Source organism: Macaca thibetana, chromosome 1 (genome assembly GCF_024542745.1).
Source record: "Macaca thibetana thibetana isolate TM-01 chromosome 1, ASM2454274v1, whole genome shotgun sequence".
NCBI classification, from domain to species: Eukaryota; Metazoa; Chordata; class Mammalia; order Primates; family Cercopithecidae; genus Macaca; species Macaca thibetana.
The window spans coordinates 8,049,054-8,115,921 of NC_065578.1; the positions used below are offsets into that span (position 1 = coordinate 8,049,054).

General features: G+C 47.4%; 1 protein-coding gene across 4 annotated transcripts; it reads left to right on the forward strand.

Annotated features, from left to right (window-relative positions):
• The first annotated feature begins 16,264 nt into the window (after positions 1–16,264).
• Positions 16,265–55,496, forward strand: CA6 (carbonic anhydrase 6). Of its 4 annotated transcripts, none has more exons than XM_050788816.1 (10): positions 16,265–16,312; positions 22,161–22,283; positions 25,619–25,798; positions 35,709–35,857; positions 37,467–37,559; positions 41,632–41,701; positions 46,991–47,148; positions 51,144–51,258; positions 54,708–54,891; positions 54,981–55,076. In XM_050788816.1, the coding sequence occupies exons 2-9, from the start codon at positions 22,193–22,195 to the stop codon at positions 54,860–54,862; spliced, it is 1,011 nt and encodes a 336-aa protein (XP_050644773.1). In that variant the 5' UTR covers positions 16,265–16,312; positions 22,161–22,192; the 3' UTR covers positions 54,863–54,891; positions 54,981–55,076. The 4 variants fall into 4 exon arrangements, with proteins under 4 accessions (XP_050644773.1, XP_050644762.1, XP_050644777.1 ...); XM_050788805.1 differs by having other exon boundaries at positions 16,269–16,312; positions 22,143–22,283; XM_050788820.1 differs by having other exon boundaries at positions 16,269–16,312; positions 22,164–22,283.
• Positions 55,497–66,868: the final 11,372 nt, after the last annotated feature.

Sequence of the window (66,868 nt, forward strand, 5' to 3'; positions counted from 1 at the left end):
CCAGCTTCCTTACTCCCACTCCGAGAGGTCGCAAGAGCTGAAGGAATTGTCCATGTCCACGTTTCTTTCTCTGTTACTGATCTTTCCCAAATCAAAAAGCATCTTAGGTCCTTCTCCTCTGATCCAGATACTTATATCAAAGAATTTAAATATCTCACCCAGTCTTATAAACTTACTTAGCATGATCTCTATATTATTCTCTTTTCTACGCTCCTTCGGGAAGAGAAGGAAAGAGTGTGGCTCTCAGCCCAGGCACATGCTGACGACCTCCATTGGCAAGATCCTACTAAGCCAGTAGGGGCTGCAGCAGTACCCCAGGAAGAGCCTTCCTGGGAATACCAACCCACAGACCCTGGCCAAGTGTCCCATAACCATATGGTTACTTGCCTCATTGTAAGCCTTAATAAAGCTGCTCATAAAGCTGTAAACTTTAAAAAACTCAAAGAAATTTCCCAGAGGGCATATGAAAACCTTGCTGAGTTTCTTTCCCACCTTACAGAGGCTCTCCAAAAATATACCCATGTCGATCCTACCGCCTGTAAAAGGACTATTGTCCTCAATACTCATTTTATTTCCCAATCAGTCCCAGACATTTGGCGCATACTTAAAAAGGCTGAGGATAGCCCTCAAACCCCACAGCAAGACCTCCTTAACCTGGCTTTCGAAGTCTTTCATAACAGGGTTGAGCAAAATAAATTAAATAAAGCCCAAAGAGATTGTGCTAAATACCAGCTTCTAGCAACGCCTATCCATCAGCCTAGGCATAGTACCCAAGGGCACAAAAGATCCAATAGCAGCATCCCTCCCAGGCCTTGTTTCAAGTGCGGCAAGGAAGGCCACTGGGCTGGGGCATGTCCTAGTTCACGAGGGCCAAAGAGCCCTTGCCCGGTTTGTCAACAGACAGGTCACTGGAAATCTGACTGTCCCCTCAAAAAGCAGACAAGCCTGTCCCTCCAGACTTCCACCTCTTCAGCAACACAAAGGATGAAGAGCTGCTTGCACTCCCACAGCAACTTGGCCTGGCTGCTAAAGATTGACAAGGCCCAGGGCCCCAGGCCCCATCTGCCATCACTGCAACCTCTGCCTACCTGGTTCAAGTGATTCTCCTGCCTCAGCCTCCCGAGTAGCTGGGACTCTAGGTGCCTGCCACCGCATCCGGCTAGAGACCGGTTTTCACCATCCTGGCCAGGCTGGTCTCGAACTCCTGACCTTCCCCGTGTCTACTAAAAAATACAAAAAACTAGCCGGGCGAGGTGGCGGGCGCCTGTAGTCCCAGCTACTTGGGAGGCTGAGGCAGGAGAATGGCGTAAACCCGGGAGGCGGAGCTTGCAGTGAGCTGAGATCGCGCCACTGCACTCCAGCCTGGGTGACAGAGCGAGACTCCGTCTCAAAAAAAAAAAAAAAGAAAAAAAAAAAAAAAAAGAAATCCTGACCTTATGATCCACCCGCCTCAGCCTCCCAAAGTGCTGGGATTACAGGCATGAGCCATCACACCTGGCCAAGGATGCCTTCTTCACCATTCCTTTATACCTGGATTCCCAAGACCTCTTTGCTTTCACCTGGACTGACCCTGACATCCTCCAGTCACAACAACTCACATGGACTGTCCATTCTCAAGGCTTCAGGGATAGCCCTCATTTATTCGGACAAGCTTTAGCCCAGGACCTCACCTCCTTAGACCTCTCTCCTAGCCATCTCCTTCAATATGTGGACGACCTTCTCCTTTGCAGCCCTTCTCTAAAAGACTCTCAAACTCACACAGTGACTCTTTTAAACTTTCTTGCTGCCAAAGAGTATAGAGTTTCCCCTTCCAAGGCTCAGCTCTCCACCCCCAAAGTGACTTGCTTAGGAGTTCAACTTTCTCCTGGGGCCCGGGCTATGACCCCAGCCTGAGCAGCACTCATAAACAATCTGCTCCCGCCTTCCTCCAAAAGCAAAGTCCTTTCCTTTCTAGGGCTGGCATGCTTTTTTAGAATATAGATTCCCAACTTTGCCCTTCTGGCTCACCCCCTCTATGAAGCAGCCAAAGGCCCCCTCAACGAACCCCTAAACTCCTCATATACTCCCCAATTTCCACAAACTCCAAACCATTCTTGTCACTGCACTGGCTCTGTCCTTATCTGATATCACCCAGCCTTTCACTCTCTATACTGCTGAGAACCAAGGAAGAGCCCTCGGTGTACTAGGGTAACAGAAAAGAAATCCTCCTTCCTTTGCCCCTGTAGCCTACCTCTCGAAACAACTCGATAACACAATCAAAGGATGGCCTGCTTGTCTTAGGGCTTTAGCAGCAGCAGCCATTCTAGCTCTAGAAAGCAGTAAACTAACATTCAGCCAAAACACCACCATCCACAATCCTCATAATCTATAAGATCTCCTCTCCTCCCGAGCATTAAGCTCCCTTCCTCCTTCCCGGATTCAATCACTCCACGCTCTTTATCAAAAATACCGAATTCAGCCTTGCCAAGAGTGCTACCCTCAACCCAGCATCCTTCCTGGGAATACCTTACTCCCTGTATCCTCTTCTCCTCCTACTCATTCTTGCACTGACATCCTAGACCACCGGTAGCCACATTTCCCAAACATTTCCTCCGAGCTTCTCAGCGACCCTGATGACCAGCTATTGATAGATGGCTCCTCTTCTGGGTCCACTGGCTCCCGCAAAATTGCTGGATACGCAGTTGTTTCTCTTGACTGAGTAATTGAAGCCAAACCCCTACCTCCAGGAACCTCCTCCCAAAAGGCAGAACTTACAGCTTTCACCGGAGCCCTAACCCTTTCCAAAGGCAAATGAGTCAACATTTATACAGACTCCGAATATGCCTATCACATCCTTCATTCCCATGCCACCATCTGGCAAGAGAGGGGATTCCTTACTGCCAAAACGACCCCCATCACTAACAGCCCCCTTATTTACCAACTCCTTCAGGCTGCACACCTCCCAACTCAAGCAGGAGTTCTACACTGTCAAGGACACCAAACAGGATCAGATAACATTTCAGGAGGGAACAGAAAAGTTGATGAGACAGCAAAAGAAGCCTCCCTTTCGTCTGCCCCTGCGTCTCTCCTCCTCATTGTCCCTGCAATCCAAGCCCAGTATTCCCTCACTGAGAGAGCTTCACTACTACAACAAGGGGCTCTGCCTTTATAGACAAAGCCCTCACTCTCACTGGAAACTATCCTACCGCCTTAGCTAACAGAGCTACCAACTGCCAACTACGACTGCTCCAAGCTCCCTCACCCTGCCATTCAGGGTCCCATAACCCTCGACACCACTAGAATTGGCCAAGTCCCCTTATGTATCACTTCTTCCAACAAACACATATACATAGGCACCATCCCTCCTTCCACCTGTAATTCAACCCAAACCATCTCTCACCCTTCTTCCCACACCTCATTCCGAGTAGGTTGTTCAGTCTTTCCTGAAGCCAACGGTCTCTTCACTCAGCCCCTTCGCATCACCTCTCCCCCTGCCTCTCAGACACAGAAACCCCTTCCCCAAACAGGGGTTCTCAAAGGGGTCTTTCTCTCCTCCTCACTCTGGGTTGCTGAAGCCAAGCCTAGTCCCTCTAAATGAGGAAGGTACATGCTACAGCATCTGTTCTCAATTCACTTGTGTGTTTGTATCAATACCTTGGGCATCTTTTTCCTCTGTAGATCCACAACCTACTTCTGTCTCCCTACTACCTGGACAGGTACCTGCACCTTAATTTACCTTACCCCTGATATTAATCTCATTCCCTCAGACCAAGAACTCCCTATTCCCGCCATAGTCCATGCCCATTCAAAGAAGGCAATACAATTTATTCCTTTGTTAGCAGCCCTTGGGGTCACAGCAGGTGTTGGACTAGGAGCTGGAAGCTTAGCAACTTCATTCTCATATTTTCAGTCACTCTCCAAAGACTTTCAAGCATCATTAGAAGAGACTGCAGATTCTATCACTCACCTCCAAAATCAATTAGGCTCTCTAGCAGTTACCCTACAGAACAGCAGAGGCATTGATCTTCTTACAGCCAAAAAGTCTACGTCTTTTTAGATGAACAATGTTGTTTCTATCTCAATCAATCTGGGTTAGTATGAGACGCGGTGAAAAAACTCAAATACCGAGCACAAAAATTAAGGGACAGTCAATCCACATCGCCCCAGTGGTTCAGTAACTCCTGGGCTCCCTGGCTTCTGCCCCTCCTAGGTCCTGCCATAACCCTCTTTTTCCTTTTAGCATTTGGCCCCTGCCTCTTACGTCTCCTTACCCAGTTTTTACAGAACCATATCAGAGCATTCACCCATGGAACAATAGAAGACATGACGCTGCTCCAAGGCTACCAACGGTTCCAAACCCAACCTCCACCATCCGGCCTTTCCCTTTAACCAGCGACCCTCTTCAGCTTGAAGTAGCCAAATGAGAATGGCGCCCCTCTTCTCTTATCTATTATTTATTAAAAGGCTGAAATATTTGAGACAAAGCTACCCCTCCCTTTCCCCATAAGCCTCACAAACAGCTCTTGTAACTCCTCTGTGAGGCTGCTAAACTGCTATAACTTCCTCCTTAGACTGCCCCCATTACCCGTCTTCTTTGTTCTATGCTAGTAATTGTTTTTGCAAAATTTCAAGAGGCCTGGCAAACAGACCCAGGATGTGGTCGCACCTAGAAAATCCCGAAGCTTTTCCCCCTCTATCAGCCCCCTGCTTTGCTAGCTCAGGGCTGCCTCCTCTGACTATAAAGGAGCAGCCCATCAGGTTAATACACTTGCTGGCCTGACTTTGGATCTACTTGTCTTTTCTCTCGGCAACACTTACAGTCAGGAGTTTGAGACTAGCCTGACCAACATGGTGAAACCCTGTCTCTGCTGAAAATACAAAAATTGGCCGGGTGTGGTGGCAGGTGCCTGTAGTCTCAGCTACTTGGGAGGCTGAGTTGGGAGGATCCCTTGATCCCAGGAGGCGGAGGTTACACTCCAGCCTGGTTGATACAGTGAGACTCCATCACAAAAAAAAAAAAAAAAAAAAAAGAAAGAAAGAAAGAAAAGGAAAAAGAGAGTAACCTGGGGCTCATGCTAGGTTTAAGCAAACACTTCTAACCAGGGTTATTTACACCCATGGGTGGGTCCATCTGTGAGTCTTAAGGATTTTAATGATTCTTAAAAACTACTCCCAGCTGGGTGTAGTGGTACGTGCCTGTAGCCCCGGCTACTCAGGAAGCTGAGGCAGGAGCATCAGTTGAGCTCAGGAGCTTGAGAGCAGCCTGGGAAACACAGCGAGACTCTGTTTCTTTAAAAAAAAAAAAAAAGCCGATTCATGTTCATGAAGGTGGGAATATTGAAATCCCAGGCCCAATCCATTAACAGACCCTAACAGGTCTACCTTCAATGTATTTTCTAAGTTATGCTTAGAAAATATACACTGAAACAGTGTGTATCTGAGGCTGTATCACTTAGGAATGCTTTCAGATGCAAGTAACAGAACATCCAACTACCAGTGACCCAGTAAAAGAGGAGTAGCCGGGCACGGTGACTCAGCACTTTGGGAGGCCAAGGCAGATGGATCACTAGGTCGGGAGTTCAAGACCAGCCTGGCCAAGATGGTGAAACCCTGTCTCCACTAAAAATGCAAAAATTAGCCAGGTGTTGTGGTGCATGTCTGTAGTCCCAGCTACTCGGGAGGCTGAGGCAGAGAATTACTTGAACCCGGGAGATGGAGGTTGCAGTGAGCTGAGATTGCACCACTGTGTTCCAGCCTGGGTGACAGAGCGAGACTCTGTCTAAAAAAAAAAAAAGAGGAGTAATTTTTCTTGGAAGAGAAGACATCTGGTGGCAATTGCTGGTACTGCTTCAGGTGCCCTATGAAGCTTTTGAGGACCCAAGCTCCTCTTCTCCTTTGCTCCACTGTCATCAGCATGCTGGCTTTTTATCTTCATGGTTGCAAGATAGCTGCCACAGCTCCAGGCATCAGACCTAATTTTAGAACCAAAGAAGGGAGAAGAAGCAATGTTGTCAGGCTCCCCTGCTCTCCTCTGTCTTGTTTTTTGTTGTTCTTTTTTTGAGACAGGGTCTGGTTCTGTTGCCCAGGCTAGACTGCAGTGGCACAATCACAGTTCACTGTAGCCTCTACCTCTTGGGCTCAGGTGATCCTCCTATCTCAGCCTCCCCAATTGCTGGGACCACAGGTGTATGCCACCACATCTGGCTAATTTTTTTTTTTTTTTTTTTTTGAGACAGAGTCTTGCTCTGTCACCCAGGTTGGAGTACAGTGGTGTGATCCCAGCACACTGAAACCTCCGCTTCCTGGGTTCTAGTGATCCTTCCACCTTAGCTTCCTGAGTAGCTGGGACTACAGGCACATGCCATCACAACTGGCTAATTTTTGTATTTTTAGTAGAGATGGTGTTTTACCATGTTGCCCAGGTTGGTCTTGAACTCCTGACCTCAAGTAATCAACCAGCCTTGGCCTCCCAAAGTGATGGAACTACAGGCATGAGCCACTGCACCTAGCATGGCTGGCTAATTTTTTACTTTTTTTTTTGTAGAGATAGAGTCTCACTTTGTTGCCCAGGCTGGTCTCAAACTCCCAGCCTCAAGTGATCCTCCTGCCTCAGTCTCCTAAAGTGCTGGGATTACAAGCATAAGCCACCGTGCCCAGTTGCCTATCTTTATAAGAAAGCAAAACCTTGCCCAAAAGTGTCTCCAACACCCTGTAGGTCTCATTAGCTAAAAGTGAATGACATGTCTACCCTTAGCCACAAGAGGGGCTGGGAAGGGGGCAAGGGAAGGGGATTGGTGTCTGCCACAGTTGAGTAAATGGAAGAGATTGATCAATAAAAGATGACACTTATATAAGGGACCAAAAAAGCCCAGCAAATATAGACTGAAAACTACAAAAGTCTTGGGAAGATCATTCAGCCATTTATTCATTCATTCCTGCTATTCAATCCTGTTAGGATTTTTACATCTAAGTTCATGAATGGCACTGGCTTATAACTGTTTTTCATGCTGTTCTTGTTAGATTTTGGTGCCAACGATATATGAGCCTCACAAAATGAGCTGGAGAGAGTTCTCTGTTTTTGGCAAACTTTTCCTGTAAAGGGCCAGATGGTAAACACGTTGCATTTTCCAGGCCCTGTGTCTCTGTTGTGACTGCTTGAAGCAGCCGTTAGAGTGTGAGAGTAGCCACAGACGATACGTAAAAGCCAAATTGGGCCCACAAGCTGTGGTTTACCTAGCCCTGTCTAAGCTATGTTTTATGTAATTTTGGAATTGTTTGTTTCTTCAATGTTTGGGAAAACTTGCCTGTAATATGTTATGGGCTTGTTTTTGATTCATGAGAATAGTTTTCCACTGTTGGTTCAATTTATTTAATAAATACAGAATTATTCTGGTTGTCTCCTCTTAAACATTGTTAAGTTATATTCTTGTAGGAATTTGTCTATTTGATCTACATTCTCAAATTAATGGATAAAGAACTTTTCATTATTAACTTTTTAAAATCATGGTAAAATATACACAACATAACATTTACCATCCTAAACTTTTTTTTTTTTTTTCCGAGACGGAATCTTGCTCTTGTCGCCCAGGCTGGGGTGCAATGGCATGATCTCGGCTCACTATAACCTCCGCCTCCTGGGTTCAAGCAATTCTCCTGCTTCAGCCTCCCGAGTAGCTGGGATTACAGGCACCCGCCACCACACCGAGCTAAGTTTTGTATTTAGTAGAGATGGGGTTTTACCATGTTGGCAGATTGGTCTCAAACTCCTGACCTCAAGTGATCTGCCCACCTCGGCCTCCCAAAGTGCTGAGATTACAGGCATGAGCCTCTGTGCCCAGCCTGTCCTAATCATCTAATCATTTTGAGGTGTACAGTTCAGTTATGCACGTTCACATTGTGGTGAAACCAATCTCCAGAACTCTTCATCTTGTAAAACTAAACATTTAAGCCACTTATTTATTTATTTATTTATTTTTTGAGACCAAGTCTCACTCTGTCGCCCAGGCTGGAGTGCAATGGCACAATTTCAGCTCACTGCAACCAATGCCTTCCCAGTTCAAGCGATTCTCCTGTCTCAGCCTGCCATGTAGCTGGGATTATAGGCGCCCACCATCACACCCGGCTAATTTTTTGTATTTTTAGTAGAGACAGGGTTTCACCATGTTGGACAGGCTGGTGTCGAACTTCTGACCTCAAATGATCCACCTGCCTTGGCCTCCAAAAGTCCTGGGATTACAAGTGTGAGCCACTGCACCTGGCCTTAAGCCACTTTTAAGTGTACAATTTGATGGCATTAAGTCCAGTCACAATGTTGTGCAACCATCACTGCTATCTAGTTCTAGAACTTTTTCATCATCCCAATCTGAAACCCTGTATCCCTCAAAAAATAACTCCCCATTCCCCTCTGTCTCCAGCCCCTGTTAACCACTATTCTACTTCCTGCCTCTATGAATATACCCATTCCAGGAACCTCATATAAGTGGAATTATATAACGTCTGTTCTTTTGTGCCTGTCTTATTTCACTTAGCGTAATATTTCCAACTTTCGTCTTCATCATGGCATGCACCTCTCCGAATCCCATTAGCTCAAAGTGCATGACATGTCTACCTTTAGCCACAGAGGGGCTGGGAAGTGGGTGACCACTTTATTTTTTATTTTATGTTTATTTATTTATTTTTTGAGATGGAGTCTCCCTCTATACCTCAGGCTGGAATGCAATGGCACGATCTCAGCTCACTGCAACCTCCATCTCCCAAGTTCAAGCGATTCTCTTGCCTCAGCCTCCCAAGTAGCTGGGATCATAGGCACCCGCCACCATGCCTGGCACATTTTTTTGTATTTTTAGTAGAGACGGGGTTTCACCATGTTGGCCAGGCTGGTTTGAACTCCTGACCTCAGGTAATAAACCTGCCTTGGCCTCCCAAAGTGTGGGATTACAGGTGAGAGCCACCATGCTCTGCCATGAGCATTCTTTTTTTTTTTTTTTTTTTTTTTTTTTTTTGAGACGGAGTCTTGCTCTGTCGCCCAGGCTAGAGAGTGCAATGGCCGGATCTCCGCTCACTGCAAGCTCTGCCTCCTGGGTTTATGCCATTCTTCTGCCTCAGCCTCCCGAGTAGCTGGGACTACAGGCGCCCGCCACCTCGCCCGGCTAGTTTTTTTTGTAGTTTTTCGTAGAGACAGGGTTTCACCATGTTAGCCAGGATGGTCTCGATCTCCTGACCTCGTGATCCGCCTGCCTCGGCCTCCCAAAGTGCTGGGATTACAGGCTTGAGCCACCGCGCCCAGCCGAGCATTCTTATACATGTCTGTTGGCACCCAAATGTACAGATTCCTGTTGGGTATATACCTATGAGCAGAACTGTTAGGTCATAGGATTTGGATGTATCAACTTTAGCAGATAGTGTTTTCTGAAGTGGCTGAACCTATTTCCTGCACCCTCACTAGCAATGTATGACAGTTCGCATTGCTTTGCAATCTTGCTCACATTTGGTATTGTCAGTGTATTAGTCCATTTTCACACTGCTAATAGACATACCCGAGACTGGGTAATTTATACATGAAAGAGGTTTAATGGACTCGTTCCACCTGGCTGGGGTGGTCTCAAAATCATGGTGGAAGGCAAGGAAGAGCAAGTCATGTTTTACATGGATGGCAGCAGGCAAAGAGAGTTTGTGCAGGGGAACCCCCTCTTATAAAACCATCAGATCTCATGAGACTTATTCACTCTCATGAAAACAGCACAGGAAAGACCCTCCTCCATGATCAATTACCTTCCACTTGGTCCCTCCCACAACACATGGGAATTGTGGGAGCTACAATTCAAGATGAAATTTGAATGGGGACACAGCCAAATCATTATCAGGTAGCTTTTTAAATTTTTGCCTGCAGGGTGAGGGTGACTTTGTAGTGGTATCACTATGGTTTCAATTTTCATTTCTCTTGTCACTAAAGAGGTTGAACCTCTTCAGATGTTAATTGGCCATCTGGAAATCCTCTTTTGAAAGGTACTATGAGTCTTGGCCTATTTGACTATGAGCTGGATTTTTTTTTCTCATTTATTTGTAAGTGTTCTTTATATGTTCTGGATATGGGTCATTTGTTGGTTATATGTACTGAAAATATCTTCTCCTGCTATGGGGCTTGACATCTCACTTGGTATGATATGTTTTGATGAACTAAAGGTTTTAGTTTTTCTTTTTTGGGGGGTAGAGTTGGGGTCTTGCTATGTTGTCCAGGCTGATCTTGAATTCCTGGCATCAAGTGATCTACCTTGGCCTCCCAAAGTGCTGGGTACAGATAAGAGCTACCATGCCCCTCGAGTTTTTAACTTCTGTGTTGCTCATATAATCTCTCTCTCTCTCTTTTATTTTTTTTAAGACAGAGTCTTGATCTGTCGCCCAGGCTGGAGTACAGTGGCACGATTTCGGCTCACTGCAAGCTCCACCTCCATGGTTCACACCATTCTCCCGCCTCAGCCTCCTGAGTAGCTGGGACTAGAGGCGCCTGCCACCACACCTGGCTAATTTTTTGTATTTTTATTAGAGATGGGGTTTCACCGTGTTAGCCAGGATGGTCTCAATCTCCCGACTTCATGATCCACTGCCTTGGCCTCCCAAAGTGCAGGGATTACAGGCATGAACCACCATGCCCGGCCCATAATCTCTTTTTTTAATATCCTATTTAAGAAATTCTTTTTTTTTTTTTTTTTGACAGAGTCTTACTCTGTCTCCCGGGCTGGAGTGCAATGGCATGATTTTGGCTCACTGCAACCTCTGTCTCCTGGGTTCAAGCAGTTCTCCTGTCTCAGCCTCCCAAGTAGCTGAGGTTATAGGCATGCACCACCACACCCGGCTAATTTTTGTATTTTTAGTAGAGATGGGGTTTTGCCATGCTGGCTAGCCTGATCTCAAACTCCTGACTGCAGGTGATCTGCCGCCTTGGCCTCCTAAAGCTCTGGGATTACAGATGTGAGCCACTGCACTCAGCTCTGTTTAAGAAATTCTTTTTTCTTTCTTTTTTTTTTTTTTGAGATGGAATCTCACTCTGTCACCCAGGATGGAGTGCAGTGGCACAATCTCAGCTCACTGCAACCTCCGCCTCCTGGGTTCAAGCGATTCTCCTGCGTCAGCCTCCAAGTAGCTGGGACTACAGGTGCGTGCCACCACACCCTAATTTTTGTATTTTTAGTAGAGACGGGGTTTCACCGTGTTAGCCAGGATGGTCTCGATCTCCTGATTTTGTGATCTGCCCGCCTTGGCCTCCCAAAGTGTGCTGGGATTACAAGCATGAGCCACTGTGCCCAGCCAAGAAATTCTTTAAAAAAAAAAAGAAATTCTTTAGTAGCACAGAGACTGAAGAAAAAAATTCTTGCCAATTTCCTCATTTATTCAGGTATTGAATTTCTCTCAATAATCTTTGGCCAGGTGTGGTGGCTCGCACCTGTAATTTCACACTTTGGGAGGCTAAGACAGGCAGATCACTTGAGCGCAGAAGTTCCAGACCAGTCTGAGCAACATGACAAAAACCCATTTGTACAAAAAATGCCAAAAAATTAGCTGGGTGTGGTGATGCATGACCATAATCCCAGCTTCTCAGGAGGCTGAGGATTGCTGGAGCCGAGGAAGTAGAGGCTGCAGTGAGCCAAGATCATGCCGCTGTATTCCAGCCTGGGCGATAGAGTGAGACCCTAAAATAATAATAATCTTTTATTAGTTTTTCATGGGCATCTGATATTTTCTGATGCCATTGTAAAATGGTAGAAGTTTTTAAAGAGAGACTTAATTTTAGTATAGTTTTAGATTTACAGAAAAGTTACAAAGACCGTACAGAGATCCTGTAGTGGTATAATTTTTAAAATTAAAAAACTTTACATTTCATTTTCTAATTGTTGCCGTTTTGTAGAAATACAATTGTATTTTGTATATTGACTCTTTTTTTTTTTTTTTTTGAGACAGAGTCTCTCTCCCTGTTACATCTTTTTTATTTTTAGATCAATATAGTGAAAGTTTGCTGGGTGCAGTGGCTCAGGCCTGTAATCCCAGCACTTTGGGAGGCCAAGGCAGGATGATCACTTGATCTCAGGAGTTTGGAACTAGCTGGGTAGCATAGTGAGATCCCATTTCTACAAACAATTAAAAATTAGTTGGGGATGGTGGTGCAAACCTGCAGTTCCAGCTACTTGGGAGGCTGAGGCAGGAGGATCACTTCAACTTGAGATTTTGAGGCTGCAGTGAGCTTTGATTGCACCACTGTACTCCAGCGTGGTTGATAGAGGAAGACTCTGTCTCTAAGAAAAAAAAGTATGGGGCCAGGCACAGTGGCTCATGCCTGTAATTCCAGCACTTTGGGAGACTGAGGCAGGCGGATCACGAGGTCAGGAGTTCGAGACCAGCCTCGGAAACATAGTGAAATCTCGTCTCTACTAAAAATACAAAAAATTAGCCTGGCGTGGTGGCGAGTGCCTGTAATCCCAGTCATTTGGGAGGCTGAGGCAGGAGAGTCGCTTGAACCAGGAGGTGGAGGTTGCAGTGAGCCAAGATCACGCTACTACACTCCAGCCCTGGTGACAGTGCAAGGCTCTGTCCCTAGAATAAATAAATAAATAAATAAAAGAAAAAAATATGGTAGAAGTTTGTGTGGGCACTAAGTAAAAGACTGTATATTTCTTTTTTCTTTTCTTTTCTTTTTTTCTTCTTCTTTTTTTTTTTTTTTTTTGAGACGGAGTCTCACTCTGTTGCCCAGGCTGGAGTGCAGTGGTATGATCTTGGCTTACTGCAACCTCTGCCTCCCAGGTTCCAGCGATTCTACTGCCTCAGCCTCCCGAGTAGCCGGGATTACAGGCGCATACCTGGCTAATTTTTGTATTTTCAGTAGAAACGGGGTTTCACCACGTTGGCCAGGCTGGTCTTGAACTCCTGACCTCAGGTGATTCGCCTGCCTCGGCCTCCCAAAGTGCTGGGATTATAGGCCTGAGCCACCGCGCCCGGCCACAAGACTGTATATTTCTGATGCGGAGCTTCCCTCTACATGCCAAACTGTGATTCAGCCAAAAGTTGACTCTTGTATCTTGGGTGAGGGAGGCCACATTCAAGGAGTGCTGGTCCCACTAGCTCCCGGCAGGCTGACCACATTTGGTCTTTTTTTTTTTTCTTTTTTTTTTTTTTTTTGAGACAAGGTCTCACTCTGGTGCCCACACTAGAGTGCAGTGGCGTGATCTTAGCTCACTGCAACCTCTGCCTCCTGGGCTCAAGCGATTCTCCCACCTCAGCCCCACAAGTAGCTGGGACTACAGGTGCAAACCACCACACCTGGCTAGTTTTGTTTGTTTGGTTGGTTGGTTGTTTTTTTGAGACGGAGTCTTGCTCTGTCACCCAGGTTAGAGTGCAGTGGTGGTGATCTTGGCTCACTGCAACCTCCAACTCCTGGGTTCAAGTGATTATTCTGCCTCAGCCTCCCGAGTAGATGGGACTACAGGTGTGTACCACCACGCCCAGCTAATTTTTGTATTTTTAGTAGAGATGGGGTTTCACCATATTGGCCAGGCTGGTCTTGAACTCCTGATCTCATTATCCGCCCGCCTCGGCCTCTCAGAGTGCTGGGATTACAGGCGTGAGCCACCGCGCCCAGCCCCACCTGGCTAATTTTTGTATTTTTTGTAGAGATGGGTTTTCACCATGTTGCCCAGGCTGCTCTTTAACTCCTGAGCTCAAGTGATCCACCCACCTCAGTATCCCGAAGTGGTAGGATTACAGGCATGAGCCACTGAGCCCGGCTCACATTGGGTCTTTGACCCTGCTTCTCTCTTTACTGTTGTGCAGGTTACCAGGACTTTTCCAGTCTGGTCAGCTGACTCTGGTCATATCACTGTGACCATTAAGAGCTCAGAAAGGCCGGGCGCGGTGGCTCACGCGTGTAATCTCAGCGCTTTGGGAGGCCGAGGCAGGTGGATCACGAGGTCAGGAGGTTGAGACCATCCTGGCTAACATGGTGAAACCCTGTCTCTATTAAAAAATACAAAAAATTCTCCAGGCGCAGTGGCGGGTGCCTGTAGTCCCAGCTACTTGGGAGGCCGAGGCAGGAGGATGGTGTGATCCCGGGAGGCGGAGCTTGCAGTGAGCCGAGATCTCACCACTGCACTCCAGCCTGGGCAACAGAGTGAAACTCTGTCTCAAAAATAAAATAAAATAAAATAAAATAAAAAAGAGCTCAGAAAAGTTCCTGGCAATAGTACATTCTCTGGACAGGCTAACCCTTGTTCATTTGGCTCCTCTATGACCCTCTTCATTCCTGGTATATTTCATGATATTGCTGGGTTATTACTTCGTTCTCTGAAGTCTAAATCCAATTTTCAGCAACTCATGGTTTAATTTATCTTGGTAATTCCCAATATCTTTGTGGCAGGCTGAATAATGACCCCCCAAAATGTCCACATCCTAATCCCCCGGAACCTGTGTACGTAACATTACAGGGCAAAGGGGACTTGCAGATGTGATTAAGTTAAGGCTCTGGAGACGAGATCATCCTGGATTATCTGGGTAAACCGTAAACGTAATCACAAGGACTGTAATACGAGGGAGGTCAAGAAGACCAAAGGAGGAAGTGAGGGAGGGGGCAGTTAGGGGCTGGTTAGGCAGATAGAGAGGGAGGGTCTCTGGAGAAGGACAGAGAGAGACAATGTTCACAGGAACAACTGAAGAACAGCTGAGGGGAAGAAATGTGGTTAACAATTTCCCCTTGTGCCAGGATGTTGCTCAAAAGTGACTGTCCCAACTAAGGCGCAGGTGCAATAAATCAACCCAAATGTCCTTCACTTAACCCAGCTCATTATAATGTCATTAACATAACATTAGCATTGTGGTTTTAGCCCCCCTGTGGGTTTTGTTTAGGCCCTCATGGATAATAGCCAGGATGGAGTCGCTCTGGCCAACCCCAGGCATAGGTAGATGCAACACTCCTAGGAGGGAATTTTACCCCTCCCATTGGAGCAAAGCCCACGGAAGACTTCCTGGCTGTTGCGGCATAAAAGACACAGAACTCAGTCCTGTTTCTGGCAACCTGCTTTTGTTGCAGTAAACTGAGGAACGGAGAGACCAATAGGAGAGAGACCGGAGGATTGTTTATTTTAGGTATGCACTGGCTCAGCGGACTCACATCCAAAAAGCTGAGCATTGAACAAAGACAGAGCGGGGTTTTTTATAAGTGGCCTTAGAGAAGCAAAACAAAAGCAGTTAATCATATGGCGGCAGATCACGTAATCTATAGCATAACATAACTTGTGACCTTGCATAGCTGCATTGTAGCAGCTTTGAAAGAAAAACAAGAACTGGCTAAATACAGACATTTGTAAAACATAATAATGCTTAAGAAGCCTGAGAAAAGAGTAACAGTAAAAGAATCTTTCTGTCTCTTTTTTTTTTTTTTTTTTTTCTTCAACCTTGCTCTGGAAGCGGGGGAGTGTCTGGAGCCCATTCCTTTAGCCTTGGCTATTTCAACAGCATTATAACTGTCCTTGAAATGAGCTTGCTAGGCAGAGGAAAACTTGTTCTTTTCTTTTTCTTTTGAAACCTTGCCTTGCCACATTCTGGGCCTTAGCTTTTGCTTTTCTTGGAGTGAATAAGTGCAGTACTTATTATTAATATTATTTTTAAATTTCTGCCTCACTTTCAGGACCCCTCTCTTTGCTGAGAGTTTTCCTTTTGTTTAATAAATCCTGTTCTATTCTACTCCCTCTCCACTGTCTGTGTGCCTTATTCTTCTTGGTCGCAGAGCAAGAACTCAGACCTAGCTGCACTAAGGACTAAGAAAACTACAAAGGAAGCAAGAGATTGGAGTGATTGAAGGAAGAGACCATGAGCCAAGGAATGCAGGTGGCCACTAGAAGCTGAAAAATGCAAGGGAACCAAATGGTCCCCTCAGAACCTCTGAAGGAGCCAGCTCTGCCCACACCTTGACTGTAGCCCAATGAAACTGATTCTGAATTTCTGACCTTTAGATTTGTAAGAGAATGAACTTGTGTTGCTTTAAGCCCTGAGTTTTTGGCAATTTGCTACAGCAGCAGGAAACCAATATAGTCCTCTGCTTGCCTAATGGGTCCCTTAGGCATGAGGGGAGGGTGAGGACTCATTATGGATTTGACCAGGAAGGGTAGATTTGACCTGCTTATTGACCAGGGAAGGGTGGAGCTGAAAGACATAAGAACCTGCCTTGCAGATGTAAACTAGGGGTGGAGCATGCTGAAGAGATATAAGCAAGACTCTGGTCTACTCTAGGAAGTAGAAGGTAGTGCCAGCAGGAGATACAAACAGAACATCCAATTCTCGTGGCAGGAGGACGGTGAGTTTGCACAGAGAAGGGGCACAGGATGTTGATGGCAGGCTGAGCTGTAAATATTTTTAGGTATTTGGTTCCTATTTTGCTTATACCTAAATTAATGATAGAAAAGAGGATTTCCACTAGGGTTTTGGTCTGATTGTTTTTGGATGTGGGTTACTGGTACCCAGTGGGGAAGAGGATTGAGACACAGGAGGAGATGCCTGTTGGGAGACACCCCTACCCGACAGGTGCTGAATTCCAGGAGGATGTGTGAGGCTGGAGATGCTCTCTAAGACTGCGAAATTCATCACCAGAAGGCTAGTGAGAGAAAGCAAGGGTACCCCCATGGAGTTGGACCTGACTGTGGCTGGATATTCTGCAAGTGGGTTAGTTCACACAATGACTTACTCATGTTGATGCTCCATTTATATGGATATAGCTGAAAGTCAGAAAGGAAATAGAAATCTGTGAGTTTAGCATCGAAATGCCGAAGGCATGTCAGAGTGTGTGTACTTTAGGTAAAGGACAGTCTCTGGGCTGTTGACTTAGCTCTCTCCATTCTTCTTGTATATGTAATTCTAAGAAGTGTGGTCATCTGGTTTCTGCCAAACAGATGAGGAAGCCAGGAGATGAGAATGGACAGAGAGACAACCCTCAGAGGCAACAGCTGGAAGCCTATGTTAGAAATGCTAACAGTGGGCCGGGCACGGTGCCTCACACCTGTAATCCCAGCACTTTGGGAGGCCAAGGCAGGTGGATTACCTGAGGTCAGGAATTCGAGACCAGCCTGACCAACATGGTGAAACCCTGTCTCTACTAAAAATACAAAAATTAGCCAGGCATGGTGGCAGGCGCCTGTAAACCCAGCTACTTGGGAGGTTGAGGTCAGAGAATCACTTGAACCTGGGCAGTGGAGGTTGCGGTGAGCTGAGATCATGCCATTGCACTCCAGCCTGGGCAACAAGAGTGAAACTCCATCTCAAAAGAAAGAAAGAAGGAAAGAAGGAGAGAAGGAAGGAAGGAAGGAAGGAAGGAAGGAAGGAAGGAAGGAAAGCAAGCAAAGCAAGCAAGCAAGCAAGAAAGAAAGGGAAATGCTAACAATGAAAAAACAAATCAATACACACACAATAGTACCTCCAGCTGCTCCTGCCACTCAGCCCTTCCCAAGAACTTCCCAATCTCCCTACAATCCACCAATCCAGGGTTAACTCCTGGCAGAGCAGGGAGCTTCCAGACTCTCTTCCACACCAAGTCTGGCTTCTGTTGTGATTGGTTATGCCCCGGCCCTATGGATACCCGTGAGCATAGATGTGCATTACTTTAGTAATCAATTAAGTTAGCTAACTTTCCCCTCTCAATACCTGGTAAAAGAAATCCAAAAACATCATAGTTAGGGGTCTTTTCTTTTCTCTCTCTCTTTCTTTCTTTCTTTCTTTCTTTCTTTCTTTCTTTCTCTCTCTCTCTTTCTTTCTTTCTTTTTGAGACGACAGAGCCTCCTTCCTGAGCCTCCCAAGTAGCTGGAATCACAGGCACATGCCACCATGCCTGGCTAATTTTTGTATTTTTAGTAGAGGCGGGGTTTCACCATGTTGGCCAGGCTGGTCTCGAACTCCTGACCTCAGGTGATATGCCCCCCGCCCCTTGGCCTCTCAAAGTGCTGGGATTCCAGGTGTGAGCCACTGTGCCTGACCGGGGTCGTTTCTTGCCCGGAGAATTATATATATATATATGTTATAGGCCCAGCGGACATCAATATATTACAATGCAGGAGAATAACTGATGTTCATATTAGTGGAACTCAGTCATTAAGAAAAGTTTAATAACATTCAGTTTTATCTATTTAAAAATGTACCATGCATTTTAGAGGTTTTAATCATTTTGGTGCTTACAAAGGATTGAGCCTGTAACCATCAGAACTCACTTGTTCAGAGTGACTCATTCTTCAGGATGAGCTCACACTCCTGCATGAAACAGAACAATAGCCTTTGTGTGTTACTTACAGCCAAAATATGCATATTCTTGTGTAGCCAGACTCATTCTTTTTTGTTTGTTTGTTTCTTTGTTTTTATTGTTGTTTTTGAGACAGAGTCTCGCTGTGTTGCCCAGGCTGGAGTGCAATGGCACGATCTCAGTTCACTGCAACCTCTGCCTCCCGGGTTCAAGTGATTCTTGTGACTCGGCCTCCTAAGTAGCTGGAATTACAGGCACACACCATCATGCCCGGCTAATTTTTGTATTTTTAGTAGAGACGGGGTTTCACCATGTTGTCCAGGCTGGTCTTGAACTCCTGACATCAGGTGATTCACCCACCTCGGCCTCCCAAAGTGCTGGGATTACAGGTGTGAGCCACCGCGCCTGGCCCACCAGACTCATTCTTTTATGCTGGTCCTGTGCAGCCTGGGCTAATGGTGCCTCCCTAGTCATTGGTTCATCATCTGTCCTTGCTCACCTGGGCTGACAGTGCTTCCCTGCTCACCTGGGCTGACAGTGCTTCCCTGCTCACCTGGGCTGATGGTGCCTTCTTGCCCACCTGGACTGGCCATGCCGCCCTGCCCCCTTCTTTTTCCTTGCCTCAGTGGGCCTTATCAAGGGGCAGTGGTAGAACCAAGGAAGAACAAAGGCTCCTTTCTCCCTTTGACCTTATGTTGTAATAATGATACGCTTGTCAACTCATCTCGGACAGCCAATCCAACCATAGGCCCTAGAAAAATAGGAGTTTAGAATTAAAAAAACAACCTTGATCAGCCAAGGATGTGGTTGGATGAAGGCAGAAGGAAGCTCATAGCATAGAGAGACTCACTAAAAATAAAAGCAACAAAAACAGAGCGGACATAGGGCATGCACCTGTTGTCCCAGCTACTTGGAGAGGACGAAGTGGGGGGAGGTTGCTGAGGCAGGAGGATCACCTGAGTCCTGGGAGGCTGCAGTGAGCCATGATTGCACCACTGCACTCCAGCCTGGGCAACAGAGTGAGACTGTGTCTCAACAAAGAAAACAAAACCCAAAAAACAAAAACAAAAACCCACCACCACCACCACCAACAAAAGCAAACCCGAACAAACAACGTGTCTTCCAAATCCAAGAAGACTCACGTTCAAAGGTGATGGAAAATTTCAGGGTTGAAGTAGACAAGGAGTCAGAAAATAGGCAACCCTACTTACCATACCCGATTCTGGGTCCAGCATGTCCTTGGCAGGGTGCTGCACGGTGAAGGGACGTGAGTGACCCTCTCTCTAGAAATGTGCCCTCGCTGGCAGATGGCCTTGCTACTCCAAGAGTCCATCATCTGATCTGACCCCCTTATTGCCTTAATCACTCACTTTCACACCAATTCTCAACACCAGCCAGGTCAACAGGTTGCCAGCCAGCCCAGGCTCTTGCCTGAGCGAAAGACAGGCAGAACCAGGGCAAAGCGTCAGATGTGATGGGTGGATACGCTGCACAGCAGTTCTGCGGCAGGGCTGCTGTCATCATAGCCACACAGATGCAGTATGTGCACTGTGTTTTAAGGAGCTGTGTGAGGCAAGGAAAGTCCCAGGGCCCTCCTGGGAAGCCAGCCCCAAATGCCTGCGGCAGGGCAGTGAGACCCATGGGGCTGGGAGCTGCCAGGAGTGGTGGGCCCTCTCCATTTCACTGTGCTCTTCACGGAGCACTCCTCTCTCTGACTCTCCAGGGCCCTTTCCTTCCTCCCTCCCTCTCTGGGCAGTCTTCCCCTCCCCCGTGGCCCAGGCTTTTTCTGAGCTCCTTCCTGCTCCAGTCCTCCTCGCCTGGGCTCATCCAGTCCTCCCAGGCTTCCATGACAGCCTGACATTTCAGTCTCTGCCCGTCTGCTGCTCCCTGATTCTTTCTGGGTCTCCCAATTCAGATTCCCAAGAAAAAATTCAGATGACCGAGTTTGTGTTTTCCTGCCAGTTCAATGTCAAGGGTCCCGCCCGGGTTTGTAAAGGGTCTTGCTCTCCTCAGCAGAGGTGGGGGTCTCGTGATTTACAAGGTAGCCCTTTCCCCAGGGCTGGGAGTCAGCAGGTGTGCCTCACTGATTTAGCAAGGACAGGTGAGTGGGTTTCTCATTTTTGCAAAGAAATGGTCCATAAGCTGGAGATTGCAGCATTTTTCCTCCTGTTCCCTCACTAACCAGCTGGGTGGCAATGGTAAGTCACTTCCTTTTCCTGTAAAATGAGGGGTCTGAATAGATGCTAATGCCATTTGCTACACACCAGGCACTGCTCCAACTACTGCAGGCACATTTATTGATGAATTTCCACAAAGGAGGTGCTATCACTAACTCCTTTTAAAGAAAGGAGGTGGGCAGGTGCGGTGGCTCACACCTGTAATCTCAGCACTTTGGGAGCACCAGGCGGAAGAATCGCTTGAGTCCAGGAGTTTGAGGCCAGCCTGAGCAACATGGTGAAAACCTGTATCTACAAAAAATACAAAAATTAGCAGGGCGTAGTGGCATGCGACTCTGGTCCCAGCTACTTGGGAAGCTGAGGCAGGAGGATTGCTTGAGTCCAGGAGAAGTGAGCTGAAATCGTATCACTGCACTCCAGCCTGGGTGACAGAGAGACCCTGTCTCAAAAAAGAAAGAAAGAGAGAAAGAAAAGAAAGAGATAAAGGAAGAAAGCAAGAGGAAAAAAAGAAAAGAAAAGAAAAGAAAAGAAAGGAAAGCTGAGGCACAAAGCACTGAGTAACTTGCCCAAGGTCACACAATTAGCAGGTGGCAGAGATCCGGTCTAGTTTCAGAATTCTTGCCCTTGACCATGCTTTGCTCTCTCTCTGAGATTATTTCAGCTCTTGAGCTTTAGAAATTGAAGTTTCCAGCAAGTTCTTTGCAGCAGCTGATGTTCTCTGTTAAATGACAGCGGGGAGTCTTTGAAATATTCAAGAGAGCCTGGGTTCACTGCTAACATCCTTGTTGTGAAGGCCTGCTGCCGTTTGCCATTCCAGGACCAAGTGGATAATGAGTTAAGCTAGGCTGGGAGGGGGTTCAGCTCCCCACAACAAGGCAGGGGCAGCCCTTTGTGTCCGGCAGCATGGTAGTCCCCGTGCAGGAGCTCCAGCTGCCCTTTGTGTTTGACCTTGTGGAAGGGCATGGGAAACGCTGGCCTGTCAGCAGGCATAAACTCAAAAGTTTCTCCTTCAGCTAGTTTCAGGGACGGTCTAGCCAAGTAGATACACAGGATGAGGTAATCCATGGATCCTGTGAGGGAAGTTGGCTGATTGACTTAGGTGTGCCCAAGTGCCTGTAGGTGTCAGAACAAATCTATGCAGAAACGCGGACGCCCACACCAGCTCGGATGGCCTAAAGGCACGCATTGGAACGTGGCTCATGAGCTGGGACCCGGGATCAACCGCTGGTTTAAGGAGAGGACCGTGAAATGCCCGAACGTGGATTCCAGGCTGTCTCCCCGGGTGCCTGGCTGAGGGCAGCCACGTGTCTGCAGCGGTGGCATGTGTCCACGACTGAGACAGGCAGAGTTTGCAGGCAGCGGTAATCCATCAGCAGTCCCCAGATCTCTAACGTCAGGCGAAAGGGCATAGGAAGTCCCACTGTCCAGGAAAGTCCTTCATCCTGCTTCTCCCCCTGCCTTGGGCCTTTTCCCATTTCCGCGGTCACCTGTCCACAATGGCTGCACTGTGCGGCCCTGCAGGTGCTCCTGACACTGAACAACCAGACCCATGGACTGACCGGATATGAAACTGACGTGGGAGGAGATCAGGCAGGTGCTGGGGCTGCCTGGCCCAACGCACAGAGCCAGAAGGGCTGTTGTGGGGAGGGTGTTATTGTTTTAGTGGGTGCAGCAACGAGTGGCTTAGCCAGTTGGGCGGATCACTTGTAAATTGTTATTTACAGTTTCTGATCCTTTAAAAGAAGAGCTTCGCGGGGATCAGTCTTCATTCCAGATGTGCAGCACCATGAGGGCCCTGGTGCCTCTGTTGTCCCTGTTCCTGCTGGGTGGCCAGGCCCAGCATGGGTCTGACTGGACCTACTCAGGTAAGCCCCTAGCCCCTGCACACTCCCTCAGTTACCCTCACACCCTTACAACAGGACAAGTGCCCTTCTTTTTTTTTTAGACAGAGTCTCACTCTGTTGGCCAGGCTTGAGTACAGTAGCGTGATCTCCGCTCACTGCAACCTCCGCCTCCCGGGTTCAAGTGATTCTCCTGCCTCAGCCTCCCGAGTAGCTGGGATTACAGGCACCTGCCATCATGCCTGGCTAATTTTTGTATTTTTAGTAGAGAGAGGGTTGATCATGTTGCCCAGGCTGGTCTCGAACTCCTGACCTTAGGCGATCTGCCCACCTCCCAAAGTGCTGGGATTACAGGCGTGAGCCAGCACGCCCAGCCAAGACTCCTCCTTTAGGGCATTTCCCAGGATGGCCAGGGAGCCCACCTGCCATCTGTTGGGGATCTGCTCATTGTGGCTTCAGATGTTATCTTTGCAGTGTCTCAGAAGGTATGGAGAACAAGCTGAACTGAAACTTCAAATAAGGAAAAGAAGGAAATAGCTTTCCCCTTCACAAACTCCTGATTTATTTACAGGCTTTTTGCTTTTTTTTTCCACTCACAGTGTTGGCTGGTTCGAAAGCACACTCACTGCTTCTCTTCGTAAAGACATTTGCTTTGTTGGTCTGTGTAAGTGGAAAATAAAGTTCTTAGAAAAGACTCTCGCTAACCTCACGGAAGGTGCTGTGGGGTTTACGAGACCTTCTTTCTTGGAAATTTCATGGTAGGCAGTTTACCTAGAACATCTTGACATAAGAACCCAGTTCCCTTTGGTCTGTGGGAGGCCAAAACCAGACTTTTTTTTTTTTTTTTGAGACAGAGTCTTGCTTTGTTGCCCAAGCTGGAGTTCAGTGGTGCCATCTCGGCTCACTGCAACCTCTGCCTCCTGGGTTCAAGCGATTCTCGTGTCTCAGCCTCCCAAGTAGCTGGAATTACAGGCACTCATCACCATGCCTGGGTAACTTTTGTATTTTTAGTAGAGATGGGGTTTTACCACGTTGGCTAGGCTGGTCTCAAACTTTTGACCTCAAGTGATCTGCCCACCTTGGCCTCCCGGAGTGCTGAGATTACAGGTGTGAGCTACCACACCAGGCCCCAAACCAGACTTTTAAAATGTGAAATGTAAAATCCTGCATTCAGCATGGGTTCTGGTCCACATGTGAGCCAAAGCTAGAAGGCTGTGTCTGTGGGGTGTGTGGACACTAAATGGCCCTTTCCAGGGGCAGTGAGGAGAGCTTCTTCCCGCGTCCCCCTCCTTTCTGTACAGGACCATGGACTGGGGTCCATGAGGAGGCTGGTGGCCACTGGCCGATGCAGGAAGTGAGACAAACATCTGCTTCCTGCAGAGTCCGCCCCAGCTCAGCTGCTCCAGAAGCGTTCCTTCAGGATGAAGGGGATGATCTGTTAAGTCAAGGGCAACGGAATTAGGGACATCCTGGGAGGTTCAGAAAGTCCAGCCAGCTCTGACCAACCGCTGTGTTCCTGAGCACAGTGATCTTACACATGGCAGTGCCTCAGAAGCCTGGGGCATTCTGCTTCACTTGGCCAAGCAGTGCAGGCAGGTGGTTCAGAGGTGAAAGAAGAGAGAATTCAGACAATGAAGTCCTTGTCCTCCCCAGGCTCTGCCCAGCCTCTGAGACAGTGGGCTTCCTGGAAAGCTACTAGGGACTCTGGGAGAGTCACCTGAGCTACTAGGGACTCTGGGAGAGTCACCTGAGCTACTAGGGACTCTGGGAGAGTCATCTCTCAGTCATCTCTCAGGGACACCTGAGAGATGTTCCAGTATTGACAGTGGCCTGGGCCAAAGCATCTTGCTCTGAGAAGGGGTTGTGCTAGAGGCCTCTTGCTTGATTACAAACCAAAAAGCGCTGAGAGGCCCCGGTACAAACACCGTTTTTTTTTTTTTTTTTTTTTTTTGAGAGTTTCACTCTTGTTGCCCAGTCTGGAGTGCAAAGGCACGATCTCGGCTCGCTACAACCTCTGCTTCCTGGGTTCAAGCGATTCTCCTGCCTCAGCCTCTCAGGTAGCTGGGATTAAGGGCTTGTGCCACCACGCCCGGCTGATTGTTTTGGATTTTTAGTAGAGACGGGGTTTCTCCATGTTTGTCAGAGTGGTCTCGAACTTCCGACCTCAGGTGATCCGCCCGCCTCGGCCTCCCAAAGTACGGGGATTACAGGCGTGAGCCACCGCGCCCAGCCACAAACACCTTTCTTAAAACAAGCTGTGTACTCACCACACAGCTACCCCCGCACAGGGAGCAGAGGAGAGATTCTCCATGCCACATGGCTGACACCAAGCTCCACAGCTGGTTGGGGGCCAAGTCACCTATGATAATGACTCACCTATGTTACTCTGTCCCCTATGATTATCAATCCTCTCTGAAAAGATCAACTTTCTCCTTATGAGTTCTAAAAAAGTACTCACTCTGGGTTGTCCTGGAACCTGATGCTTCCCTAGTTTCCCTGAATCCATAAGTGTAGACACCTAGATGGTCTTTACCATCCTGGGAATCCATAAAAGGGGCTGGAGCAAGAAAATAGTGGTGGGGGGTTCCTGCAGCATGGGGAGGTGGGGGCTATGTTCCTGTTGGGGGCATGGAAGGACAATGGGGCCCTTGAGAGGAAATGAGGAAGAGGCCTCAGGAATAGCACAGGAATGGCAAGCCAAGGATCCCTCCATGCATTCATCAGCTGGAAATAAGTCAAAGGAGAGCAAAACGTTCTGTATAAAAGATTCTCAGGCCGGGCACAGTGGCTCACGCCTGTGATCCCAGCACTTTGGGAGGCCAAGGTGGGTGGATCACCTGAGGTCAGGAGTTAGAGACCAGCCTGGCCAACATGGCAAAATCCCGTCTCTAATAAAAACACAAAAATTAGCCAGGAGTGGTGATGCATGCCTGTAATCTCAGCTACTTGGGAGGCTGAGGCAGGAGAAGCTCTTGAATCTGGGAGGCAGAGGTTGCAGTGAGCCAAGATCACACCACTGCACTCCAGTCTGGGTGACAGAGCGAGACCCTGTCTCAAAAAAAAAAAAAAAAAAAAAAAAAAAAAAAAAAGACTTTCATTGATTTCAAAACACTGTCTTGCTCCCAGGGCCAGCAGTTGCCACAGGAAAGTTAGAGGTTAGGACCAAAGCCCCTCAAACACCAGAGTCCTTGGAGTTGACCTCGTTGTCTTTTTGGCCTCCTTCTGGGGGCCCTGCTTCCGCTTTCTGGAAGGTGCCGCCGTGGGTCCCTGCCCAGCGGGCCCTGGCCTCTGGCCCGGTGAGGTTCCTGCAGAGTGGGCTCAGCCAGGCAGCCCCTTGAACTGTCTCTCTCCTGTCTCAGAAGGAGCACTGGACGAAGCGCACTGGCCACAGCACTACCCCGCCTGTGGGGGCCAGAGACAGTCGCCCATCAACCTGCAGAGGACGAAGGTGCGGTACAACCCCGCCTTGAAGGGGCTCAAGCTGACGGGCTATGAGACCCAGGAGGGCGAGTTCCCCATGGTCAACAACGGCCACACAGGTAAGGGGAAGGGGTGGCGAGGGGCTCCAATCCACGGGCAGCCCCTGGCAGCCTGCAGGGGAAGGCAGGCGACACGTGTCCCTGCCAGGAGTGGCTTACACAGAGACACAAAGCATGGCCTCAGAACTGGAGGCCTCGAACATGAGGGTCGAACACGAGGGCTGAGCGGCCTGGAAACCTGGTGGCTCTTCCAGAGAGGGCAGCATCTGTCTTTCCACTCAGCTCCCTGCTGGTCCCTTCCTGCCATGTTATCCTCTTACTCGAGCTCACCCAACCCACGCAGCAGGCGACAGGCAGGACAGGCCGTGCTGCTGAAGCCACCTTTCCCACGGGGACTCTCTGTCCATCAGCTGGGGTCAGCTTTTCCACAGTTCCTATTTCAGTCTATTCAGCTCAAAGCACCTGACAGGTAGGACCAGGGTTTCTCAGAGTTTTAAGAAGGAAGCTCTGGTTTTCTGCTCCCTACAAGAAAGAAGGTGAAGGTCAGACAGAAAAAGCAGGGCCGTGGGGATGCCCCACTTCAGGAATCCAATATGAGCAACTGTTAATTTTTTAAATTTTTTTTTTTTGAGACAGAGTGTCACTATCTTGCCCAGGCTGGAGTGCAGTGGCATGATCTCAGCTCACTGTAGCCTCCACCTCCTGGGTTCAAGCGATTTTCCTGCCTCAGCCTCCTGAGTGGCTGGGATTACAGGCACGCACCACCACGCCCAACTAATTTTTTTTTTGTATTTTTAGTAGAGACAGGGCTTTCACCATGTTGGCCAGGCTGGTCTGGAACTCCTGACCTCAAAGTTATCTGCCCACCTCAGCCTCCCAAAGTGCTGGGATTACAGGCACGAGCTACCACGCCTGGCCTGGAAACTGAAATCTGTGCTTTACTTGTACAGAACATCCTCCTGATTTTCCAAGTTGGCTCGACTCCTCTGAGCCTCATGACCACCCCAGGAGGGGGCATTTTTCAGGCAGGAAGTCTGAGGCCTCAGGAGGTCGAGGGACTCACCCAAGGCTACACAGTGTCTGACGGCCAAGATGGGCTCACACCCCCAGATGTCAGGTTTCTTGGCCACATCCTTCTTAGGTATTGCACTCTCTCACTCCTGCCTGGGTCGAGACAGTTCCCTGCCTGCCACACAGCAATACAACAGTCACCGGACTTGGCCAGGCATGGTGGCTCACACCTGCAAACCCAGTACTTTAGGAGGCTGAGGTGGGAGGATCACTTGAGGTCAAAGTTTGAGACGAGCCTGGGCAACTTGGTGAGACTCCATCTCTACAAAAAATCAAAACGTTAGCCAGGAGTGGTGGTGAGTGCCTGTAGTCCCAGCTACTTGGGAGGCTGAGGTGGGAGGATTACTTGAGCCTGGGAGTTTAAGGTTGTGGTGAGCCGAGATCACCACTGTACTTGAACCTGGGCAACAGAGCGAGACCCTGTTTTTTTTTTTTTTAAAAAAAAAAAGGGTCACAGGACTTAGTTTTCTTATCTTGAACCTGGGCAACAGAGCGAGACCCTGTTTCTTTAAATAAATAAATTAAAAAAAGAAAGGTCACAGGACTTAGTTTTCTTATCTTGCACAATCAAGAAAATAAAACTGGCCTGGTGAGATGGCTCATACCTGTAATCTCAGCACTTTGGGAGCCCGAGGTGGGCAGATCACCTGAGGTCAGGAGTTCGAGACTAGCCTGGCCAACATGGTGAAACGTTGTCTCTACTAAAAATACCAAAATTGGTTGGGCGTGGTGGCGTGTGCCTGTAATCCCAGCTACTCGGAAGGCTGAGGCAGGAGAACTCGGAACCCAGGAGGCGGAGGTTGCAGTGAGCCAAGATCATGCCATTATACTCCAGCCTGGGCAACAAGAGCAAAACTCCACCTCAGAAAAAAAAAAAAAAAGAAAGAAAAAAAGAAAGAAAACCAATTGTCCTTTATAGGACTGGTGAAAGTAGCAAATTGGAGAATGAAGCTTTGTCTGTAAAAGGACTCAGGTTTATGTGGCCAAGAGCCCTGAAATACACAAAGAATGAACAAAAGCTTCATTTTCATTATAACATCAAGCTCTTGTTTCCAAAATTACTCTCGGACGCTTCCAGATTGGCAGGCTGAACTCTTCCTCCTCTCCTTGTCCTCTCCTTTTTTTTTTTTTTTTTTTTTTTTTTGAACGGAGTTAGGCTGGAGTGCAGTGGCCGGATCTCAGCTCACTGCAAGCTCTACCTCCCGGGTTTTTATTGCCTCAGCCTCCCGAGTAGCCGGGACTACAGGCGCCCGCCACCTCTAGTTTTTTTTTTGTATTTTTTAGTAGAGACGGGGTTTCACCATCCAGGATGGTCTCGAACTTGACCTCGTGATCCGCCCGTCTCGGCTTGCTGGGATTAAGGCTTGAGCCCCGCGCCCGGCCTGTCCTCTCCTTGTGGAGAAAGGGTGAAGCACAAAGGCCAAAGGCAGTGGCTTTGTTCACCCTCCCTGGACAGCGGGCGGGAAGCAATCAGTGATGGAGGGATCTCCACGGGCAGCCCCTGCTGAGTGCGGGGTTCGTGCTGAGGGCCCGGGAGAGGGAAGGCATAAGGAAGAGAAGAGCCCAGCTTCCCAAGGGGCTTGCAGTGGCTCGCTCCTCCCAATTTCCAGAGGACCCTGTCCTTTCTTCCTTTGGGGCTGTGCTCAAATTTCTGTGGTCTAGAAGCCTGTTCCTTTGGGGTTCTCACCTCACACGACAGCATGCCGGACATTAGAGTGGACCCAAAGTTCACGTTAATTATATATATATTTTTTTAAAATTTTCTTTTGAGACGGTGTCTTGCTCTGTTGCCCCAGCTGGAATGCAGTGGTGCAATCTTGGCTCACTGAAACCTCCACTTCCCAGATTCAAGCGATTCTCCTGCCTCAGCCTCCCCAGTAGCTGGGACTACAGGCGTGTGCCACCATGCCCACCTAATTTTTGTATTTTTAGTAGAGATGGGGTTTTGTCATATTGGCCAGGCTGGTCTCGAACTCCTTACCTCAAGTGATCCACCCATCTCAGCCTCCCAAAGTGCTAGAATTATAGGCATGAGCCACCGTGACTGGCCATAATTCTATTTTTTGATGTAAAGGGTTTTTTTCTGAGATGGATCTGTCACCCAGGCTGGAATGCAGTGGCATGATCTTGGCTCACTGCAACCTCTGCCTCCTAGGGTCAAGCAATTCTCATGCCTCAGCCTCCTGAGTAGCTGGGATTACAGGTGTGTGCCACCACTCCCAGCTAATTTTTGTATTTTTTGTAGAGATGGGGTTTCAGTATGTTCACCAGGCTGGTCTTGAACTCCTGGCCTCAAGTGATCCACTAACCTTGGCCTCTCAAAGTGTTGAGATTACAGGCGTGAGCCACTGCACCTGGCCTGATATAAAGTATTTTGAAAGATTTTTATAATTTAGCTTTTGAAGTTATTTGGCTATATTGCCACTGGCTACTTTTCAGCAAGCTCCAGGCACATTCAGGAATTCTACTGAAGGGGAAAAAAAAATAACCTACAAACTTTGATTCTAATGAGAGTTTGATGAATACTAAGCTTAACAATAAAGTTGACGTGATGTATTAAAGATTTGTTGATTTTTGGTTTTGCAAGATTCTTTTATTTGAGACGAAATCTTGCCCTATCGCCCAGGCTGGAGCGGGGTGGCACGACCTCGGCTCACTGCAACCTCTGCCTCCCTGGTTCAATTGATTCCCCTGCCTCAGCCTTCCCAGTAGCTGGGATTACAGGCACGTGCCACCACGCCTGGCTAATTTTTGCATTTCTAGTACAGATGGGGTTTCACCATGTTGGCCAGGCTGGTCTCGAACTCCTGACCTCGAGTGATCCACCTCCCAAAGTGCTGGGATTACAGGCATGAGCCATCACGCCTAGTCAGGTTTTGACAGGTTTCTAATCACATGTATCGAGCAATCGTTTCAGTGTCATGAAAACCCTGTGGTCCACCTGTTTCATCTCCCCCTTCCTTCCTAAACCCTGGCAATCACTGATCTTTTTATTTGACCTATAGTTTTTCTTTTTCCAAAATGTCACATAGTTGGAATCATACAGCATGCAGCCTTTTCACACTGGCTTCTTTCACTGAGTAATATGCATTTAAGGTTCCTCCATGTCTTTTCATGGCTTGATAGCTCATTTCTTTTTAGTGCTGAATATTCTATTGCCTGGATGAACCACAGTTTATCCATTCCCCTATCCAAAGACATCTGGGTTGCTTCTCAGTTTTGGCAGTTATGAATAAAGCTGTTATAAAACCTGTGTGCAGGCCAGGCATGGTGGCTCATGCCTCTAACCCTAGCACTTTGAGAGGCTAAGGTGGGAGCATCACTTGAGCCCAGGAATTCGAGACCAGCCTGGGCAATGTAGTGAGACCTACAAAAGTAATCAAAAAATTAGCCTGGCATGGTGGCTCAAACATACAGTCCTAGCTACTTAGGAGGTTGAGGTGCGAGGCTCGCTTGAGCCTGGGAGGTCAAGGCTGCAGTGAGCTATGATTGCACCACTACACTCCAGCCTGGGTGACAGCAAGACCTTCTCTCAATCAATCAATCAGTCAATTCCATGTGCAGGTTTGTGTGTTTTCAATTCATGTGGGTAAATACCAAGAGCTTGCTTGATTGTATAGTAATGTCAGAGGCGTTTGAACCAGACTGACCCATCTTTTACAGGGGGTGGGTAAAATAAGGCTGAGACTTACTGGACTGCACTCCTGGGAGGTTAAGGCATTCTAAGTCACAGGATGAAAGAGGAGGTTGGCACAAGACACAGGTCATAAATCTTGCTGATAAAACAGGTTGCAATAAAGAAGCCCAACAAATCCTACCAAAATCAAGATGGCCACGAGAGTGACCTCTGGTCGTCCTCACTGCTATACTCCAACTAGCACCATGACAGTTTACAGATGACATGGCAACGTCAGGAAGTTACCCTATATGGTCTAAAAAGGGGAGACATGAATAATCCACCTCTTGTTTAGCATATAATTAAGACATAACCATAAAAATGGGCAACCAGCTGCCCTTGGGGCTGCTCTGCCTATGGAGCAGCCATTTTTTATTCCACTACTTCCTTTTTTTTTTTTTTTTTTTTTTGGAGACACGCTGTTGCCCAGGCTGGAATCTTGCTCACTGAGGCTGGGTTCAGTACAGTGGTGCGCCCCGGCTAATTTTTTTGTATTTTTTAGTAGAGACGGGGTTTCACTTGATCCGCCCCCTCGCAACCTCTGCCTCCACCGCGCCCGGCCACTTCAAGTACAGTGGTGCTATCTTGGCTCCCTGCAACCTCTGCCTCCGGTTCAAGTGATTCTCGTGCCTCGCCTCTCAAGTAGCTGGGATTACAGGCGTGCACCATCATGCCCCCGTTAAGTTTTAGTAGAGACGAGGTTTCGCCATGTTGGCCAGGCTGGTCTTGAACTCCTGACCTCAAGTGATCTACCTGCCTCGGCCTCCCAAAGTGCTGGGATTGCAGGCATGAGCCACCGCGCCTGGCCTATTCCTTTACTTTCTTAATAAACTTGCTTTCACGTTATTCTGTGGACTCACCCCAAATTCTTTCTTGTGTGAGATCCAAGAACCTTCTCTTGGGGTCTGGATCGGGACCCCTTTTTGGTACCATATAGACCAAGTTGGAAAGAATGGACGTTGAAATAGTATTAAGTCTTCCTATCTGTGAACATGGAATATTTCTCCACTTATTTAGTTCTTCCTGATTTATTTCATTAGTTTTATGATTTTCTGTATATAGATTTTGTCCATATTTTTGGGCAATTTTTGTATTTTTAGTAGAGACGAGGTTTCTCCATTTTGGCTAGGCTGGTCTTGAACCCTTGACCTCAGGTGCTCTGCCTGCCTTGGCCTTCCAAATTACTAGGATTACAGGCATGAGCTGCTAGGCCTGGCCTCCTCATTTTAAAATTAAATTTAAATTAGATTCAACATTTCAATAAAGAGAAATTCAAATTGAAACACAGGCTGTTGAGACACACAAATTGCTACAAAATTTCTAAAACTAACTCCCAATTGATCTGTTTTGCTGTAGACTAGTAACAGTTGGTAGGCCGGCACTGATCCATTAATACATATTGCCCAGGTGTAGTGGCTTTCCTATAATCCCAGCACTTTGAGAGGCCAAGGCAGGCAGATTGCTTGAGCCCAGGAGTTTGAGACCAGCCTGGGCAACATGGTGAAATTCTGTCTTTACAAATAAACTTAAAAATTAGCTGGACATGGTGGTGTGTGCCTGTAGTCCTATCTACTTGAAGGGCCGAGGCAGGAGGATTGTTTGAGCCTGGGAGGTAGAGGCTGCGGTGAGCTGAGGTCACGCCACTGCACTCCAGCCTGGGTGACAGAGTAAGACCCTGTCTCAACAACAACAAAATATATATTTAAATTTTCCAAAATACATTTGATAGGCTCCAGAAAAGCTTAAATGCCTGAGGTATTGGGCCTCTAGTGTTCAGTGTTTTCTTAATATATACTATTTTCTTAATAATTGCTATTGGCTACTTCTTTTATGAAGTTACTTGAAGATACAGATAATCGTGTATTCATCTTTTCATCACGGTACTTCCCACAGATCCTGACAGAGCAAATTCAAAATGTTCACTGAATGGTGCATTTGAGCAGAAAAGACCTGAATATAAAAGGATAAGTCCTCAAACAGGCACCCATGAGTGACGCAGAATTCTACACAGGTTTTGATTTTTTAATGCTCCACGGGGAGGCAGGAGGCTGGTTGTTCCTTTCTCTTTTTCAATTTTATTTATTTATTTTTGAGATGTAGTCTCACTCTGTCGCCCTGGTTGGAATGCAATGGCCGTGATCTTGGCTCACTGTAAGCTCTGCCTCCTGGGTTCAAGCGATTCTCCTGCCTCAGCCTCCCGAGTAGCTGGGATTACAGGTTCGCACCACCATGCCCGACTAATTTTTGTATTTTTAGTAGAGACGGGGTTTCTCCATGTTGGCCAGGCTGGACTCGAACTCTAGACCTCAAGTGATCTGCCCTCCTTGACCGCCCAAAGTGCTGGGATTACAGGTGTGAACCACTGTGCCCGGCCTCAACTTCTAGTGAAATAGCTTTTCACTAGAAAAATTTCAAAAGTAGTACAGAGATTTTCCACATGCTCTTTGCCCACTTCCCCTAACACTAATATCTTATAACCATAGTACAATTATTATTATTATTATTATTATTTTGGAGATGGAGTCTCATTCTGTTGCCCAGGCTGGAGTGCAGTGGCACAATCTTGTCTCACTGCAACCTCTGCCTCCCAGGTTCAAGCAATTCTACTGCCTCAGCCTCCTGAGTAGCTGGGATTACAGGCATGCACCACCATGCCTGGCTACTTTTTTTTTTTTTTAGTAGAGACAGGGTTTCTCCATGTTGGTCAGGCTGGTCTCGAACCCCCAACCTCAGGTGATCTGCCCATCTCGGCCTCCCAAAGTGCTGGGATTACAGGTGTGAGCCACCACGCCTGGCCACCATGGTACAATTATTATTGAATTTAAATGATATAACACAGTTAACTCCAGACCTCATTTGAATGACATGACTTTCTCACTCCTATATTTTTCTGGTCCAGGGTCTAACCCAGGATTCCACATTGCACTTCGCTGTCAGGTCTCTTTAAGTCTCTTCCAATCTCAGTCAGTTTCTCAGTCTTTGACTTCCACGACCTTGACAGTTTGCTGATTGTTTCTTGAGCACAGCAAATTCTTGGATTATGTGGCTTTTCTCTTCTGATAAGAAACTGGTTACATTGGGTTCCCATAAAGGGGAGCAGCCTCTTCTGGAAGTTGAGTTGATTTGCAGATCTGGAAGTTTCAGCCAGTTGACTTTTGGGAACAGCCAGTTAACTTTTGGCCTTGCCTTTTCAAAAGCACAGCGATGGCCAGGTGCGGTGGCTCATGCCTATAATTCCAGCACTTTGGGAGGCTGAGGTGGGTGGATCACCTGAGGTCAGGAATTCAAGACCAGCCTGGCCGACATGGTGGAAACCTGTCTACACTAAAAATACAAAAAGTAGCCAGGCATGGTGGCGGGTGCCTGTAATTCCAGCTACTGGGGAGACTGAGGCAGGAGAATCGCTTGAACCCAGGAAGCAGTGAGCTGAAATCTCACCGTTGCACTCCAGCCTGGGCGACAAGAGCAAACTCTGTCTAAAAAAAAAAAAAAAGCACAGCAACAGGCTCAGGTTTGTGGCTCTTTTCCAACTGGGCCTGTGTGGGCCTGTCAGTGTAACCAGAAGTAACACATTCTGTCTCCCGGGGGCTGTGTTTTGGGGAAATTGTGAGGACCTCTCTCATTTCTTCTGTGGTGCTGACTGTCCATTTAGGGAGCTCTGCTCGGGTCCTCAGTTCCTCAGCTCCCATCCGCTTTTAGCATTGCTGACCTTGCATGCCTCTTTTTCTTGCAAGCATTGATTTTTGAGGCCAGCCACATCTCAAGCTCTAAATACCAAGCACTTGTTCTGCCAAACGGCCGGTGAAAACCTTTCAGGCCAGATTACTGCGTTACAGCACATTACGTTATGAATTTAATCATAGCTCCCTGCTCCTTTAGACAATTTGGAAAGGAAGAAGGGGGGCATCTGACGGGTTTTAAATACCTCATATTTGCTGTCTTTTAAGAAAATGTTCTTGTTTACAGCCACCACTGATGACTTTAAATAGGAAGATCTTGCCGGGCATGGTGGCTCATGCCTATAATCCCAGCACTTTGGGGGGCTGAGGAGGTCGGATCATTTGAGGTCAGGAGTTCGAGACCAGCCTGGCCAATATGGTGAAACCCCGTCTCTACTAAAAATACAAAAATTGGCCGGGCGTGGTGGCATATTCCTGTAATCTCAGCTACTGGGAAGCCTGAGGCAGGAGAATCGCTTGAACCCAGGAGGCAGAGGTTGCAGCGAGCCTAGATCATGCCACTGCACTCCAGTCTGGGTGACAGTAAGATTCTGCCTCTAAATAAATAAATGAATAAATAAATAAATAAATGGGAAGAGCTTGCTCATGAGACACATGCTGCCTGGCCGTTTCCAATGCCAAAGTTCTATCCTCATGGGTATTTTTCTTAGTCACTTTTCTTGGTAACTGAGTCCATTTTTCCTTTTTGTGTAGTTCATTCCAAAAGACAGAGATTTCAGCTGGGTGTGGTGGCTCACGCCTGTAATCCCAACACTTTGGGAGGCCGAGGCAGGTGAATCACTTGAGGTCAGGAATTCGAGACCAGCCTAACCAATATGGTGAAACCCCATCTCTACTAAAAATACAAAAATGAGCCAGGCGTGGTGGCGGGCACCTGTAGTCTCAGCTACTTGGGAGACTGAGGTGGGAGGATCCCTTGAAGCCAGGAGATGGAGGCTGCAGTGAGTTGCTCCAGTAAGTCATGATCGTGCCACTGCACTCCAGCCTAAGCAGCAGAGTGAGCCTGAAAAAAAAAAAAAAGAAAAGAAAAGAAAACAGTTCTAAGAGGCCCCATTTCCTATTCTTATACCTTCGGCAAATTCCAAAATCGGCCAGAGATAGAGAGTAGAATTCTAGTTTCCATGCCCATTGACCGTAATTTTTCAGGACCTTCCCTTTCTCTGGGGCCAGCAAGCCGGACCTGCCACTATGTGGTCGTGTCTTTGGCCTGTTGGTTCTGAGCGGGAAGGTGTGTACTGGGGAGAGGTACTTGCCCGGTCTGGTTTACTCGGTGCCTGGCCTCCATCCTGACCTCACCCTGTGCCCTGTGTGCAAACGCCTCTTCTCCTTTGGCGACCCTGCTCATGGCATGCTAAGCCAGTCTATGGTATTGACTTGCCCTAGGCTCAGACAGGTGGGAGGTGAGCAGAGAAGCTACCCAGCCTGTAGGCCTGACCCCTCTGTGTTCACCTACTCTGCTCTCAGCCCCACCTTTTCTCTCCAGTGCAGATCAGCCTGCCCTCCACCATGCGCATGACAGCAGCCGACGGCACTGTGTACATAGCCCAGCAGATGCACTTTCACTGGGGAGGAGTGTCCTCGAAGATCAGGGGCTCTGAGCACACTGTGGACGGGATCAGACATGTGATCGAGGTACCTGAGGACTCCCACTGTGTACTCTTTCCTTCAAACCCTGTAGTCACTTTCCTTTTTATTTATTTATTTTGAGACACAGTCTCGCTCTGTTGCCCCGGCTGGAGTGCAGTGGCGCGATCTCAGCTCACTGCAACCTCCACCTTCTGGGTTCAAGCAATTCTCTTGCCTCAGTCCCTTGAGTAAATGGGATTACAGGTACCCACCACCATGCCCGACTAAGTTTTGTATTTTTAGTGGATATGGAGTTTCACCATGTTGGTTAGGCTGGTCTTGAACTCCTGACCTTAGATGATCCACCCGCCTTGGCTTCCCAAAGTGCTGGGATTATAGGCGTGAGCCACAGTGTCGGCCATCACTTTTCTTATTAAAATAGCCAAGGCTGGGTGCACTGGCTCACACCTGTAATTCCAGCACTTTGGGAGGCCAACGCAGGGGAATTGCTTGAGCCCAAGAGTTCTAGATCAGCCTGGGCAACGTAGCAAGATCCTGTGACTAAAAAAAAAAAAAAATTAGCCAGAGTGGTGGCGCACACCTATAGTTCCAGCTTCTGAGGAGGCTAAGGTGGGAGGATGGCTTGAGACCAGGAGGTTGAGGCTGCAGTGAGTCCTGATCATGCTGCTGCACTCCAGTCTGAGTAACAAAACAAACAAAAACAGCCAAAAGACTTTGTGCAAAGGTAGCAGTTAAGTTATCCTGAAGTTGAGTTTATTTTTTATTCACTCAGCAACTGTTGATGGATCACCACTTTGTGGCAGGGGTTCAGGCAAGGTCCTGCCCTTACAGGACTCAGGTGGGCAGGACTTCACAGCCCACAGGGTGTGGCAAGCCCTCCTTTGTTTCAGCTGGATTTTTATGTGTTTGATTTTCTTTTTTTATTTTTTGAGACGGGGTTTTGCTCTTTTGCCCAGGCTGGAGTGAAGTGGTGTGATCTTGGCTCACTGCAACCTCTGTCCCCTGGGTTCGAATGATTCTCCTGCCTCAGCCACCCAAGAAGCTGGGATTACAGGCACCTGCCACCATGGCCGGCTAATTTTTGTATTTTTAGTAGAGACAGGATTTCACCATGTTGGCCAAGCTGGTCTCAAACTCCTGACCTCAAGTGTTCCACCTGCCTCAGCCTCCCAAAGTGCTGGGATTACAGGCATGAGCCACTGCGCCTGGACTGTGTTAGATTTTCTGAGTTCTCTCTTTTGCCAGAATCCATCCAAAGGATGACTACACGTTAACAGTGGTTGCCTGGGACAAGGGGCACAAGCTCACTCTCCCTGCAAAGTCCCCAGACACCCCAGGAGAACCCTATGTCCTCATGTGACCCCTTCAGACTCTGCCAGCTTGTCTGCCTGGAGGGAGGGTGTGGTTGGGAAATGGCCTGAAACTGCCATCTTCCAGAATCCCACTCTTGCTCTTTCCATTCTTTGGGAAGTTTCTGCTCTTGATTCATGGGATTTGCAGCCCAAGTGGAGGGAGATAGAGGTCCAAGTTGCTTGTGTGGAACAGTCTGAGGCCTCAGATGGAGCACCTTCCTTTCTCTTCCTTCTTCCCTGGAAATCTTAAGCATCCAAATTTCTATGAACTGCCCTTGACGCACCCTACCTTGCTCTTACAGATTCACGTTGTTCACTACAATTCTAAATACAAGAGCTATGAGACAGCCCAAGATGCGCCGGATGGTTTGGCTGTACTGGCAGCCTTCGTTGAGGTAAGCAGAAACTACCCACGTGTGTCTGCAAAATCTAGTTGAACAGTCTTCTTCATTATCACTCTCCATCTTTTCCTGAGCTCACAGTTCTTGGAAACATTGACTGGATGGAAGATCACTGTGCTTCTGTGCTGTCAATCTCCAGACCTTAGTTACCATGGACAAGCTGACTTACAAGAGCTGGAATCCCAGAGGGGTTGCGTAGACACAAATTGTTCGAAGGGCAAGGGGAAACCTGCAACCCAATCAGACAAAGGCAACACCTCTGCATTTCCTTTATTTATTTATTTTTTTTTTTTGAGAAAAAGTTTCACTCTTGTCGCCCAGGTTGGAGTGTAGTGGCACGATCTCAGCTTACTGCAACCTCCGCCTCCCAGGTTCAAACGATTCTCCTGCCTCAGCTTCTCAAGTAGCTAGGATTACAGGTGCCTGCCACCATGCTTAGCTAATTTTTGTATTTTTAGTAGAGATGGGTTTCACTATATCGGCTAGGCTGGTCGCGAACTCCTGACCTCAGGTGATCCGCCCACCTCGGCCTCCCAAAGTGCTGGGATTACAGGTGTGAGCTACCATACCCGGTCAACACCTCTGCATTTCTAAGAAAATCTAGACGGTGGGGCTGGGCGCGGTGGCTTACATCTGTAATCCTAGCACTTTGGGAAGCCAAAGTGGGTGGATCACTTGAGGTCAGGAGTTCAAGACCAGGCTGACCAACATGGCAAGACCCCATCTCTACTAAAAATATAAAAATTAGCTGGGCATGATGGCGGGCACCTGTAACTCCAGCTACTTGGGAGGCTGAGGCAGGAGAATCACTTGAACCCAGGAGGCGGAGGTTGCAGTGAGCCAAGATCACACTATTGCATTCCAGCCTGGGCAATAAAGCTAGACTTCGCCTCAAAAAAAAAAAAAAAAAAAAAAAAAAAAAGCTGGGCACGGTGGCTCACACCTGTAATCCCAGCACTTTGGGAGGCCGAGGCAGGAGAATAACTTGAACCCGGGAGGTAGAGGTTGCAGTGAGCTGAGACTGTGCCATTGCACTGCAGCCTGGGCAACAAGAGTGAAACCAAAACCAAAACAAAACAAAAACGCCAGGCATGGTGGCTCATGCCTGTAATCCTGGCACTTTGGGAGGCCGAGGCAGGCGGATCACCTGAGGTCAGGAGTTTGAGACCAGCCTGACCAACACGGAAAAGCCCCATCTCTACTAAAAATGCAAAATTATCAGGGTGTGGTGGTGCATGCCTGTAATCCCAGCTACTGCAGGGGCTGAGGCATGAGAACCACTCAAACCCAAGAGGCAGAGGCTACAGTGAGCCAAGATAATGCCACTACACTCCAGCCTGGATGACAAAGCGAGACTCTATCTTAAAAACAAAACAAAACAAAAGTTGGGCATGCAAAGAAACAGGAAAATGTAATCCATATTTAGGAGGAAAAAAATAACTCAAATCAATCAACAGAAACTGACCTGAGTGGACCCAGAGCGATTAGGCAGACAGGACTTTAAAACAACTATCAATGCTGTGGCTAAGTTAAAAAAAAAACAAAAACAAAAAACCCAAAAACCACCAACTATCATAAATGTTTGAAGAATGAAAGGAAACTATGTTCAAAGAATTGAAGGAAAATATGATGACAATGACTCAAAAAGGGAATCTCAATAGAGAAATAGAAACTTTAAAGATGCACCAAATGGAAAGTCTAGAGTTGAAAAGTATAATAAACAAAATGAAAAAAATCACTAGATGGGCCCAAAGCAGATGTGAGGCAGCAGAAGAAAAAAAGAATCAGTTCATTTGAAGATAGAGCAATGAAGTTATCCAATTTGAAAAACAGAGAAAAAAGACAGAAGAAAAATGAACAGCCTTGTAGACTCACGGGGACAACATCAAGTATAGCATCACACACACATACACACACACACACACATATATATATATAATGGGAGTCCCAGAAGCAGAGGAGAGAGAGAAAGTGGAAGTAAAAAACCAAACAAAACAATAGCCAAAAAGCCTCAAATCTGAGGAAAAACATAAATTTACCAATCCAAGAAACTAAAAAAACCCCAAATCTGATAAATAAACCCCAAGTCTAGATACATCAAAAATTAAACTGCTGAAAGCAGCAAGAGAAAAGGGATTTCTTATATGTAGAGAAATGACCGTCCAATTAATGGCTGACTTTTCAAGTCATCAGAACATGGTGGAATGACTGTCAATCAACAATTCTATATCCAATCAACCACCCTTCAACAATGAAGGTGAAACAAAGACATTCCCAGATATACAAGAACCAGTATAATTGCTAGCAGGCCTGTCTTACAAGTCATATATAAGGATGCTCTTCTGGCTGAAAGAAAATGAGGCCGGGCGCGGTGGCTCAAGCCTGTAATCCCAGCACTTTGGGAGGCCGAGACGGGCGGATCACAAGGTCAGGAGATCGAGACCATCCTGGCTAACACAGTGAAACCCTGTCTCTACTAAAAATACAAAAAAAACTCAGCCGGGCGAGGTGGCAGGCGCCTGTAGTCCCAGCTACTCAGGAGGCTGAGGCAGGAGAATGGCGTGAACCCGGGAGGCGGAGCTTGCAGTGAGCTGAGATCCGGCCACTGCACTCCAGCCTGGGTGACAGAGCGAGACTCCGTCTCAAAAAAAAAAAAAAAAAAAAAAAAAAGAAAATGATACCAGACAGTAACTCCGATCCACAGAAAGAAGTGAAGAGTACTGGAAATGGAGAACAGAGAAGACTACACACATATATTTTTTGTGTTTTCTTCTTTCAATTTCTTTTTAAAAACCATCAAGATTATTTAAAGCAATGACTATACCACTATATATACCACTGGCTTATAATATATGTAGATGTAATGCATATGACAAAAATAGAAGAAAGGACAAGGAAGAAATAGAGCTCTTTTGAAGCAAAGTTGCTATATTTTACTAAAATTAAATTAATATTAACCTGACATAGATTGTGATTGAGTTGTATATGGTAATCACTTGAGCAACCACTAAGAAAATAACTAAAAATGATTAAATGGTACATGAAAAGTATTTGCTTAACACAAAAGAAGGCAGTAAAGGTGGACCAATGCAACAATAAAGGCACGAGACATCTAGAAAACAAATAGCAAATGCAGTCAGAAAGCCAAGAAAGCCAAATTCATGCACAGTGAAAGAGATCAACCACTTGACTGAAAAGAACCATTGAAAATAGACCTTTTTCACCCAAAGCAACTTTTCTGACTTTTAAAGCCAATACTCATTCAGAAAGAGTGATCTGGTGTTGGGGGAATTGTAGTCGTTCTGCCTTGGACATTTGGCTCTCTGTCGGAAGTCCTGAGGATGAAGAAGTGAGCTCGTGAGATCAAGCCCTCCTCATCACAAGGAATCTGACTGTGGCTGACACTGCCCAAAACAAGCACACAGGCTGGGTGTGGTGGCTCACACCTGTAATCCCAGCACTTTGGGAGGCCAAGGTGGGCAGATCACGAGGTCAGGAGTTCGAGACCAGCCTGGCCAACATGGTGAAACCCCCGTCTCTACTAAAAATACAAAAAAATTAGCCAGGCGTGGTGGTGAGCACCTGTAATCCCAGCTACTCAGGAGGCTGAGGCAGGAGAATAGCTTGAACCCAGAAGGCGGAGGTTGCAGTGAGCTGAGATCACCCCACTGCACTCCAGCCTGGGCAAGAGAGAAAGACGCCCTCTCAAAAAACAAACAAACAAACAAAAAACCCACAAACAAACAAACAAAAACAAGCTTGCAGGGGACTTTTTTAGAGTAAGTGTTGGCCATTTCTGAGGGCATCACCAATGCCTGAGAAGCTTCTTTCCCTGGAAGCTGCCAAAATACTTAAGATAGTGCCTTTCTGGAGGGACTCCTGAACCTGTGTGGTTGGTAGCAAAGAACAGTCAGACTGTCTCTGCCAAAACACAACAGGGCACAGGCTGCCTCTCCTTACTCTCTAGGCTCGGCCCAATCAGCTAGAAAGCTGAGCGGCTGGATGAGTAGAGATGGTGCTGGGGCCTCTTCTTCACTTACGCTCAGTGCTCTGCGCTTCGTTGCAGGTGAAGGATTACCCTGAAAACACTTACTACAGCAGCTTCATTTCTCATCTGGCCAACATCAAGTACCCAGGTAAGGGAAGCCAACTGTGGCTGCAGGAGGGAAAGGGAATGAGTGTGAGTGTGAGAGTGAGGTGTGCCCAGGGGGCAGGGGATTGATGCTGGTGGGGAGGGTGGCCAGTGGGCCCTGCCAAGGGAGTCCACCCCTCCCTGTGCCAGATTACTTGTTCCAGTGATTTCTGCTGTTGGCTTAGGCAGCAAACCTCTCTGAGAAGGCTGTGCATAAATTCGATGTGTCACTTCCTATGATTGGAACTTCTGGCTGGAGTTGCACTAAGTAGGGATATCCTCGCTTCGATGACTGTCACCTCAGCTGGCAGTGACAGTCCTGGCGGCTAGAGAGATGTCCACCTGGCTCCAGGCTGAGATGAATGTCAAGAGGGAAGCCCTCGTCATCCCGCTTGGACATACAGACACTCGGGGTGTTCTTCCGTCCCCTCTGCCTCCAGAAGGCAGCATTCTTGTAAGAGCCATCTCCCGCCCAGGGTCAACCCTTGACTTTGAGCTATAACCACATCAGCTCTGCATTCTCGACTTCACGTGTCCCATTCCGCCCGCACCTCCCAGCCTCCCAGGCTCCCAGTCCTCTGACTTCAGCACCCAGCCCCTCCTGCAACTCACCTGACCCGAGTCCTCCAAACCTGGGGCTTCCACATTCTCGCTCCTAGTGACACCTGTGTTCTTTCATCTGTCTCCCAGCTGAGATTCCACCCCAACACTCTGAAGTCTCCCTCAACACTCCCATGCAAACACCCTCTATGCCATCACTCCTCTACCCCTCCACAGACTCACTGGCAAAGCTCCAGACCAACTCAGAACTGGCAGCCAAAGAGCTGGATGCAGTTGGACAGGAATCCATAGACATCTAACTGGTATTATTATCGCTATTATTTTTGAGACATGGTCTCGCTCTGTCGTGCAGGCTGGGGTGCAGTGGTGGGATCATGACACAGTGCAGCCTCGACCTCTGGGGCTCAGTTGATCCTCCCACCTCAGCCTCCTGAGTAGCGGGGACTACAGGTGCACTACCATGCTTGGCTGGTTTTTTGTATTTTTAGTAGAGACAGGGTCTCACCATGTTCTCAGGCTGGTCTTCAACTCCTAGGCTTAAGTGATCCGCCCGCCTCAACTTCCCAGAGTTTTGGGATTATAGGCATGAGCCACTGCACCTGGTCAACTGGTATTATTTTTTTATTTATAGCTACAAATATGAACAGTGCCCAGAAATCCTAAAGTACCACCCTGGGCATTTTCTTTCTGACCTCCCAAATTCTTGTCACAAGCTTTCTCCTCTCTCCTGAAGCCCCTGTGCCCGGGCTCCAGCAACTCCCCTGGAGCTGATGCTCCCACGCTCACTCCATTGAGAAGGCAGAAGCCACAGGCCAGAAACACTCCACTCCTTAACCCACGTGCATCTGGACCAAATTCCACGTCCCTTCTTTAGCTGCAATCGATGACAAATCCCTGCTCTTGTCAACACCACCCCTCCCATGTGGGCCCCAACCCCACTCCTCTTCCACGCTCAGGGCCTCCTTTCCTGCCATTCTCTCCCCTCTCTTCTGCATCACTGATTTCTCTTTTTTCTTTTTTGAGATGGAGTCTCGCTCTGTCACCAGGCTGGAGTGCAGTGGCACGATCTCAGCTCCCTGCAACCTCCGCCTCCCGGGTTCAAGTGATTCCCCTGCCTCAGCCTCCTGAGTAGCTGGGATTACAGGCACACACTACCACGCCTGGCTAATTTTTTGTATTTTAGTAGAGACAGGGTTTCACCATGTTGGCCAGGATGATCTCGATCTCCTGACCTCGTGATCTGCCCACCTCAGCCTCCCAAAGTGCTGGGATTACAGGCGCGAGCCACCGCGCCCAGCCTGCATCGTTGATGTCTTACTCTTTATTAAAGCCTACTGTTCAGCACACACATCTGCCCTAATGCCTCCCACCTCCAAACACAAGCAAACAAACGTATCTCCTGACTTTACCATTCCCCAGTTGCCCCCCAGTTCTCTGGCTCCCCTTGAAAAGGTCATAGAATAGTCCTGTTCTCCTTTCTCACCCACCCCACCCTGAGCTGCCCCTGCTCCACCGAGCCAGAGTGGTGGGCAGATCTATGGGCCACTCTTCTTCTCTTGTCTTAGTTTACCTTCAAAGGGTGGTCCGCAGCACCCCAGCTCCGCCCTCTCACTCTCTGGCTCCTGCTCTAAGTGTTGGGTGGAGTCAGGCTCTGTCTCATCTCAGTGACTCCACGCAGTCCCACAGCCTGAATTAAAACTTACCACTTAAGGCCGGGAGCGGTGGCTCACACCTCCCAGCACTTTGGGAGGCTGAGGCGGGCCCATCACCTGAGGTCAGGAGTTTGAGACCAGTCTGGCCAACATGGTGAAACCCCGTCTCTACTAAAAATACAAAAATTAGCCAGGCGTGGTGGCGGGTGCCTGTAATCCCAGCTACTTGGGAGGCTGAGGCAGGAGAATCGCTTGAACCTGGGAGGTGGAGTTTGCAGCAAGCTGAGATTGTGCCATTGCACTCCAGCCTGGGTGACAGAGTGAGACAACATCTCAAAGAACAACAACAACAACAAATTTACAACTTAAACCATTTTAAATGTACAGTTCAGTAGCATTAAGTACATTCACATTGTGGTGCAACCATCACACCCCTCCATTGCTGGAACTTTTGTCATCTTCCTAAACTGAAACTCTGTACCCGTTCAACAGTAACTCCCCATCTCCCCTTCCAGCTTCTGGTAACCACAGTTTCTGTCTCTAAGAATTTGACTATTCTAGGTACCTCATATAAGTAGAATCATACAGTATTTATCTTTTTTTTTTTTTTTTTGGTCTGGATTATTTCACTTAGCATAATGTCTTTTAGGTTCGCCCACATTATAGCATGTTATCAGAATTTCATTCCTTTTTAAGGCTGAAGTGGCCGGGTGAGGTGGCTCACACCTGTAATCCCAGTGCTTTGGGAGGCTAAGGCTGGCGGAGCACTTGAGGTCAGGAGTTTGAGACCAGCCTGGCCAACATGGTGAAACCCCATCTCTACTAAAAATACAAAAATTAGCCGGGTGTTAATGGCAGGTGTCTGTAATCCCAGCTACTCAGGAGGCTGAGGCAGGAGAATCACTTGAACCCAGGAGGCGGAGGTTGCAGTGAGCTGAAATTGTGCCACTGCACTCCAGTCTGGGGGACAGAGTGAGACTCTGCCTCAAAAAAAAAAAATAAAAAAAAAGGGCTGAAGGGAATATGATATTTTGTTTATCCATTTATCTACCGGTGAGCATTTGGGTGGCTTCCATCTTTTAGCGAGGTGACGCTGCAATGAATATGAATATGGGTGTACAAGTATCTCTTTGAGTTCCTGCTTTCATTTCTTTTGGGTAGATAGGAGTTGAATTGCTGAGTCATGTGGGAACTTATGTTTTTTTAATTTTTTTTTGTTTGTTTTGTTTTGTTTTTTGAGACAGAGTCTCTCTGAGGTGGGAGTGCAGTGGCTCGATCTTGGTTCACTGCAACCTCCGCATCCCAAGTTCAAGCACTCCTCCTGCCTCAGCCTCCCGAGTAGCTGGGATTACAGGCACGTGCCACCATGCTCAGCTAATTTTTGTATTTTTAGTAGAGATGGGATTTCACCATGTTGGCTAGGCTGTTCTCTAACTCCTGACCTCAAGTGATCCGCCCGCCTTGGCCTCCCAGAGTGCTGGGATTACAGGTGTGAGCTACCACACCTGGCCGTATGTTTATTTTTTGAGGAACCATTATACTATTTTCTATAGTGGCTACATCATGATTCTGGAATTCTTGGCTTTCACTTAAATACGTTAGAGTTACAAAAATAAATCTCTACCACAGAGTCCTTTTGGAGGTTATGTCTTGAAATCTTCCAATAATGATAAAACTTAGAACTCTTTTGCCTACTCATGGGCTTGTGCACCCTGAGACATTGTGGCCTTGGTTGAACAGGCCTATCTACATATGTCTCAAAACTATATTCTCTGCCTTTAAGAAGCGCAAAAGCGCTCGGGGAAAGTGAAGCAAAACCCAGCTCAATCCTGTGTTGCCTCGAGAGTCTCGTGCTGAGCTCAGGGGCTCAGCGTCGTTGACATGAATGGAACAAGGGCCACTCTAGAGCAGGAGCAGATGTGGCTCCTGTAGGAGCTTTGCAGGCCCTGGTGGAAGTGGCCCCTCCCTACGCCCCACCTATGGCTGGGCTTGGTTCCCAGCAGGCGTGGCAGGAGGAGCTCAGGACCAAATGCCTACACCTGGACCCTGGCTTGGTTCTGATTCTGCATTTATTATTATTATTATTATTTTTTTTTTTTTTTTGAGACGGAGTCTCGCTCTGTCGCCCAGGCTGGAGTGCAGTGGCCGGATCTCAGCTCACTGCAAGCTCCGCCTCCCGGGTTCACGCCATTCTCCTGCCTCAGCCTCCCGAATAGCTGGGACTACAGGCGCCCGCCACCTCGCCCGGCTAGTTTTTTTTGTATTTTGTAGTAGAGACGGGGTTTCACCGTGTTAGCCAGGATGGTCTCGATCTCCTGACCTCGTGATCCGCCCGTCTCGGCCTCCCAAAGTGCTGGGATTACAGGCTTGAGCCACCGCGCCCGGCCGTCTGCATTTATTATTTAAAAAAAAAATGTTTTTTTAAACTTATTGTAGAGATGGGGCCTCCCTGTGTTGCCCAGGCTGGTCTTGAACTCTTGGCCCCAAGCAATCCTCCCCGCCTTGGCCTCCCAGAGTGTTGAGATTCCAGGCGTGAGCCACTGCACCCGGCCTGATTCTGCATTTACAACTGCTGTCTACCCACTTCTCAATGAGCCCAAACCAAGGCATTTTGGTCTTTCTTCGTGGGCACTTACCCAGAAGTCTCCAGGGGCCATATTTATTTCTTTCATTAATCATAAAATGTGTCCTCTGCCTAGCCATGATAATGGTGACCGCAGCAGTTACACTTAGGAGTCCTTCCCTATGTAGTGGTTCAATGCCAGCTGCTTTCCAGACGTTACCTCCTTACCCTCACAGCAATCCTGCTGACTATTCCACAGATGAGAAAACAGCCGCAGAGCCAGCACGCAGCCAAGAGCACTCAGCCAGGAGGAGGTGTCTGAGTGCATCTATCCCCAAAGTCTCTCCCCTCAATCCCTTCCAGGGAGAAGTAAACTGGGAAATTGTTTCCTAATCATCAGCTTCTATATTCTGCTGAACTCGAGAGATTGGAACCTGGCGAGGCCTGGGCCTGAGCTGTCCTCCTGAGGGGCAGCGGTGGTCCCTGACATTCTGTTACCTTCTGTCTTCTTGGTCAGGACAAACAACAACCCTGACTGGCCTTGACATTCGGGACATGCTGCCCAAGAACCTCCAGCACTACTACAGCTACGACGGCTCACTCACCACGCCTCCCTGTACCGAGAACGTCCACTGGTTTGTGCTGGCGGATTTTGTCAAGCTCTCCAGGACACAGGTAACGTATGGCATCGCTTTGCCGAAGCCTTCCCATTTGACTGCCTGGTTAACAAGGGTGCTCCCCAGCATCTCAACGAACGTCAACAACTGGGGGGTTCTACGGTGTTTTCTGTGTGCAGGGCTACTGTGCCTCATCTATCCAACCTTTTTTTTTTTTTTTTTGAGACAGAGTTTCACTTTGTCACCCGAGCTGGAGTGCCATGGCACAGTCTTGGCTCACTGCAATCTCCGCCTCCCAGGTTCAAGCAATTCTCCTGCCTCAGACTCCCAAGTAGCTGGGACTACAGGCATGCACCACCACGCCCAGCTAGTTTTTGTGTTTTTTTTTTTTTTTTTTTTTTTTTTTTTTTGAGACAGAGTCTCGCTCTGTCACCCAGGCTGGAGTGCAGTGGCGCAATCTCGGCTTTTTTACGTCATTCTCCTGCCTCAGCCTCCCGAGTAGCTGGGACTACAGGCGCCCGCCACCTCGCCCAGCTAGTTTTTTTGTACGTTTTAGTAGAGACGGGGTTTCACCGTGTTAGCCAGGATAGTCTCGATCTCCTGACCTTGTGATCCGCCTGTCTCGGCCTCCCAAAGTGCTGGGATTATAGGCTTGAGCCACCGTGCCCGGCCCTAGTTTTTGTTTTCAGTAGGGACAGAGTTTTACCATGTTGCCCAGGCAGGTCTCAAACTCCTGGGTTCAAGCAATCTGCCTGTCTTAGCCTCCCAGAGTGCTGGGATTACAGGTGTGAGCCACTGCGCTTGGCCATCTCCTTTTCTTAAACTTTTCATTTCCTTAGAGAAAGGTGGAAGAGACCCCTGCTCAAGGACACCCACACCCCACAATGTTGCCAGTCAGGCTGGAAGTGCCCCCAGACACCTGACAAGCAAATGGTAAATTATCTCTGGAAAAAATGTGCTTAAATCCAGACCTGGAAGAATTTTCACAAAGCAAGTTACCTGAAATTAGCTCAATTAAGAAAAAAAATACAAAACATATGAGAAAAAAAGACATTGGCCGGGCGCGGTGGCTCACGCCTGTAATCCCAGCACTTTGGGAGGCCGAGGCGGGCGGATCACAAGGTCAGGAGATCGAGACCACGGTGAAACCCCGTCTCTACTAAAAAAAATACAAAAAATTAGCCGGGCGCGGTTGTGGGCGCCTGTAGTCCCAGCTACTCGGGAGGCTGAGGCAGGAGAATGGCGTGAACCCGGGAGGTGGAGCTTGCAGTGAGCTGAGATCCGGCCACTGCACTCCAGCCTGGGCGACAGAGCGAGACTCCGTCTCAAAAAAAAAAAAAAAAAAAAAAAAAAAAAAGAAAAAAAGACATTATAAATGAGAACCAGCAGAATCGGACCTACAAAGATTTCACTTAGTGGAATTATCAGACAATTAATAGGACATAAGAATGTTTAATATGTATAAATAAATAAGAGGTTTAAATATGAGCAAAGAACAAAAAAGTCTAAAAATGGACATCCAGACTTGGTACAAAAACACAAATAGAATTTCTAGAAATGGAGAATCAGTATCAAAAATTAATAATCCAGGTCACTCGCGGTGGCTCATGCCTATAATCCCAGCACTTTGGGAGGCTAAAGTAGGTGGATCACCTGAGGTCAGGAGTTTGAGATCAGCCTGGCCAACATGGTGGAACCCCATCTCTACTAAAAGTACAAAAAATTATCCAGTCGTGGTGGTGGGCGCCTGTAATCCCAGCTACTCGGGAGGTGGAAGAATCACTTAAACCCAGGAGTTGGAGTTTGCAGTGAGCTGAGATCGCACCACTGCACTCCAGCCTGGGCAACAGAGCAAAACCCTGTCTCAAAACAAAAACAAAAACAAAAACAAAACAACAAAAAATTGGCCAGGCATGGTGGCTCAACGCCTGTAATCCCAGCACTTGGGGAGGCCAAAGCAGGCTGATCATGAGGTCAGGGGTTCTAGACCAGCCTGGCCAACATGGTGAAACCCTGTCTCTACTAAAGATACAAAAAATCAGCTGGGCGCAGTGGCGCGAGCCTATAATCCCAGCTACTCAGGAGGCTGAGGCAGGAGAATCGCTTGAACCCAGGAGGCAGAGGTTGCAGTGAGCTGGGATCACACCATTGCACTCCAGCCTGGGTGACAGGGCGAGACTCCATCTCAAAAAAACAAAAATACAAAAACAAAAAATAACCCAATGAATGGGTTTGATAGCATGTTAGATACAGTTTGAGAGAATTAGTAAATTGGAGACGGCCAATAACACCATCTAGAATGCAGCACAGAGAGAAAGAGAAGGAACTATGAAAAGAAGTGAAGAGACATAGTGTACTGGAAAGGTCTAGTAAATGTCTAATCGAAATCCTAGAAGGAGAAGAGAGGCAGAATAGGGAAGAGTCGTGATTTGACAAAATATGGACTGCCAATTTTCAGGAAGAGATACCAAGTCATATATTCAAGAATGCCAATTAGTTTCTCTCTCTCTCTCTCTCTAGGTGTGTGTATATATATGTGTGTGTTTGTGTACACAACACCCTGTACTAAACACATCACAGTGAAATCATCAAAGACAAAGAAATAATTTAAAAATTAGCCAGAAAGAAAAGACAGATTATCATGAAAAGAGTCTTATTAGACAGAGAGTTGATTCAACATAGCGACAGTGAAAGTCAGAAGCGAGTGGAAACATAATTTCGAAGTGCTGAGGGAAAAAAATAGCCAATATAGAATTGTATGTGCAGCAAAAATGCCTTTCAAGGATATAGACAAAATACGGACATTTTCAGGCCAGGTGAGGTGGCTCACACCTGTAATTCCAGCACGATGGGAGACTGAGGAGGGTGAATGACCTGAGGAGTTGGAGACCAGCCTGGCCAACATGGTGAAACCCCATCTCTACTAAAAATATAAAAATTATCTGGGTGTAGTGGTGGGTGCCTGTAGTCCCAGCTAGTCAGGAGGCTGAGGCAGGAGAGAATAACGTGAACCCGGGAGGTGGAGGTTGTAGTGAGTTGAGATTGTGTCGCTGCACTCCAGCCTGGCGACAGAGCGAGACTCCATCTCAAAAACAAACAACAAACAAACAAAAAAACCCTGATATTTTCAGAAAAACAAAAATTGAGTTTGCCACTTGATGTATTTCTGCTTACTTCTTTCTCTCCTTTCTACTATTGGACAAATACTCATATAAAAAGCTGAAAAGAGAGATTCTGTTGGAAGAATGCACGGATAGATTAGTTCTGGAATAATGCCTGACACAGCACCCAGAACCTCCCCTGGACTTGAGATCTTCTTACAGTTGCTTCATCAGGGTTATATAAATCCGAGTTCTAGCCCAGTTGTTAATTCTTTTTCTTTTTTTTTTGAGACAGAGTTCTGCTCTGTCTCCCAGGCTGGAGCGCGGTTGTGTGATATTGGCTCACTGCAGCCTCTGCCTCCCAGGTTCAAGTGATTCTCCTGCCTCAGCCTCCTGAGTAGCTGGGATTACAGGTGCACATGACCATGATCAGCTAATTTTGGTATTTTTAGTAGAGAAGGGGTTTCACCATGTTGGCCAGGCTGGTCTCTAACTCCTGAGCTCAAGTGATCCACCCACCCTGGCCTCCCAAAGTATTGGGATTACAGGTGTGAGCCACTGTGCCCAGCCAATTGTTATTGCTTTTTTTTTTTTTTTTTTTTTTGAGACAGAGTCTTGCTCTATCGCCCAGGCTGGAGTGCAGTGGTGCGATCTTGGCTCACTGCAAGCTCCGCCTCCCAGGTTCACACCATTCTCCTGCCTCAGCCTTGCCAGCATCTGGGACCACAGGTGCCCGCCACCACATCTGGCTAATTTTTTTGTATTATTAGTAGAAACGGGGTTTCACCATGTTAGCCAGGATGGTCTCCATCTCCTGACCTCGTGATCCGCCCGTCTCAGCCTCCCAAAGTGCTAGGATTACAGGCGTGAGCCACCTCGCCCGGCCAATTGTTATTTCTTTTAAATTACCCAGTGCCTCTTCCCCTCCATCATGCACTCATGTTGCCCCCAGGTTTGGAAGCTGGAGAATTCCTTACTGGATCACCACAACAAGACCATCCAAAACGATTACCGCAGGACCCAGCCCCTGAACCACAGAGTAGTGGAATCCAACTTCCCAAATCAGGGTGAGTGAGACTGATTCTGGATCATGTTCTGCAGTTTAACTCCTGTTTTGCTCCTTCCTCTAGGTGGACCCATCTCTTCCGGCAATAGTAAGGGAAGGAGAGTCATTTCAGTAGTGGGAGGCTCAGGTGGGCCAAGCTGCACGGGGCTTGGGCAGAGGGTGATCACTTTTTCCCAGTCCAGGCAGGGATGCCAGTGAGTAGAACACAAGAGACGATCAAGAGAGACAGCTACGTGATTTATTACCTACATAGTCTTGGCTAGAGACAGCAGGAGAAGCAAAAAGACCACAACATCCAGAAGCTCTCATAAGAGTGTAGGTTCAAGTTAACCTTTTTTTTTTTTTTTTGAGACAGAGTCTCGCTGCGCCACCCAGGCCGGATTGCAGGGGTACAATCTCGTCTCACTACAACCTCTGCCCCCTGGGTTCAAGTGATTCTCTTGCCTCAGCCTCCCCAGTAGCTGGGATTACAAGCACCTGCCACCACACCCAGCTTTTTTTTTTTTTTAAACAGAAATGGGGTTTTTCCATGTTGGCCAGGCTAGTCTCAAACTCCTGACCTCAAGTGATGTGCCCACCTCGGCCTCCCAAAGTCCTGGGATTACAGACGTGAGCCACTGCACCTGGCCAAGTTAACCTTATTAACCCCACTGAGATTATTTCCTGCACCGCTTGATCGTAGTCTGTGTTATGAACCCACCCCCAACGCCTCCTGTACGTTCTCTCAAGGTGGAGTTAACTAGACCACATATTGTTCACGGCATCTGCCTAGGGCGCAGGCCCCAGACCCCAGCGTGCTGGAAGTAGGTGCAGGCAGGCCAGCCTCTGCTGCAGCCTCCAATTCCTTGGATCAGGCTCCAACTGTGTCCTTGGCTCACCTCGTCTCTGTGTTGGCAAGAATGTAAATATTTCACAGCCTCCTCATCTTTATTTTGTCTGCTTTCTGTAAAGTTGTGGTGAATCCATTGTCTTTACAGCCCATTCTGTTAACCATTCCTGATACTTTTATATTTTCCAATACAGTAGAATCAGTATCCTATCAATATGGTTTACTCAATATTATCCCACTTTTTTTTTTTCTTTTTTGAGACAAGGTCTCACTCTGTTACCCAGGCTGGTGCTTAGTGGCACAATCACAGCTCACTGCAGCCTCAACCGTCCAGGCTCAAGCGATCCTCCCACCTCTGCCTCCCCAGTAATGGAGACTGCAGGCACACACACCACAGCCAGCTAATTTTTTTTGTATTTTTTGTAGAGATGAAATCTTACTATGTTGCTCAGCCTGGTCTCAAACCCCTGGCCTCAAGCAATCCTCCCCACTCAGCCTCCCAAAGTGCTGGGATTATAGGCACGAGCCACCTCATTCGGCCTTATCCCACCTTTATATGTACCTTTTAAAACTTAAATTTCCGCCGGCATGGTGGCTCATGCTTGTAATCCCAGCACTTTGGGAGGCTGAGACAGGCGGATCACGAGGTCAGGAGATCGAGACCATCCTGGCTAACACGGTGAAACCCCGTTTCTACTAAAAAATACAAAAAACTAGCCGGGCGAGGTGGCGGGCGCCTGTAGTCCCAGCTACTCGGGAGGCTGAGGCAGGAGAATGGCGTAAACCCGGGAGGCGGAGCTTGCAGTGAGCTGAGATCCGGCCACTGCACTCCAGCCTGGGCGGTAGAGCGAGACTCCGTCTCAAAAAAAAAAAAAACTTAAATTTCCACCCCCCACCCCAATAAGGCCTATTTGTGATTTTCTCCCCACCTTTCCTTCCTGGTTCACTTATTGAATTAACAGGGGATATAGGTGTTTTCTATATTGTTTCCTCCAACACAGTTCACTCCTCCAATACAATTCACTCCTCCAATACAATACTAGCAGAGGAAAAAACTGACATCAGCTATAGTGATCATTTCTCTATACTGTACTATATACAACATTAACAGCAAGAATTCTTTTTTCCAAAGGCAATGTCGTCTTTAACAGGTCCAACTGCAAGCAGGCTGACCAAAGGGAGCTTAGACTCATGCATCTGTCTCCTAATTCTTTTGGAGTCTCTCACTCTGTCGCCCAGGCTGGAGTGCAGTGGCACAATCTCATGGGCTCACTGTAACCTCCGCCTCCCGGATTCAAGCGATTCTCCTGCCTCAGCCTCCTGAGTAGCTGGAATTATAGGCATGCCCCCCGACACCAGGCTAACTTTTGTATTTTTAGTAGAGATGGGATTTCACCATGTTGGTTAGGCTGGTCTTGAACTCCTGACCTCAGGTGATCTGCTTGCCCTGCCTCCCAAAGTGCTGGGATTACAGGTGTGAGTCACTGTGCCTGGCCTGTCTTCTTGTTCTAAATGTTGCCACGTTTCCCCTGCTTTCCCTAAAACAATTTTACGCTATTCTGGCAATAGGCACCAACAGACTGCGTAACTTTCAATATGCCACATCTGAAATGCTTTCTCCATTAGAGGGTCACTCTAGCGTCTCCTCACGAGGGGGCTCAGATGTTCTAGGTACCGGCCCCAGACTGAGGTACTCCATGTGGTGATTTGTCTGTAGGTCCACTGAGAATCGCTGTTCAGGATTTATTACTTCAACTCCCAGTTCAGCATCAGAGGGCTTCCTTACCCCCAGGGAACCTGAATTGTGGCCTCCCTTTGCTCATTATAGAACAGAGAACTGGGCATCATCTTGGCCCACCTTCCCTCAGACCCAGATTCCCTTTCTTCTCTTTTCTTTTCTTTTCTTTTCTCTCTCTCTCTCTCTTTCTTTCTCTCTTTCTTTCTCTCTCTTTCTTTCTTTCCCTTCCTTCCTTCCTTCCTTCCTTCCTTCCTTCCTTCCTTCCTTCCTCCCTCCCTCCCTCCCTCCTTTCCTTCCTTCCTTCCTTCCTTCCTTCCTTCCTTCCTTCCTTCCTTCCTTCTTTCTCTCCCTCTTTCTTTCTTTTTCTTTTTTTTAGCAGAGTCTTGCTCTGTTGCCCAGACTGGAATGCAATGGCTCGATCTTGGCTCACTGCAGCCACGACCTCCAGGGCTCAAGCAGTCCTCCTACCTCAGCCTCCCAAGTAGCTGGGAGTAGCATGTACCACCACACCCAGCTAATTTTTGTATTTTTTTGTAGAGATGGGGTTTGGCCATGTGGCCCAGGCTGGTCTCGAACTCCTGAGCTCAAGCAATCCACCCACTTCAGCCTCCCAAAGTGCTGGGATTACCCGGCATGATCCATCGCGCCTGGCCAGGCCCAGATTTCTATGTAGCGGTGATTGGCTCTGGTCAATCCAGCTGCATGACTCATGGTATTGCACTGCTCTGTAGAGAACTGTACCCCAGTGGGGTTGATAGGATTCACTCGTCCGGAAGGCATGACCTGAGAAACCAAAGGTCAGCTACAAAAACAAGACGATGGCCAAATACGGACCTCTTGCAATTTATTTACTAGAAAACACCTCTATACTATATCCCCTCAGGCAAGGGCCACCTGGCATCACGGGAGAAAACAAAATCCAAGAGTAAAGCTCACGTCAACACACCACCCCTTGGCTCCCGGCAGCCTAGAAGCCTGAGTTCAAACACAGTGAAGACGCATAAAGACAATGTACTGGGCACACGGAGAGCATTCTAAGGAATCAAAAGACTTCCCAAAAATACGATGTGGGTATGGTAACTGGCCGTCCCCCTTCTCTGTTTTTGTGAGGACTGTACAAGGTTTAACCATTTCCAACTAACTCTTCTTTTCACAGAATATACTCTAGGCTCCGAATTCCAGTTTTACCTACGTAAGATTGAGGAAATTCTTGAGTACTTAAGAAGAGCATTGAACTGAGGAAAGCTAAGAGGAATATTCAATATTAACTAGCTTGAAGTCTGACCTAACCAGAAGAGGCGCCTGTCCCCTGCAGCCACACCCTGCCCTGTCTAAGAGACCATGTGTGTCTGGAACAGGCTGCTCCCCCTGGGGCAGCTGTTGAGCTTCTGATTAAAAGAGGGGAAACTGTCATCCTGGACAGGAAGTGAGATGCTATCATCCTGGACAGGAAGTGAGATGCTATCATCCTGGACAGGAAGTGAGGTGGCTTCAGTTCACGAGAAGGGATCTGAGTTAGACATCACCAGTGGAAATTGATTGGAATAGAAAGTTAAAGGAAATAGAACCCTAACTATTCTCCTATCAAATCATATATGTTGACCTGTCTAAATTATAAACCAGCCTGACCTTTCCTTTAGCATTAGACGTAATAAAATAATTTTGGAAATTTGTCATTAAAAAATTTCTATTATTTTGTATCACTTCAAATATCCCTTCTTTTGTCCTGCCCACCTCCCACTGCCCCCCTTCTCCCCCCCACTCCCTCCCCACTTCCCCCCCTCCAACACCACACACAGGTGAAGGCATAGAGATCAAGGTGGGAGGGATTAATAAAGATTAATAAATTAATAAGATTAATAAAAAGGAGAGAGGTGTTTTTTGTTGCTGTTGCTTATTTTTTTGAGATGGAGTCTCACTCTATTGCCAGACTGGAGTGCAGTGGCACTATTTCGGCTCACTGCAACCTCCACCTCCTGGGTTCAAGCAATTCTCCTGTCTCAGCCTCCCCGAGTAGCTAGGACTACAGGTGCGCACCACCACGCCCAGCTAATTTTTTGTATTTTTAGTAGAGATGGGGTTTCACCATGTTGCCCAGGAGGTCTTGATCTCTTGATCTTGTGATCCGCCCACCTCAGCCTCCCAAAGTGCTGGGATTACAGGCGTGAGCCACTGCGCCCAGCCTTTTTTTTTCTCCTTTGAGACAGAGTCTCGCTTTGTTGCCCAGGCTGGAATCCAGTGGTACAATCTTACTGCAACCTCTGCCTCCTGGGTTCAAGCAATTCTCCTGCCTTAGCCTCCTGAGTAGTTGGGATTACAGGCGCACACCACCATGTCCAGCTAATTTTTGTATTTTTAGTAGAGATGGGGTTTCACCATGTTGGCCAGGCTGGTCTCAAACTCCTGATCTCAGGTGATCCTCCCGCCTTGACCTCCCAAAGTGTTGAGATTACAGGCATGAGCTACTGCCCCTGGTCTAGGAAGAGATTCTTACATTGAGAATTTATCAGTGGGGGAGTTTGGAGCAGGGGCTGTTAGTCAAAGAGAAACAGGAGATGAGAAAGAAGAAGGGCTCCCAGGACAGAAGGAAGGAAGAGAGGGGACCTCACTGCAAACCACCTTGTTGGTCAAATAGTGCCTGGGCGTTGTTACCAGACCCAGGTTCAGGCATCCCATTAGTTATGTGGGATGATAACATGACCCCACAGGGCCCATAGGGCTGTGGCTTCATTAAATAACACTGAGAGTGACCAATATTTTTTATTTTTAGTTTTAGTTTTTTGAGACAGAGTCTAGCTTTGTTGCCCAGGCTGGGGAGCAGTAGTGATCCTAGCTTCATGGTAGTCTCAGCCTCCTGGGCTCAAGCAATCTTCCTACCTTGGTCTACCAAGGTGCTGGAATTATAGGCGTGAGCCACCACACCTGGCTGCTACTATTTTTCTTGGTCACTTATGCATTCCCTTCATCGATGCCCCTTCCTTACCCACGCCCTAGCTTCCTCCTCGCCTCTGATTGAGATCGCTCTGGCTCTTCTGAATTTCTTCTGCTCTTGTTACCACCTTTATTTTTCCATGTCATTATTTATGATATCCTAAGCACTTCCACCACATGTGACTGCCCTCAGCCCCAACGGCCACCCTCAGTGAACTTGCATTATCCCCAGTTTACAGAAAGCAAACCAAGATGTCGACTTGCCCGAGATCTCCTAGGTGGCAGATGAGAAGCCAGGACTTGAACTCAGGTCTTTTGTACCCACATTGTTTTAACTATAGGAAGCCTCCCTTTCATTTTCTCAACAAGCTTTCTTGTACACCTGCTCTGAGCCCGACATAGCACTAACTGCTGGGGGTTCCAGAGATGGGTGAGGACAGCTCCCACACTCCTACAGCTCGAGTCTGGTGAGCAGGACAGACACTGAAATAAGCAATCATTGTATCTCCGTATGGTGGAGGGAACGCCTACGTTTAAAATCCAGGTGCTTGGCCTAGGTTTTGAAGGCTGAAAAAGAGTTCACCTGGGGAACCAAGTCAGAGAGGGGCGGGGTTATTGTAACCCGAGAGTGTAGCATGTGCTGACGGAAAGGGAAGTGGAAGCGATTTGGCGTGGTCAGAGGACCAAGTTCAAGGATGCTGGCACGGAAAGCGGGGGTGTGGCCAGGGGAGGTCAGGCCATCACTAGTATCTTCTGTGCCACTAAAGGGTTTCGGATTTTACCCCGTGGGTGATGGCAGAGACTGCAGGGTTTCTGCAGGGGAATGACATGGTGAGATTCATTCTTTCCACCAGATAATGCGTGTCTATAATGAATGAGAGATGCAAGAGTGGACAGTACAGCCAAAGAGCTTACTTATATTCCTGTGGGGAGGGAGACAAGGAAATGAAGATGAACGTGGGATTACACTCACCTGCGCTCAGGGATCCAGCCCTCCCACCCCTGAAAGTCTATCCTTAAGAGAGAATTGTGGCCGGGCGCGGTGACTCACACCTATAATCCCAGCACTTTGGGAGGCCGAGGTGGGTGGATCATGAGATCAGGAGATTGAGGCTATCCTGGCCAACATGGTGAAACCCTGTCTCTACTAAAAATACAAAAAAATTAGCCGGGCATGGTGGCAGACACCTGTAGTCCCAGCTACTCGGGAGGCTGAGGCAGGAGAATCGCTTGAACCTGGGAGGCAGAGGTTGCAGTGAGCCAAGATCGTGCCACTGTACTCCAGCCTGGCGACAGAGCGAGACTCCATCTCAAAAAAAAAAAAAAAAAAAAAAAAAAAAAAAAAAAAAGAGACTTGCAAAAAAGCCATTCATGCTGACCTTATTTACAGGAAAATACAGGAAACACTGCAAATGTCCATCAGCTGGGGATTGGTTGACTAAACCAGGGCTATTCACACAGCAGAGAACTGCATAGGGAATAATCTCTAGGCTACATTTTTTTTTTTTTTTTGAGATGGAGTCTCGCTCTGTCACCCAGGCTGGAGTGCAGTGGCGTGATCTCAGCTCACTGCAACCTCTGCCTCCCAGGCTCAAGTGATTCTTCTGTCTCAGCCTCCTGAGAAGCTGGGATTACAGGTGCATGCCACCAACGCCCTGGCTAATTTTTGTAATTTTAATACAGAAGGGGTTTTGCCATGTTGGCCATGCTGGTCTCGAACTCCTGACCTCATATGATCTGCACACTTTGGCCTCCCAAAGTGCTGGGATTACAGGCATGAGCCACTGCGCTTGGACTGTAGGCTACATTTTTAAGCCTGCAAAAAGCAATTTTACAGATGGCACAAGAAGAGTTAGGAATACGAAAATAGTTAAGTATTTGTTTATGTTTTCAAGCACAAACAAGGGAGAAAGAAATCAAAAATAACTTAAAATGGTTTCCTAAAAAGAGAAGGCAGGGGAAGGTGCGGAGGGTGGGGTGGGAGGGTAGAGTTTTCTGGATGTACCCTGTTTGGTAGTTTTGACTTTGGAACATTAGGCTTTATGTAATTGCAAAGCAAAATTAAGTAAGTAAGGAAAAAACCATTCCTGAAACATAAAACGCGAGTTATGTTTCAACATAAAAATATAGCGGAACAACTGAACAGTTGTACTTAGGGCTGGTGACAGAAACACTGAAGGATTTTTTCATGTTATTTTAGACACAGTAGTTTTCATCTACCTACCTGGTGCAGTGTATCCTAAGGACAAGAAGAAGTACCAAGGAATCTTAAACAGTACTTAGGAATCCTCTTAATAATTATATTGGTATTGTTATTTTGAAATTGTGTGTGTGTGCAGTTACTATCCTCTACTACTATATGTGCACAAACAATGATGTTAATGTCCTTACTAACAAGATTTTCAGCATAAAAAACAGAGATCCAAATTTAAAAACCAGGCTGGGCTTCATGGCTGACACCTTTAATTCCAGCACTTTGGGAGGCTGAGGTGGGAGGATCACTGGAGTCCAGGACTTTGAGACCAGCCTGGGTAATACCATGAGACCTCATCTCTACAAAAAATAAAAATTTAGCCAGGCATGGTGGCCCATGCCTGTGGTCCCAGCTCCTCAGGAGGCTGAGGTGGGAGGATTGCTTGAGCCGGGGAGGTGAAGGCTGCCGTGAGCCGTGGTTATATCACTGCCCTCCAGCCTGGATGACAAAACAAGACCCTGTCTCAAAAAAGAAAAAAAAAAAATTGACAAAGCTAGATAAAAAACCCTGTAATCATAAATTTAGGAATATCAGTATAAATATATAAAGTCTTTTTTTTTTTTTTTTTTTTTTTTTTTTTTTTTTTTAGGGACAGAACCTCGTTATGTTGCCCAGGCTGGAGTGCAGTGGCTATTCACAGGCATGGTCCCATTACTGATCAGCACAGGAGTTTTGACCTGATCCATTTCTGACCTGGGCTGGTTCACCCCTCCTTAGGCAACCTGGTTGTCCCCTGCTCCAGGGAGGTCACCATATTGGTGCCAGACTTAGTGTGGACACCCCATTGGCACAGTGCACTGAAGCCCAGAACTCCTGGGCTCGAGCTGTCCTGCCTCAGCCTTCCAACTACCTGGGACTACAGGCATGCACCATCGCACTTGGCAATAAATTCTTTTTTTCTTTCTAAAAAGCATGTATTTCCTAGGTCTCTTCACTGAAATGTCCTACCAACAAAAACAACCTACAAGCAATGAACACCTTATAACCAGATAACGGCTCCCGTTTTTTTTTTTTTTTTTTTTTTTTTTTTTTTTTGAGACAGAGTCTTGCTCTGTTGCCCAGGCTGGAGCGCAGTGGCACGATCTCAGCTCACTACAATCTCCACCTCTCGGATTCAAGTGATTTCTCCTGCCTCACCCTTCCAAGTAGCTGCAGTCACAGGCGTGCGCCACCAAACCCGGCTCATTTTTGTATTTTTAGTGGAGACGGGGTTTCGCCATGTTGGTAAGGCTGGTCTTGAACTCCTGACCTCAAATCATCCACCTGCCTCGGCCTCCCAAAGTGCTGGGATTGCAGGCGTGAGCCACTGTGCCTGGCCCAGATAGTGGCTTCTAAATACCATTTTTCACTACGAGGAATCAGGGAACCTTGGAGAAATGACTGATTCCAGACGTGGAACAAGAATGTAAAAGATGGGCTGGGCACAGTGGCTCACTCCTGCAATGCCAGCACTGTGAGGATCATTTAAGACTGGAAGTTTGAGATCAGCCTGTGCAACAGATCAAGACTCCTGTCTCAAAAAAAAAAAAAAAAAAAAAAAAAAAGCATATTTGGAAAGAACCTGGGATATCTTTTTAGGCCGGAAAACAAGAAATCTAAGTACTGGATTTATGTCAAAAAACACTAGGGCCATCCTGAAGGGCCTCCTGGGTCAACTTAAGCATCCGAAAGAACAATATCATAAAAAGAATAATAACTGCAATGGATTGAAAATTGAAACACTAAATATATAGAAATATATGAGTTCATTATGGTCCTAAAAATAAGCGAAAGTAAATGCACTGGTCAACTTTGGAGGTTGCTAGGGAAACCATTTATTTTTCTGTAAATTGGCAAATGAAGGAAAGGGTCAAGTATATGTCCTGCCTTCCCTGTGCGCACTGTAGCTGAGAGAGCTCATGGTTGGTTGCATCAGTTTCCTGTGGCTGCTGTAATAAATGACCACAAACTGCATGGTTTAAAATATCAGAAATTTATTTATTTTCTCACAGTTCTGGACACGAGAAATTTGAAATCAGGGTGCTGGCAGGACCAAGCTGCCCTCAAAGATGCTGGGGGCTTCCCTTGTCTCTTCCAGCTTCTAGTGGTCACGGGCATTCCTTGGCTTGTGGCTGCATCACTCCAGTCTCTGCTGCCATCCTCACGTGGTCTTCCCCCTTTTCTCTGTGCCTTTGTCCATCTGCTTTCCTCTTATAAGGTCATTTGTCATTGGACTTAGGGTCCTTTTGGATAATCCAGAACTTCATCTCAAAATTCTTTACTTGATTACATCTGCAAAGATCCTTTTCTTTGTTTTTTCCTTCCTTCCTTCCTTCCTTCTTTCCTTCCTTCCTTCTTTCCTTCCTTCTTTGCCCTTCCCTTTCCCTCCCTCCCGTCTTTCTTCCTTGCCTTTCCCTTTATCTCTTTCTTTCTTTCTTTCTTTCTTTCTTTCTTTCTTTCTTTCTTTCTTTCTTTCTTTCTTTCTTTCTTTCTTTCTTTCTTTCCTTTCCTTTCTTTCTTTCCTTCTCTTTCTTTCTTTCCCTCCCTCCTTCCCTCCCTCCCTTCCTTCCTTCCCTCCTCCTGCTTTCTCAGTTTTTCTTTTTTTTTCTTTCTTTCAAGATGTGGTCTCCCTCTGTTGCCCAGGCTAGAGGACAGTGACACAATCGTATCTCACTGCATCCTCAACCTCTCAACCTCCCAGGCTCAAGTGAGCCTCCCAAATCAGCCTCCCAGGTGACTGGGACTACAGGCATGCTCCACCACACCCAGCTAATTAAACCATTTTTTTTTTTCTTTTTCTTCTTTTTTTTTTTTTTAATAGAGACAGGGTTTCACTTTATTGCCCAGGCTGGTCTGGAACTCCTGAGCTCAAGTGATTTGCCCTCCTTGACCTCCCAAAAGCTGGGAGTACAGGCATGAGCCACCCCACCCAGCCCCCTTTTTCCAAATAAGGTCACATGCACAGGTTCTGGGGGGACACTCTTTTGGGGTGGCCCCTCTTCTACCCTATACAGTTGGTGAGGATGAGTTCTTCTCGGAGGAATTCCAGTTAGTGTATTCTGAAGGAGTCATTTTGCAACCTCAATGAAATAATGGACCCAGAAAATGATCATGATTGGTTTCCAACACTGTTAGATGGGAGATTGATGGGATCTTTACACTATATTGCATTCTGTTCTATCCTATCCTATCCTATCCTATCCTATCCTATCCTATCCTATCCTATCCTATCCTATCCTACTCTATTCTATTTTATGGATCAGGGACAACCTTTGGAAACACTGAGCAGCGTTAACATCACTGAACACAAAATACGAGTACACCCTGTGCTTCTGGAAACTCAGGCCACAGAAGAATGTGTAATTTGCCATGAAGCAGTAAGCTCCATGAGGAAGACGGGATTTTTGTTTTCTTTTTCACAATAAACTCCAACACTCTGAGAAGACTATCTGGTACGTACGATGCTCAGTGAAAATGTGCTGAATGAATGAATTAGCATTCATATGAAGAAATGCTAAAAATCAAAAAGAAAACAATTAACAACCCAAGAGAAAAATCATAAGGAGCAGGGAATGGACAATTTACAGGAGGAGAAATAGGAATGACCAATAGTAATTAAGGCAGTGAAAATGAAAACCACAACGAGATACCATTTCACAACCTGGGATTGGCAAAAACTTTAAGGTCTGATGCTACCAAGTGCAACTGAGGATGTGAAAAATGAAGCAATCTTCATCCAGTGCTGGGAGTGTGAACAGGTACAACCAACCACTCTGAAAGCAGTTTGGCAAGACCTCATGAAGTTCAATGGGGCATCTCCTAAGACCCAGAGATTCCACTCCTAGGTATTTACTTTACAGAGACTTGCATGAATGCATAAGAAACAAATATGCTCATCGCAGCATTACTTGTAATGGAAAAATACAGGAAACAACCTAAAAGTTTGTCAATAGGTGAATGTAAAATAATGATGTTTTAGAGATCATATTATGCAGCGGTAAAGACAAATGAACTAGAAAATGAAAATTAGAAATATTAGCATGAAGCCGGGCACAGTGACTCAAGCCTGTAATCCCAGCACCAAAGTGGGAGGCTGAGGCGGGTGGATCACGAAGTCAAAAGATCAAGACCATCCTGGCCAACATGGTGAAACCCCGTCTCTACTAAAAATACAAAAATTAGCTGGGCGTGATGGCGCATGCCTGTAGTCCCAGCTACTCGGGAGCCTGAGGCAGGAGAATGACCTGAACCTGGGAGGTGGAGGTTGCAGTGAGCCAAGATCGTGCCACTGCACTCCAGCCTGGCGACAGTGCAAGACTCCATCTCAAAAAATAAAAAAAGAAAAGGAAAGAAATATGAGCATGATAGAAATTTACAAACATGGCCGGGCATCGTAGCTCATGCTTGTAATCCTAGTACTTTGGGAGGCCAAGCTGGGCCGATCTCTTGAGCTCATGAGTTCGATATCAACATGGAGAAACCCTGCCTCTACAAAAAATACAAAAATTAGCTAGGCGTGGTGGAGTACGCCTGTAGTCCCAGCTACTCAGGAGGCTGAGGTGGGAATACAGCTTGAGCTGGGAGGCAGAGGTTGCTGTGAGCCAAAATCGCACCACTGCACTCCAACCTGGGCGATAAAGCCAGACCTTGCCTTGGAAAACAAAACAAGAAAACAAAAAACAAAAAAAGAAAGTTACAAACATGTTGAGCAACAAAAGCAAGTCCAGGAAAAGTAGCATAGCATTTATAAAAAGTTGAATAACAAAATAATGATGTACATACACAGGTGCCAAATCACAATGTTTCAGTCAATGATGGATAGTGTAGTCGACGGCGGTCCCATAAGATGATAACGCTGTATTTTCACTGTGCCTTTTCCATGTTTAGATATGTTTAGATATAGGAATACTTAGCATTGTGTTACAGCCGCTTACAGTCTTCAGTAGAGTGACATGCTGTGAAGCTTTGTAACCCAGGAGCAGTAGGCTACACCACAGAGCCTAGTGTGGGGAGGCTATGCCACCTGGGTTTGTGCAAGTACACACTACAGTGTTCACACAGTGACTCATGACACGTTTCTTAGCACATATCCCTATTGTTTACTGACACATGACTGTATAATGTCAAGGAGACACAACACATAGTGAAGGTAATTAATAAGAAAAATGCCAGGCAGGGGGAAGTGACTCACGCCTGTAATCCCAGCACTTTGGGAGGCCAAGGTGGGAGGATCACTTGAGCCCAGGAGTTCAAGACCAGCCTGGGCAACATGGTGAGACTCTGTACAAAAAAATACAAAAATTAGCTGGGTGTGCTGGCAGGCACCTGTAGTCCCAGCTACTTGGGAGGCTGAGGGAGGAGAATCACCTGAGCCTGGAAGGCTGAGGCTGCAGTGAGTGTAGTGAGATCACACTTGGGCTACAGAGTGAGATCCAGTCTCCAAAAAGGAAAGAAAGAAAGAGAGGGAGGGAGGGAGGGGCAGAGAGAGAGAGAGAGAGAAGAAGGAAGGAAGGAAGGAAGGAAGGAAGGAAGGAAGGAAGGAAGGAAGGAAGGAAGGAAGGAAGGAAGGAAGGAAGGAAGAAGAGAGAGAGAGAAAGAAAGAAAGAAAGAAAAAAGAAAGAAAGAAAAAGAAAGAAAAGAAAAGAAGAAAGGAAAGAAAGAGAAATAAAGGAAGGAAGAAGAAAGAAAGAGATAAAGCAAGCAAGCAAAGAAAGAAAGACACGAAATTAAGTGTCATATTACTATTTATCCCTTCAAAATAAAAATCTGATTACATCATTTTCCTACTTCAAAACTTCCGGTGTTTCCCATTACACTTTTTTAAAAAAAATTAATCTTTTATTCAATGTTATAATATAGGTAGTATTAAAAAGTGTGCTATAATCTCTCTCTCTCTTTTTTTTTTGAGACTGAGTCTCACTCTATTGCCCAGGCTGGAGTGCAGCAGCGTGATCTCGGCCCACTGCAACTTCCACCTCCCAGGTTCAAGCAGTTCTTGTGTGTCAGCCTCCCGAGTGGCTGGGATTACAGGCATGCACCACCATGCCTGGCTAATTTTTGTATTTTTAGTAGAGACAGGGTTTCACCATGTTGGTCAGGCTGGTCTTGAACTCCTGACCTCAGATGATCCACCCACCTCGGCCTCCCAAAGTGCTGGGATTAGAGGCGTGAGCCACCACCCTTGGCCCTCATTACACTTTGAATGAATTCTGAAGCCCTAGCTGCGGTCTGCCTCATTGGCCCTGGCCGCTTTCTGGGCATCCTCTGTTTCTGCCCTCCCTTTTCTCACTGAGCTCTGGCTGCAGCGTTCCTCAGAGACACCACGTGTGCTCTGGCCACAGGGCCTTTGCACATGCCATTCTCTGCACTGAACACAGGGCACTGATCTCTCCTCCTTCTTGCTGTGTCCTTCACCCACCTCACAAAGGCCACCCGACCATCTTCTGTTTTACCCCAGGGATGACAATGAGCTCGAGAGGATAGCCTCTTTACCCTTGTGCCCTGAGCTGTGAGCCCAGAGCTGAGCCAACTGCTCCCATTATGCTCCTGTTCAGGGACGGCTCGCCTATGGAAGTGGCTGCACCATGGCTCTAGAAAGAGTGTGTCCAGTAGGAGGGAAGGGCTGCCCTCTGGGTGGAATCATGGTGGTCTCCAGAAATCTCCTCCACTGGATTCCTGAGCTGGAGGAGCCACGTGCTCCCTGCAGCCACCTAGGGCCACCGGGAGATTCTAGTCTGAGGCAGGAGTGCAGCTGCAAATGCAGAAAGCGAGGCTGGGTGTCTGGGATGAGGCAGGCGGGAACTGGGCTCGGCACCAAGCTAGCTCTTGGGATGTTTTATTTACCAGGGTCACTCACATTTATGTTGTGCTTCAAAAGTTCCTGAAAGTTCTTGGGCATGGTGGCTCATGCCTGTAATCCCAGCACTTCAGGAGGCCAAGACAGGAGAATTGCTTGAGCCCCGGAGTTCAAGACCACCTTGGGCAACATAATGAGACCTTGTCTCTACGATAATGAAAATAAAAATAATTTAAATAAACATTCCCGAAAATTCCCATGGATCAGCAACGCCATGAGTGGGGATCTCTGATCGCCAAGTTACAGGTAGAGAAACTGGGGCCCAGCTTTCATTAGCAACAGAGCCAGGATTTGAACTCAGGTCTCAGACTCTAAGCCGGTCATCTTTCCACCATTCTATGAGTCCTCCCTTTGCGTTGAAGGAGGAGGACCCAGGCAATACTCCCATATGACTAATGGATCCAGAAAAACCATTACTTTCAGCACTTACAAAAATAACTTTGAGGACAAAAAGCTTGGGTTTCTGAAGCACCCTCAGCCCTGAGCAATCCTAGCACTTTAGGAGCACCGAGCAAGCTGTCATTTTCCCTGCACTTCTCGAAGACCTGGAAGCACAATTGTTCCAACGGTGACAGTTTACAGGGTGTTCACCGGCACTCAGTGTGGTTCTCATGGAGGAATGGCGGGTCTGACGCTTCGCCTGGGAGAGTCTGCTTTCTGGAAAGGCAAATATGAGCCAGGAAGCTGCTGGTTGGACTGAATCATGCAATGTGAATTTCCTGGGGCCAGGCACGGTGGCTCACACTCATAATCCCAGTACTTTGGGAGGCTGAGGCAGTACGACTGCTTGAGCCCGGGAGTTTGAGACCAGTCTGGGCAACATAGCAAGACCCTGTCTCTATAAAAAATAAACAATTAGCTGGGCATGGTGCTGCACACCTGTGGTCCCAGCTACTCTGGAGGCTGGGGTGGAAGGATCACTTGAGCACTGGAGGCGGAGGTTGCAGTGAGCTGAGACTGTACCACTGCACTCCAGCCTGGGTGACAGAGCGAGACCCTGCCACAAACAGACAGACAGACAAAC

Coding starts and splice junctions, on each gene's coding strand:
- CA6 (XM_050788816.1), top strand. CDS start 22,193: ATGTGCAGCACCATGAGGGCCCTGGTGCCTCTGTTGTCCCTGTTCCTG. Junction 25,799..35,708: donor GGTCAACAACGGCCACACAG/GTAAGGGGAAGG, acceptor TTTTCTCTCCAG/TGCAGATCAGCCTGCCCTCC. Junction 47,149..51,143: donor TCAAGCTCTCCAGGACACAG/GTAACGTATGGC, acceptor TGTTGCCCCCAG/GTTTGGAAGCTGGAGAATTC.